The sequence below is a fragment of the Phacochoerus africanus genome, chromosome 9, assembly GCF_016906955.1.
Source record: "Phacochoerus africanus isolate WHEZ1 chromosome 9, ROS_Pafr_v1, whole genome shotgun sequence".
Lineage (NCBI taxonomy): Eukaryota > Metazoa > Chordata > Mammalia > Artiodactyla > Suidae > Phacochoerus > Phacochoerus africanus.
The window spans coordinates 84,246,262-84,318,350 of record NC_062552.1 but is presented as its reverse complement, the minus strand read 5'-3'; the positions used below and the strand labels follow the sequence as shown (position 1 = coordinate 84,318,350).

Below are 72,089 nucleotides of genomic sequence, written 5' to 3'. Positions count from 1 at the left end.
TAAGGATCCAGTGTTGCCATGAGCTGTGGTTTAGGTAAGAGATGTAACTCGGATCCTGCATTGCTGTGGCTGTGGCAATTCGATCCCTAGCCTGGGAACCTCCACATGCCGCGAGTGCAGCCCCAAACCGCTCCCCCCAAAAAAAGAATAAAGAAACAAAATCCCATTAAGAGAGGGATCAAAATTAGTGTAGTTTGCAAGGGATGAGGCCACAGAGTAAGGCTCTTTTTTTTTTTTTACCTTTTCAGAATTTTAAGCCTTTATATAATACAACAAAAAATTCTTCAAGCAGTTGTAAAGACGTATTTACTATTTCATTCAAAAGAAACTCCATGCCCAGAATAATAGTATCTTACAAAATTAGTCTTACAAAAACTTTTTAAAAATCATATTGAACTACAACGGATTCAGCCTTTGTGAAGAACGGCGTTTAGACCACAGATGGGATATTGAGAACTGTGCTAAATCACAGATGGTATATTTTTTCCTATATTTCACAAAAAAGGCAATTTCTACCACTTTTTTTTTTTTTGTTTACATTTTGCTCTTGGTAATCCTGTAGATTGAACAAAAAAAAAAAAGCTAAACTAAAAAGAAACATGGAAACATTTACTTTTAGTGCTGTTTATAATCTTACTCTTTAGTGGATGGAAACATCACTGAATATTCTGTGGTGTAATTTACTTTTTAAAAAAACTTGGAGTGTATTTCATTTTAGGTGAACAATTTGTTTTATGAGCAGTGTATGTTTATTCGGGGTTGTGCTTTTTTTTTTTATTGAGTGCAATAAAGACACTTCTTATCAATTGATTTGTTGTATCAGCAACGGGCTTCTTTCCAGACTGAAACGTGGCAGCTTTTCTGAGGACATTATCCAGCATATAATTTCACCACAGACATGAATCTGGGTTCATTAGGGCCCACTTACACTGCCTGTTATGACCTAATTTCTAGGATTTCTGCTCGATGGTGGCATTATCTTCCCCTGCACACAGTGTACCACGTGGTTGTCAAATGGGTTCTCTTTCTCTTTGATGGTCCATCACATCCACAACTTTGAATTGTGCCAACTTGTATACCAACTAATCAAATCAGAAGTTCAAAAGTTCACTTCCAATCCCATGTGACATGGAAACTTCAAATCCTACCATGGTTATACTTTTGATAAATAATATATGGCAATGCAGGGCAGAAACTTTAGGTATTAGGTTACCATTTTGGATCCCATTAAAAATGCTGTCAGGAGGTAACCCAAATGTGGATTAGTACATTTCGATATGTATATTATGCAAACCCCTCCCTTCCATGCAATCCTGGGTACAATGTATACTGTCCTTTTGGGCTCAACTGACTTAACCATGACTCCCAGACTATGGACCATGACTCCCAAACCATGACTCCTTGCAGGGCTTGATGCTAATGGTAGATGTGCTGTAACACATATTTGTACATTTCCAGCATGAGAAAATCACACCTTGAGAACAAAATCATGGCCAGTAAAGACATCACAAAAGGGCATATCCCAATGTCATCTGCACCTCAGGAATGTCATGCGTAAGGCAGCACAAAAGTAGTATACACCCACAGAATGGTGCCGTATGAGAACAGCTGTGCAAACGGGCCCAAGAATATAAAATCAGGAAGCTGTGTCTTTAGAAAAGTATTTCCTTTAAAGCCCGAATATCACATCTGGTTGCATCAAGTTGTCATTATGACATAGTATTTAAGATGATTTAATGGGTTATTGCAGAATAAGAATCTTGGAATTTATTTAACTACTGTGCATTAAGAGAATGTAGCTCTTTAAATGATGTTCTGACAAAGCAGATAAAAAGCTCTTCTTGATGTTGGATGACTTTATTATATACTTTTTTTTTTTACTGTAGTCAGTATAAATATAGTTTTCAAACATAAACGGAGTATAGAGAAAGACAAGAGTGAAAGCGGGGCTCTGGGATGGAAATATAAAGTGAGCAGTACACACCAAAATGTAGAAAGCTAGTCACTGTTGAAAATTTATGAGGTGTATTGACTATGAGTATGAATACGGGAATGTCACAGTAAAAAAATGGATGACTTACCTACTGTTCCTTGTTAGCAGATCCCCTAACTTGGCCTCTGATAGGCAACAGGTCAGACCCCCATTTGATGGCGGGTCATCCTTGCATTTGGAGAGGCTCTTGGCCCTGCTCCTGCCTCACATCCTCACATCCCTCCATCTCCCCTCACTACCGCGAACATCACACAACCCCTTCTCATTTTTCAGAAAACCGAGGTTCTATTTAGTTAGAACAAGTTCAGCTCACTGATCCAACAGCAAAAGCCAAATTCAACATCCAGATTTCCCAACCTATAACTCTGTCTTCAAACATCACATCCCTGCTGCCATTTATGGCAACTGTCCTTGTGGACATCAACATTCCATGTTGTTCCAATGTGCAAAATCATACGAAGGTCTTTCTCGGCAGAAAGACTTTTGTATACTCTTCTGTCCCCATGCGAATGTGTTTTGCCTTAATTAACATCCTTATAATGTGCTAAGGACTCTTACAAGGGGGTTAAATAAACAAACCACTATAGTGGACAGCAGATTGCAATGACTATTTAATAGTCTTAAACAAAATAGAAGTCTAGTCTGGAGCAGGTACAGAGGCCCTGCTCAGTAATGTCCTCAGAGACATAAACTCCTCCAGCTCACTGCTTTGTCATCCCTGCTCATGGCAGCTCCACATTCCAGGCAGCAGAATGCAGGAAGAGATCAAGAGAAAGAGGAACAAAAATCTGGCACCAAATACTTTCAAAGAATGGTTGCCAGAAACTGCCACACAGCACTGTAGCTTCTATCCCATTGACCCAAACTTATCATCCATAGCCACATCCAGCTGCAAAGAGCAGACCAGAACATTTCGTTTTTATTCTGAAGAACCACGTGCCTAGGCAAAATCCTGCCATTATGAAAGAAGACAATGGGACAGCATAGCTATTGTGGATGGTGAAATGTGTGTTGGCCTGCAGACTTTTAATCATTCACAAGATTCTTCCTTACTCAATGTTTCTGTCATTGGTTACAGATTCTAGCATTAACAAGGGTCCATAGGTTTTATCTTGAGGCAATTCTGACTAATAGTTTAACCTGAGTGATGACTGCTTGATTAATCATTAACCCTGATTAATGACTGCTTCAGAAAACATCCGAAACCAACCAAATGTGGCCTCAGTGACAAAGAGCTCTGTGATCCATTTGTGATGCCTGTAATGGGTACCCACAGGAAGACAGTGAGGGTGAAGGCACCTTGCCTTACGTTCCTGTTCTAACACTCTCATTGGCATTCACTTTCAAAGTAAGGTAATGACTCTAAAAGTGCAGCAGCTTGATAAGAAATAATGATAGTAACACTTGTACAGAACACTACGCAAAACAGTATTTGCCTACATGTACCATTTCCATCCTAACAGCTTTCCCGTGAGGCAAAAATTATTTTTATGATCCCTAATGTAGCAATGAAGAAGTTTTAAGAAGAACAACAGGCTTCCACTAAAATCACTAGTAATAAATGGCAGATCTGGAATTTGAACTTCATACTTTCAGCAGCAACAGATCTTTTTTTTTTTCACTCCCCTGCACACTAATACTATGCCAATAAAAAAAGATAAGATAATTTTTCTTGATAGGCTTTTCTTGGGTTTTTAAAATATCATGGTGCCATGTGCTAGTAAAACAAAACAAAACAGGAAGATGTGACTGGATGTTTTCTACTGATGATTCTTTCTTCAGTTTTCGAGTCTTTTCTGCTAACAAATTTCCCATGGTAACCAAGCCCAAATGAAATATTTACTCAGCAAATCTAAAAAAATCAAACTAAAAGTTGACTGAATGGAAGCCTATTAGGAACTAGGCTACTAGGCTACAGAAGTGAATAAAAAATTAGTTTCCAACTATCGTGAGTTTACAAACATGTGAACAAATAAACAAACTCTATTGTGCTCCTAGAGGTCAGTAAAAGAATTCATACTGGTCCAAAGGAGCAAGCAGCCAGCATCCCAGGTGTGAATGGATAGGGAGGGTATCAGCATGGCTTCACACAAGAAGAGATGGATGAGTCCCAAAGGATGAGTTGGTGATCACCAAACACACTCACTCTATAGCCAGCTGAGCAGAGGGGAGCTAATGTCAGGACCAAAGTCTGGAATAGCATGGCAGGTTCAGAAAAAAGCCAGGCAGATATGTGCACATCAGAAGCAAAAGAAGCAGGGTGTGTGCGTGATGGCATATGCAGAGTGAGTTGGCAGACAGCAAGGGAGGTGGACAAGAAGATCCTGAGAAGCATGCAGCACCTAGATGGGGCTGGGATTTATGGATTTTAGCCTGTAAGCACTGAGAGCCACTGGAAGGATTTACAGCAGGTGTGCAAAATAACCCCACTGGCCTCTGAGAAAGACCCATGTGGAAGTGGGGCTGGAGTTTCCACAGCCAGAGGCATTGTAACCAGGTAAGAAATGAGCTCAGTGGAGCCTAAACTGAATTCTCCCTCTAGGACCCACACTTTTTGAGGAATTTATAAACACCCTCAAATTACATGCCCAAAATGTGTGAATGAATGTGTCTCTGGGACAAGGCTCTGCACCTTTCCCCAGGTTCTCAAGGAAGCCCAAACCATTCTAAAGTTGAAACAACGACATTCTAAAGTTGAAACAACGACATTCTAAAGTTGAAAAAAACATCTGGCCCAAGCTCAATTCACAAAAGTGGTAATTTTAAAAGCTAGAGATAAGCATAAGAGTTGTATCGAAGTCGTACACGTGACAAAAAGGGATTTAAAATGCAATATTTGCCTTTAATTTTTAAAAAGCAAATGAGCGAAGGCCTTAGCAACAGGCCAACTATGTTTGGTTTATATTTCACACATTAAGTAGAGGAATTCATGTGTGTATAAGAGCCTTGCCAGAGATTTTACAAGATGGTCCAGACATCCTCAGTATCTCATCTTGCGTTTTCTTGAACTTACCAAGTGCTCTCTTACTTGATGGATCATGTACCCTATAGGTTCTTCTTTGAAAAATAAATTCTACCTGAATTCAAGTCTTTTAAAAGGCAGCCAAAGAAAACTCTTAATAGCTTTGGGGGGTGGAGGAGGGTGTTGAGAAGCCTCAAATCTTATACCTCTAACTACAGAAACTTAAGCATACAATGGAGTAGTTATCAGGTAACCACGTTCATATGGAACAAAAAATCTAGTTCGGTTGTTCTTAACCTTTATGGGGGTCACAGACTCATACACCCTATAACTTCTGAGAAGCTGCTAAACAAATTTAAAGAGCCCTCCTTCCTCAAAAAAGGATCCACACAGGTGTCATCTTATAAAATTGTGTGTAATACTTCAAGGGTTTCACAAAAGTCTAAGGACATCGACCAGACCCTGGATTCTACCCTAAGTGGCCCCGGTCTCAAAATTCTCCTTTCCTTCAACAGAAATGCTGTTATCATAGTTTTTCATCTGAATTAGCCCCATTAATGTTTACATTATCTGGTTTTCATTTATCCCATTCATTCCGAAATTAATGTCACCTTTCCTGAATGCCTGCAATCTCCATCATCTCTAAAATCACAAAGTCCAAAAGGGGACCGATTCCAATGTCCACTAAATTGAACTACTGCCCAAAAGGCATAAAAACTCACAGACATATTTATAAACCTAAAATAGAAAATGCTGTTCTATACTTAAGCAACATTAAAAATGCCTTTTCCTCTCAGGATTGCTATCTGTTCTTATAAACAGGTATTTTAATTCTGGTCTATGCATGGGTGTATATAACACACACACACACATACACACACACACACACTTTAACATTCTCTCTACTACAAAGCAAATTATATAAACTCTCCAAAAAAGTCCAAACCCAGCAATGGTCTTGATCTCTTAATGGATTAGGGAAAAGAATAATTTGAAGGGAAAAAATTACGGCAATTTCTATATTGCTGCTTTTCCCCCCCACATTGCAGTTATTGAAAACCTTTGATTAGACCTCTGAAAAAAGACCACACACTCAATAATTTGAAGCAAAAGGTTAATGGTGTTGTTACAACTATTATCCCTTTTAAAATCATTATCCTCTTGTTTTTTTATGGCTATATTACCTTCACCTTTCAATGAACCCACTTTACCAGCTGTTTCCCTCTGTCATAAAGTTTGCTGAACATCATCATAGGAATAGGATAAATGCCATGTTTTATCAATCAAGCCTAAGGGAATTTGAGGCTTCTTATAACCACAACTGTAAAGGGAGTTTATTGCAAGTTTCTGTTTTGATTTGTAAATTGTCCTTAAGTAAAATGCATACCTGATGCCAAGGTATAGAGTGTAAAAATACAAGACATTATACTATGAAAATCTGCATCATAAAGTTTGATAGGTTGACAAATGAGAAAGCTTAAGATGACTGAGGAACAATACAGGCTTGCTTCCTTGGTAAGCCAACATTCTCCCGCCGGCATCTCTGAACCTGCCTGTACGTGAGTTCCCTGATCCTTTATGCCACATCACCCTGGCATACAAAGGAGTATATGAAACATAGGACAGATGTTTTTATCTTACACATAGTTATACAGAAAGTCTAAATACAATTCCAAATTTTATATGATGAAATGTATTTAATCATGTGCAATAAAATCTTAAATTTACAATAAAATTCCCAAAATACCGTCACACACTAGGGACTAAAAACGTATTCCTAAATTATAAGACACTATGAAATATTTATACCTAAGCGACAGTAAATGTCAAAACTTGTAGGTTACAGCTAAATAAGTACTTTGAGGAAATTTTGATGCATTAATAAGCATTTTAAAAATTGAAAATAAGATATTCAACTAAAGCAGGCATAAAAAGGCCAAGAAAACAAATCCAAATAAAGTCGTGAAAAGGGAATAAGCATAAGATTAAAAATGCATATTTTAAATATACACATATATGTGTGTATATATAAATATATATATAGAGAGAGGAACAACAAAACCAAAAGTTAGTTCCTTGAGAAGATGAATACTATCTATAAATCTCTGGCAAGACAGATGAAGAAAAAAAAGAGATACCATGAATTAGCAAAATTAGTTATGGAAAGAGATATTACAGAGAACTTATACATAATTATAGATGTTATAAGTTAATACTATAAACATTTTTGTATCAATACATTTGAAAATGTAGATTAAATGTAAAGTTTTCTTAAAAATATTTTTTCTCTTTTCTATTTTTTTTTTTTTATGGCCACACGTGTAGCATATGGAAGTTCCCAGGCTAGGGGCTGAATCATAGCTGCAGTGGCCAACCTATGCCGCAGCCACAGAAATGCTAGATCTGAGCTGCACCTGTGACCTACACTGCAGCTAGCAGCGATGCTGGGTTCTTAAGTTAAGGCCAGGGATCAAATCCACATCCTCGTGGATATTATGTTGGCTTCTTAACCCATTGAGCCACAATGGGAACTCCTCTTAAAAACTATTTTAATCAAAATTGCTCAAAACCAAATAAATTTTGAATAAGCCAGCAAACATTAAATAATTACAATCAGCAGTCTGAAAACTATCTCTCCCCAACCAGTTTCATGGATAATTTTAAATCACAAAGCCCAAAAATATTTCTTTCCTTTTTTTACATACTTTTCAGAATAAATAAAAGAGGAATTTCTCTGGCTCATTTTTTTGTCTTTTTTATGGCTGTACCAATGGCATATGGCAGTTCCTAGGCTAGGGGTCTAATCATAGCTATAGCTGCCAGCCTTCGCCACAGCCACAGCAACATAAGATCCAAGCCATGTCTGTAACCTACACCACAGCTCACAGCAATGCCAGATCTTTAACCCACTGAGCAAGGCCAGGGATTGAACCTGTGACCTCAGGGATACTAGTTGGGTTCATTTCCACTGAGCCACAATGGGAACTCTTCCAACTCATTTTTTCACGTTGTTATAACCCAAGGCTGAGATCAGGGCAGTGCAAAAAGAAATAAAAGCCCAAACATGTATAAGCATAAATGTAAAAAAAAAAAGATCAAGTAAATTTAATAATGCATAAAAATAATACAACATGAATGAGTTATTACGGCAAAGATATTTCAAAACTATAAAATTAATACTGGGAGTTCCCGTTGTGGCTCAGTGGTTAACGAATCCGACTGGGAACCATGAGGTTTCAGGTTCAATCCCTGGCCTCTCTCAGCAGGTTAAGGATCCGGCATTGCCTTGAGCTGTGGTGTAGGTTGCAGACGCGGCTTGGATCCTGCGTTGCTGTGGCTCTGGCATAAGCCGGCGGCTACAGCTCCAATTAGACCCCTAGTCTGGGAACCTCCATATGCCGTGGGTGCAGTGCTAGAAAAGACAAATAAAAATTAAATTAAATTAACACTAAGAGTAAAGGACAAAATGATATAATTATCTTGACAGATGCAGAAAATTTTCAAATGCAAACATTTATTTAGTATAAAAGCTTTTGGTATGTTAGGAATAGAGAGGAACTTTCTTAACTCAAAGATGACATCATTCTTAACATCCAACATTGTAATGGATCCCAATAAATTCAGGAAAAAAGGCAAGAATTACCATTATAGTATTAAATAACACCATAGCATAGAAATGTGAACCCATTATGTATGATAAGAAAAAGAAGCAAGAGGGTTAAAGTATGGCCTTATGAACAAAAATGCCCTAAATTATTATCTGTATTATGCAGGATCTGTAAAATTAGTCCCATGAGCCAAATCAAGCCTATGGTGGTCTAAATCCAGCCACTTCTATTTCTTTATACATTTTCTATGGCTGCTTTTATCCTACGATAGTTGCCATAACCCTCAAAGACAGAAATATTTGCTACCTGGGCTTTTCCATAAAAAAAGTTTGCATACCCATGATCTACATTAAAAAACCAAATGGAATTTATAAACAAATCAGTAGAAGGACAAAAATAGTTTAATACAGTTTCTGGGCTCAAGAAATGTCAGAAAATCAATATCATCTTTATTTACTAGCATAATCTACTTGAAAGCCATATTATAAAAAGAACAACTATTCACAATAATAATAGGCAAACTACAAGGCATGCTACAACTTTACCAAAAAAAAAAAAATTTAAGGACACAAAATAAAAACTTAGTAAATGCTTACTTCTTTGTCAAACTCTCCAGTCACAATATATCCACTAACTGCCAAGTCTTAGATTCTCAAATCTGTATTGTCTACCTGCTTCATGTCTGTTTTGGTTATTTTTGGATTTCCCAACAGCACCTGGTATAGATAAACAATGGATAAGTTGGATGTGATTGCATTCAGTGTGCACAGTACAAATGAAAGATGAAAAGGGGAGCAAGAGAGAAAGGGAAGCCGATAACTATATTTTAATGTATTATGATAATCATAAAATATTTAAATCTATTGAATTTTTATAAAGTTCTAAACTCTGAAGTAAAATATAATATGCCTATATGTTTCACTACAACACTATGAGGAAGATATCACTATTACTTTCAATTTATCTATAAGGAAACTGAGCCTTGGAGAGATTGGTGGCTTTAACAAGTTAAATGGCTATGCATTCAGTAGGGATGGAAACTCAGGCAATCTAATTCAAGACTCTATTCTCTTCATCTTCACCCTGTGAAGTAGGTATTATTCCCTTCATTATAAGATACCGTATTATTATACTCATCATCATAATATGAGGAAATAGATGCTTTGAGCTATTAAATGACTTGACCAAATTCATCAGCCTAGAAAGTGGTGATACTGGGATTCAAATAATAATGTTGCTAAACTCCAAATTATTCCTACTGCACCAACGAAGGTCCAAAACTCAATTGACAACACTCGGGGATCAGGGATAAGAGTAAAAATCCTTAAACATTAATTATTCAGGAGACATTGTGATTTGGGGAAGATCAGACTTTCAGATATGTCAACAGACTATCAATTATTAATCAATTTATCAAAGTCAAGAATTTAAATATTTAAACATTTCTATAGCTGAAACATGGGAAACAAACAGCAAGTCATTAAAATTGTTTCTAACATTAAATCTCTGCCCTCCACTAATGAAGTATAGCTTCAATTAATCTGATTCTAATAATTTTCTATAGAAAAACAAGCTGGGAGTCTCTGGAGAGGACCACCTCAAGTTGTTGATTGGCAATCTGCAAAGCTGCTTCCTTCAACAGTTATATCTTCTTTTGGTATCCCTGCATTTCATTCCCAGGCAGAAATTTAATTCTTAGCAATAATAGTTCAAAATAATTTTGGGACTTTTAATTTCTTTAAAATTTAGGATATGCTTATCATAGATGTAAGAAAAGACAGAGAATCTTTGACAACACTAACACTCAAAGGTAACCATTTTTGACCATCAAGCACATTTTTAAAATTGAAACAATCCCTCACAATTGCCATAAAATTGCCTTAGTTAAGAGACTTGCTTGAACCTCAGCAAAGATAGGGGTGTGTTGTGAAAAAGCTAAGTTTGTGAAGTAAAATAGAGCTTCACCTCCAAACAAAGTGATTAGCAATCCAAACTACTGTATATAAAACTTGTGTTCCATGTCCAAGGAACCAGCCTGAATGGCTAGTCAATCTCTGAAGCTTCTGGATAGGGGATCAATGATGAGTAGATGGAACTTCCTGCTAAGCATGTCTCTGGATTACATGATCCCAAGCAGCAGCTAGAAGTACTGGGAGAGCTTTGAAGCCTCTAGAGAAATGCATCTATCAGAGGTCAGTCGTAGGTTTAGGGCCCATTCAAACAGGCTGAACTGCAAAGTCATCTACAGGCAAGGATGAACCATGCACAAACCTAGTTATTTGTATATTATCGCTGAGAGACAAGCAAGGAACCCAAACTTAATAGATCCATTCAAAATGTGAGGCAGGACAATAACTCTTGTCTGGCTCAGTTTCCTCATCTAGGCATCCTAGGTTCTCCAGACTCAGAAATTAGGCTGGACAGAGACTACAGGTTGAATATCCTCTGTATCCAGAGTTGAGTGATACTAAAGCAACTGGTAAAAATCCTGTTACCACATAATAAGTATTGGGGTTGGGTCAGTCTGTCTGTCTTTTCAAGTTCCCAGGGGCAGGTATTGATGCATCGGACAGACCTGCCATATTGGGTTAAGGCTGTCCCAGCTGGTAGGATTTCATTAAAACTGATCAAACAGCACCTTATTCAATACAAGAAACAGCACACTTTATTTGTCCTCCAACAAATCCCACTGAGTGATAAAAACAAAATAAAAATAATAATTATTTGATAGAAGCACTAAAAAGCCAAGAACTTTTCTTTTAGAAGATAAGAAACATTGGGAATTATTTACAGGACATAAAATAGCTGGGGCAGAGCTAAGGTTGAGATCAAACCGAGTCATAACCTAACCCAGGCCAGCAAGGTTGTGACTGAAGGGATGAATAATAATTTTTGCAATAAAGCCCCCCAAAACTTCAAGTACAGAATCAGTAGGTTCAGGGAACAGGAGTAAGTTGTGGGCTCTTTATGGGCTCCTGGCATGGATATTAAAGCCAAAAAGAGAAATGGGGCAATTCCCAGGCAACTTCAGGTCCCCCATAGCAGATGTGAGCCTCTACACCCTAACACATCGCCTCATCCCCTTAAAACTGCAGATAACATTTCCATGTAAAACTGAAGGAAGGAGGACCTACAGCTGCTCTATAGGAATTTCTTCATTGTTTTAGTATTTAAAATTTTATGATAAATTCAGCATATGTTAAGGTAAAGCTCTACATCAACTACTAATATTGACTATTCTAGACATTAACATCTAGATATGTATACAGACAACCACGAATCATCAGGAATTTAAATAAAAATAATGACATGAAGGTGAAGAGTTACTCTGTAAAAGCAAAACAGTTTCCCAAGAAAACAGTGTTACCATAGGGAAGAAAAGAAAATGTTGTCACAAACCTGAATATTACTTGTGATATTGAAAGCAATGTTGTATCCATATAATAAGAGCAGGCTGGTGAAGAGATACAATTAGAAAGTTTCAAAAAAATCTTATACAAATAAAAATATGAGTAGCATAATATAAAACACAGTTAGAGACAAATAAAATGTACATACACGCAATAGCCAAAGTAGTTAATTTAAAAGCCCAATTTGAGAATGTAAAGTAAAAGACAAGTGATAGAAATAAATTATATGAGAAAAACATGAGTTCTCATAACTAAAGTGTCAGCTAAACACTAAAAAGTAATACTAAAGTAGTCACAAATTCCCAAATATATCCTGCTGTTGTTTCTGAATTCAGAGGTTTGGAGTCATAAAAAAATACTATTAAGAACTTCTAGAATGAGAAAACAATTTTATTAAAAAAGGAAGAAGAAATAAATGTTTACTGAACAAAATGCTAAGAAATAAAACACAATGAAGAAATTTCTATGTTTTTCTGAAGAAAATACTGTGATCCTTAAATCCTTTAACAACCCAGTTTAATCATTTGCACATGAAGAAAAGCTAAACATTTCTAAGACAAAAAAATATACTAACAAATTTTTTTTCTGAAAATGAAAATTATTCAATTATATATCCAAGCTAAATAAAAAAATTATACACATACACACACATTGAAAAAAGAGAAAAATCTTGGATCTAAAATGCACTGGAGAAAAGAACAACCACTAAACCCTAGAGTTACATCAAATCAAGGATGACAAGGTACTTCTAAAATTTAATGCAACTGTCAGAATAGATACTTTAAAAAACAAGAGGCATAATTAAAATTTTAAATCATTTAAAAAATCTAGAGCCAAAATAGTGTTTATTTAATCACGAATATTATAAATATTATCAAATCCTGAGTCTTGGGTAGCAGGAAGACAAATAGAAATTGGTTTTATTTGCTTCAGAGATTCTATAGTCTCTGAAGTCTATTTTTATACCACGTCAGTACATCTATATACTGATGTGATATAAAAATATAAACTCAAAAATGCTTACCAAAAACTAGAACAAGGAAATTTCTGGGGTGCTGATTACACAGTGTGCCCACTTTTTGAAGATCCATTATGCCATACACTTTTGATTTGAGCAATAGATAACACTCTAATTAAAATCTCTTTCAAAAAATTGATCTTAAACTCTAGGAACTTATTGATTATAGAAGGTAACAGGTTAATACACAAAAGTCAATTGCTTCCCTGTATTCCAGCAATCAACAAGTGGAATTTGAAATTAAAATATAACAGCATTTTATTAGTACCCTAAAAGTGAAATACTTAGGTATAAATCTGACATGTGTATATATTTATATATATGCAGTGTAGGTTGCAGGTGCAGCTGGGATCTGGCATTGCTGTGGCTCTGGCAAAGGCTGGCAGCAACAGCTCTGATTAGGCCCCTAGACTGGGAACCTCCATACACCATGGGTGCAGCCCTAAAAAGACAAAAGACAGAAGAAAAAAAAAAAAACATATAGCCCACCAAAGTTAAATCAAGAAGAAAAAAACAATGATCACTAGAAATGAAACAGAATGTGCAATAAAATAACTCCCTGCAAACAAAAGTCCAGGACAAGATGGCTTCATAAGAAAATTCGTCCAAATAAACAAAGAAGAAATTATACTGATACTTCTCAAATTCTTCCAAAATATTGTAGAAGAGCAAACACTCCCAAAGACATTATATGAAGACACCATCACCCTAATACCAAACTAGAGAGATACCACCAAAAAATAAAATTACAGGTCATTATCTTTGATGAATATAGATGCAAAAATTCTCAACAAAATATTAGCAAAATCCAAGAACACATAAAAAGACCATACACCATGCCCAAATGGGATTAATCCCAATTTCATGAGGATGGTTCAACTTACACAAATCAATCAATATAATATATACTACATTAACAAAAGAAAAGTCAAAAATCACATGATCATCTCAATAGATGCAGAAAAAGCATTTGACAAAATTCAACATCCATTCATAATAAAATAAAAAACTCTTACTAAAGTGGATACAGAGGGAATATATCTCAACATAATAAAACCATCTATGAGAAACCTAGAGCTAATATAATATTTGATGGTGAAAAGCTGAAAGAATTCCTTTAAAAGATAATGATGTCCACTCTCACCACTTCTATTCAACATAGTATTGGAAGGCCTAGCCACAAAAATCTGACAAGAAAATATAATGAAAAGTATCCAAATTGGAAGAGAAGTGGTAAAATTGTCCCTATATTCAGATAGCAGAAGACATATGCTATATACCGAAAACCTCTAAGGACTCCACAAAAAAACTACTAGATCTGATAAATACAGCAAATTAGCAGGATAAAAAGATAACATTCAGAAATTGGTTGCATTTTTTTACACTAACAATGAAATATAAGAAAAGGAACATTAAAAACATAACTTTTAAAATTCTACCCCCCCAAAAAAAAATAAAATACCTAGGAGTAAACCTAACAATGGGAGTTCCCGTCGTGGCTCAGTGGTTAACGAATCTGACTAGGAACAATGAGGTTGCAGGTTCGATCCCTGCCCTTGCTCAGTGGGTTAGCGATCTGGCGTTGCCATGAGCTGTGGTGTAGGTCGCAGACGCGGCTCGGATCCCGCGTTGCTGTGGCTCTGGCTAGGCTGGCAGCTACAGCTCCGATTCAACCCCTAGCCTGTGAACCTCCATATGCGGTGGGAGCGGCCCAAGAAATGGCAAAAAGACAAAAAAAAAAAACCTAACAATGGAGGTGAAAGACTTATATGCTGAGAACAATAAAAGTATAAAACACTGATAAAGGAAATTACAGAGGATGCAAAGAAGAAAGATGTCCCACACTCTTAGGCTAGAATTAATATTGTTAAAATATTAATACTACCCAAATCAATCTACAGATTTAACATGATCAGTATCAAATTATCCATGACATTTTTTCACAGAACTAGAACAAATAATCCCAGAATTGTCAAAGCAATCCTCAGGAAAAAAAGCAGGAGGTATAGTCTCCCAGACTTCAGACAATACTGCAAAGCTACAGTAATCAAAATGCCATTGTATTGGTACAAAAAGCAATTTGGATTCCAATGAGCTTAAAGAAGGTATGTGTCTATTGCATACTTTAGTCCAGTTATTTAAGTTTGTTTTAATCAAAACTGTTCATCTTCTAATGGTGGAAAGGAAAGTTCTTATTCGTTCATCTTTTATTCCTTCAACAAATATTTGATATATTTATTAATGTATTGGTGACACATCCATAGATAATAGATATATAATAGATAGCTGATAGGTAGATAGGTAAACAGATGGAAAGAAAATACAAAAATCCCTGTCTTTGAGAAAGTTAAATTATGTTTTAGGGGAGTTCCCATCGTGGCTTGGTGGAAATGAATCTGACTAGTATCCATGAGGACGCAGGTTCAATCCCTGGCCTCACTCAATGGGTTAAACATCTGGCATTGCCATGAGCTGTGGTGTAGGTTGCAGATGCAGTTCAGATCTGGCACTGCTGTGGCTGTGGTGGAGGCCAGCGGCTATAGCTTGGATTCGACCCCTAGCCTGGGAACCCCCATATACTGCAGATGTGGCCCTAAAAAGACAAAAAAAAAAAAAGTTTTAGAGATGCATAGTTAAATATATAGCATGTGCGACAGAGGACAAATTAAGACAGATAAGGGTATATGAACTATTAAGAATGGATTAATTATTTTAGATGGGATGACAAGGGAAGATCTTTCTGACAAGTCGAGTGGATATCTGAATAAAATGAGGTGGTATCCTTAAGGATACCCCAGGTAAGAGAATATTCCAGGGAAAGGCAACAACACCTACAAAGGCCCTGGGTGTTAGCTTGCCTCACGTGAAAGAATAAGTTCCTCTCAATTCAAAACCATAACTTCTTGGACTCAAAAATGATACTATTTTCTCTCAAGATGTTAGCTTTGGGAGAATGTTACATGTAAAATACACGCTGAGCACATGCTCAAGCATTCACTCCAAATTTGCTTAATTTTATATGTTATTATTATATGAATACACTTTTTGGCATTTGGTCAGAAGTTATATTTTAGTTATGATATAATGTAAATTATATTATATCTAATATACATAGAAGTTATATTTTTTCCTTTTTAATGTAATGTTACTGTTAAAAACAAAATTAATAATTAAAACAAAGTTTGGATTATAATTGCATTTTAATATTACTATTAGGAATTTAATTTTAAACCAATAAAAATTATCACTTTCATTTTCAGAAGACATGTTAATTATTTCGAACAGAGATTTTAAAATAAGTTCATTGTATTTACACTTTCTGCCAATGTAAGGATAATATTTTCAATTAAATATTTTAATTGGTTGCTCATAAATTATCTTTTCAAAAGGCATAATTATTTTCAAGAACTTGAGACCTTCAAATAACCATCTTAAAATTTAATTAGTTTGTAATGCATTTGAATAAGTGATAGTTTTAAGGACAGCCCCTTTAGGAGACTGATTAAGTTAAATAATAAAATTCTATTACCTGTGTAGTTAGTAGAAATGCAACAATTATTTCATTTATTTTTATTATTATGAAATATTTCATATATCCTAAAAATAAATCATATAAAGGTATAAGGCATAAAAATAATTATGAAATACTCATAAACCTTCCACAAAGGATAGAGTATCAGCAGTACTTTTGAAGCCCCTCATAGGTTTTACCCTCTCTCCACTCTATACCAGCTCTGCTCGCTCCCTTTCATTGCCTTTTAGGGGTAACTAGTCTTCTAAAATTTATATGCATCGCTTTCTTGTTTACTGTCATAATGTGTGAATTCCTCTATAATATATTATTTATGCTTTATATGACTTTGAGCTTCATATAAATGGTAATGACTTTATGGTTTTACTGCAACTTGCCTTTTTCATTTAACACCATCATAAGACTTATCCATATTGAGATATGTAGAGCAGTGCTTAACTCATTTTTCTTGCTACACAGCATTCTAATGTATAAATATACCACAGTCTATTCATCTTCCTATCAATATATTTTTCTTGTTAAAACTTTACCATTACAAGTATTGCTGCAGTGAACACTCTTGAACACATCTCAGTGCATTGGGTACGTCTCTAGGAATGGGTTGTAGATTATACGCATCTTCATTTTTTAAAATGACAAACAATTTTATGAAATCCTTGCATGACTTTACATTCTCACTAGCAAGGTGTACAATTATTGTTGCTTGATGTTTTTTAAAACATTTCTGTCAGAATTTCTGACTTTGCCCTTAATTGTGCTGATAAGGTTTCTCTCTCACTGATCTTAGAAATCTTTTCTATACATATTTTTGATACTGACATTTTGAGAGTTATATACTTTGAAATTAGCTTCTACTCTATTTAAAACATAATGAATAAACTTTTAAAATTTTTAGTGTATTTTAATTTCTCTATTTAACTCTCTTATTTTCTTAGTTTCATTTAAGAAATCCTTTCTGACACAGATTAAGTCTGTGTGTGCGGGGATGTATGTATGATTTTTAAATTTTTCTGGTCTGAGGATCCACGTTATTCTACCTTCATAAAATTGTTTCCTAGTGTTTTATACCTTCTATTTTAATAAATTGTATATTATTGTAATTTATTAACTACTTGAAGTTTTGATAGAACTCATCATGGAATTTTTAAATTATTGATATGATTTTTATTAGTTATAAGACTGTTTATGTATTTTATTACTTTTGAACATGGTCACTTACCAATTTGTTATTGCTATAACTCTGATATAACTTTGAAGCCAAAACTAGACATAGATTGAATACCCATGTGCTCACATGTGAATACACACATATGCTATCAGCCACTCCCACTTACAAACATAGATTTTAAAATCGTAAGTTATTGGCAAATAAAACAATGATTTTTTAAAAAAATAATTTGGCCAATGATGGTTTAGTCAGGAATGAAACTTTGATTCAACATTAGGAAATATGTTTAATGAAATTATTGATAATGTCAGCAAGAAAAAAATCACGTGGTCATCTAAATAGACTCTTAAAGCATTTAAGAAAAGATGTAACACTTGCATTTTTACAAAAATAAAAATACCTGGTGCTAAACATGGTATAGGGAAAAAACCTTGTTTATGAATAGACGATAAATTTTTTAAACCTATAGCAAATACCGTAATTATGAAAACTTAAAAGCATTCTCATTAAAGTTTTAGAAAGGACTATCTTCCTTTACCTCTATTATTCACTACTGAACTAACTGTATTACCCACTAAAAGAAGATTTAAAAAAACCAAAGTACTAAATTTGGAATGGAAAAGATAAAATAATCTCTTCTCATACTGATACGATTCTCTCAGAAAAATCTAAGAATATCAGTCAGTAAATTTTCAACACTCCTAAGAGTCATATAAGGTATTAGGTTAAAAGGACAACAAACACAATTCAATAGTTTTGAGGAGTTTTCAAGACAGTGGACATTAGGCCATGAAGATCAGTGGTCCCTAAGAGATGGAAAATTCATAATGGAAGCCCTGTGATTTTCACAGCTTACTGCCTGAAGTGTTTCTAAGTCAAAGAACAAGACAAGGCACCCATGAGAAAACAGACAAACTTCCTAATTGAAAGAGACACAGTCACACAGTCTGGGGGAACCAAGGTGGCTAGAGTCTATGTAATAGAGTGACAGAGTGAAAAGAGCGGGACAGAGAAAACTGTGGGCTTGCAGAGGCTCTCCCTTAAGGATTCAGCTGAGTACTAACCATTGCAGGTGTGTGAAGCAACTACTTAAGGCTGAGGGAAGAATTACTGGGAAGTACTAGAGGTACCAGGGCTCTGGATTCACACAAGACTGGACATAGTGCTTATCCTGAGTGGTCACACTGGAAAAGCTGATGTTTCCCAAGGCATTGGATAGAACACAAAGAGAACTTTGTAATTGGGAATTATTAGCCATAGACATACCATTGCTCCAGTCCCCCTGAACTAACCCTAAAACTGTGAGATGTGAAACAAGTTATTTTCAATTAACTTTATCCCAGAAGAGAGCTCAAGAAGATCTATAGTAATACAAAAATATCCAACATCCAAAATAAATAAAATTCACAATGTCTGGCATCTAATTGAAATTACCATGCATGCAAAGAAGCAGAAAAATACTTTCATAATACAAACATGGAGGTTACAATTAGCAGATAAAAACATGAAAATGTTCATTATACCTGTATTCCATATGTTCAAAAAGTTACACAGGGACAAAAGATTTAAAGAAGACCTGAATAGAAGATCAAGAGATAAAAAATTACAAGGTGTGAGCTAAAAAAAATACACTAGATAGGATTAAAGGCAGGTTAGACCTTGCAGGATAAAAGATTAGTGAATTTAAAGATATAACAAGAGAAAGTAAAATGAAACATAGAAAGAAAGACTCAAAATGAACAGAGTTTCCGGGAGATAGGCAACAACTTCAATCAGCCAAATACACATGAAGTCATAGTCCTTGAGGGACAAGGGGATATGCAGGAAAAAAATGGAAAGATTAATGTTTGAAAAATTTCCAAATTTGATGTATACTCTAAATTCACTGATTTAAGAACTCAATAAAGCTCACATCATAATCGATTCTTCAAAAACAGCAATAAAGAGAACACGAAGCAAGAAAAAAGGTAGCAGAGCAACATGTTTAAAGTAGTAAAAGGAAAAGCTGCCAACCTAGAGTTCCATATCCTGGGAAAAGGCTTTTGAAAGCTGAAGATGAAATAGAAACTTTTTCGGGCTTACAAAAGTTAAAAAAATTTATTACCAGGGATCCTCACTCTAAAATTTGCCAAAGGAAGTTCTTTCAAAGCAAGGGGAAAATGAGACCAGATGGCAATACAGATCTACACAAAGGAATGAAGAGCACTGCAGACTATGACTACATGAGTAAGTGATTACCGTTGTTAAAAGATAACTGATTACTTAAAGCAAAACTGATAACAACATAGTATAGCATTTACTGTACGTATATAATATAAAGTGTATCACAATAATAGCACGAAGGCTGCAGGGAGAGAAATGGAAGCATATTAGTGTATGTTTCCTTAACTACAATTGAATTGGTATACTAGCATTTTAAAGTAAAATGTGGTGAGGAAAGCTGTAGTCTATAAAACCATTAAGCCAGAAAAGGGGATTAAAATGAAATAATGCTGGATTACATTGTATTTGCCCTTAACTCTTTATTTTCTGCTTTAATTTTATTGTGACGTTAAGGGGAGATGTATCAATCTAAATTTTTAACATAAACCTCAAGTAATTATGAGTGCAAAAATTTATAGGAAACTTATAGATAAGTAATAACCATGAAAACATCAGACCAAGGTGAAAAATTAAAATCTTGGAGACATTGAAGAGACATTAAAATATTTGATTTAAAGATGGAAAACACTATCTAAATATATAACTGATTTCCTTGCATACATGCGAAAATTTAATTTCTATTCAGTAAGTGTGTTGAAATTCCTCTGACGTATTCAAAAGCATTGTTATATAATCACTTCGTTGTCCGTGCACTGTCCTTTTGAGTTAAATCACAACTGCCAGAATTTCCTAAGTGCCAAGCACAGCAATTGTATTCTACTTTTAATAACTGTGGCCTAAAAGGAAGTACATAAGCAATACTATTGTTGACAGATAATGTAAATTCTCTTGAAGCTCATCACAAAACTGCTATTTTCTGATTTAAAAATCTCTACTTGGAGTGACTGTAGAGAGAAGCTTAAAAATTCTTTTTGGTCAGTGTAAAAATATTTTATTTTTAATTCACATGTGTACATACGTTGTATGTAATGAAACAATAGAGATAAAACATAAAAAAGATAACCAGTAAAATCTGAATTGTGAACAATGTAGATTTAATGGGGAAAATGAACATTATGATCTATATTAATAAGCTACTTTAAATTATGCTAAAATTATCAACAGCTTCCTTAAATAGCATACAGCCAACAAGAAAATATGACAGAAAAAGCGAAATGCTATTCACTATGGCAAAAAATAATAATACCCAAGAATCAATAAGACAAAAGTATGGAAGACATACCTGAAATCAACAATAACGCAGTAATGATGGACACCAAAGAAGACATGAACTAATGGGAGACACACTGTGCTCAGGATGCAAAGACTTGACATTTTAAAGATATCAATTTCCCACTAATCAAGGGCACTGCAAGCCCCAACTAAATTCTCAACAGGATGTTTTGAAATTAGTAGGCTTTTTTAGAGCAGTTTTAGTCAACAGAAAAATTGAGCAGAAAGTAGAGAGTTCCCACATAGTTCCTCTCCCCCTGCCCTCAGAATCCCCTACTATTACCAGCTTGCATTAGTATCAACTGATGAACCAATGTGGATGAATTATTACTAACTAAAATCCATAGTTGACACTAAGGTTCACTCTTTATATATACAGAGCTTTTCTCTGTGTGTGTGAGAATGCATAATATCATAATGCTTAATGTCCACCATTACAGAATCATATACAATAGTTTCACTGCCCTGAAAATCCCCTGTACCCAAGAGGAAATTTTTTTTTTTTTTTGTCTTTTGTCTGTTGTTGTTGTTGCTATTTCTTGGGCCGCTCCCGCGGCATATGGAGATTCCCAGGCTAGGGGTTGAATCGGAGCTGTAGCCACCGGCCTACGCCAGAGCCACAGCAATGCGGGATCTGAGCCGCGTCTGCAACCTACACCACAGCTCACAGCAACGCCGGATCATTAACACACTGAGCAAGGGCAGGGACCGAACCCGCAACCTCATGGTTCCTAGTCGGATTCGTTAACCACTGCGCCACGACGGAACTCCCCAAGAGGAAATTTAAAAACTAAAACTTAATGATATAATTCTAAAATCATCTGAAAGGAAAAAAATGTTCATGAAAACAAATAAGGACACTTTGAGAAATAAAAACAAGACGATGTTTCCTATCGACTATTAAAAACTAATAAAAAGCCACAGGAATTTAAACAGTGGTGAATAATATTAAGATATGTACTTAGACTAATGGGTCACAACAGAAGTCCCCAAATTAAGCATCTATTTATGAGAATAAAGGTAAGTATTTAAATTAGTGACTAATGAAAAAGTTGTAAAATTAGCTTCCTACCTCATATCACATCCAAAGGTTTACCTGTACTCAAATACATAAATGAAATGAAAGTATAAAAAAGACTAAAATATTTCAGCCACCTGACAATATCTTGATAACCTTGTAGGTAAGAAAGACCATTACCTAACTTGGCAGAGTGGACTGACAATCAGGAGGGGATTGCAAACTTGTAAACTTTTATTGCAAACCTCTCTGTGTCATTTGAGCCATTATTAGGAGCATACTTTTGTAACTAAACATTTAATTGTTGTTGTTTTGCTTTGCCTTTTCTTTTTGGGGCCACATCTGCAGCATATGGAAGTTCCTGGACTAGGAGTTGAATTGCAGCTGCAGCCTCCAGCCTACACCACAGCCACAGCAATGCCAGATCTGAGCTGTATCTATGACCTATGCCACAGCATGCAGCAACACCAGATCCTTAATCCACTGAGCTAAGCCAGGGATCAAACCCACACATACTCATGGACACTATGTTGGTTCTTAATCTGCTGAGCCACAATGGGAACTCCAGGAGTAACTAAATATTAATTTGAAAAATAAAAATAATGAGGTTTCTTTCATGATCATTTTCTGCTATCAAAGAAAAAAAAATGTGGTTATTTCATGCAACTTTTAAAGATAATGGTGGCATCACAATAGGTGCTCATTTGTGTGTGTAGTGAAAGAAAATATTTGACATTAAAAATGAAGTTTGCATTTCTAACAGGGGAAAAAATACAATCTTGTGAAAAACAGGGTTAAGAAGGCTTTTTAGAAAGTCTTGCCTTGCCAATCTCACCAATTTTTTTTCCATGATTCTTAGTTTTCTCTCCAATTTACTCTCAACTCAAAAAATTTACATTTTTTTTTTCATTGTTTCACTATAGAGTAAAAACATAGCCATTATTTAAACTGTGGACACTAGTTCTCCTCATCATGGGGTAGGATTGTACTGACTGTATAATTTACCATGCAAATCAGGATTTATCTGATATCAAAAGGGAGCCCTATTAATAACATCACTAGGACTCTATGCTTCAACTAGGACTGTCCTGGGAACACTATGATGGATGATCACCTACATGTAAAGTTTTTGATAGTCTGCCCCTTTCTACCTACTTACACTGCTTTTCCAACAGTGTTTCCTGGGACCTCAGGTTCCAGGAATTCTGTACTACCTCTAGTTTCTAAACTATGCTATCCTGCTTCACACCATTAAGGCTTTGCTTATTTAAACCCTCTGGAAAATTCAGTAATACTGAGTAATTCAGAAATTCCTATGGAGTTTTTAAACACCACTCAGATGGCCCCTCTCCCGAAAGGCCAAGGTTAATATCTCTCCAGAGCTGATGAGTCTCTTCTTTGAATCAAGAGTCTGTCACTTGGCATCTGCACTGCATGGCTACTGCAGGTAACCATGACCTTTGCTCTCTGAGAGCTTATTGTCTAACAAAACTCCGATCTTGCAATCTTCTACTACTATGATTATTTCAGTGCATGACCTCTCCATGGGCCTCTCCTCCACAGAACTTCTCACTCCTTGAAGACATGTACATTAGCAGACCTCTGTTTGTGTCTGACAGCATCCCAACTCTTTCCCTTGGAGAACTAGCCCTCCCTCACTGCACACAGGTTGAGTGTATTAAAGAACTATTGCTGTTTAATAAGCTGAGCTGAAAAGCTTGTGTCTTAAAACACATTTTTTAAAGTGTACATATCTGTAGGTTGGCTGGGAACTTCTGCTGATGTGGGCTGGTCTGGCTGATCCCAGGGGCTTGCCTATACCTTTGGAGGTAGCTAAAGGGGTGACTGGAGGCTGGCTCTTTGTGGTGGTTTCAAAATATATGTAGAAATTCTTTCACATTCTTCCTTTCAAAAGGTGAGGTGTGATTCGCTCCCCTTGAGTATTGGCCAAAAGCAGTGACTCATTTCTAATAGAATGTAGCAGACTAAAGCTGTGAAATTTCTGAGACGAGCTCACAGAAGGCATTGCCACTTCCAACTTGCTCTCCTGGATTTCTTGCTCTGGGGGGTGGGAGTGGCAGGGGGCAGGCTTCTTCTTCTTAGGACACTTCAGTAGCTTGTGGAGAAAGGCCCCCATGAAGGGCAACTGAGGCCTCCAGTCAACAAGCAATGCCAACTTGCCAGTCATGGGATAAAGTCACCTTGGAAGTGAGATGCCCAGCCAGCATCTTGTCCAAAATATCATGAGATACCCCAAGCCAGAACCTCCCATCTAAGCTGAAACTGGATTCCAGACCTTCAGAAACTGTATAAGGTAGTAAACTTGATTGTCATTGTTGTTGTTTTCGGTTTCATTTTTTTTGGGGGGGTTGTCTTTTTAGGGCCACTCCTGCAGCATACGGAAGTTCCCAGGCTAGGGGTCAAATGGGAGCTGCAGTTGCCACCCTATGCCACAGCCACAGGAATGCCATATCTGAGCCACATCTGTGACCTACACCACAGCTCATGGTAATGCCAGATCCTTAACCCACTGAGAGAGGCCAGAGATGGAACCAGCATTCTCATGGATACCAGTCAGGTTTGTTACCTCTGAGCCACAACAGGAATTCCTGATTGTTGTTTTAAGTTTGGGAAGTAATCAGAGGCACAGTGGTAAATAATGGATACCTAGCTAAGATGACTTCAGCTGGAACCACTCATCCCATACCACACAGCCTCTCATCCTCCATCATGTTAGTCCAGGCTTGTTCTCACTTGCTTGACAAGTTCCCAAGAAAGAGAGAAGAAGCTTACGAGCCCCCTGAGGCCCAGCCTCAGGAATGGCATGCCACCTACCATTGGCTAAAGCAAGTCACCAGGCCAGCCCAGGTTCAAGACTGGAGAAATAAACACTTCCCCTTGATGGAAAAAGCTGCAGTGTCACATTCCAAGAGGCATGGATAAAAGGAAGTAGATAACTGAGGCCATTTGGGCAATCCAGCTACCATAACAGAATTGTCAGTCAAGGTGTTTCTGCTTCTTTGTCCCAAGAGTGGGCCCTTGACTAAGGCAAGGACAGTTTATCAAATGCTCTCCAGCCGAGAAATCTTGACTGACTGACTCAAGAGGAAAAATGAATGATTTCATCCCGACAATGAGCAGTTTGAAAAGGCAGAGCACTAGTTCTTGACACCTAGATTTCTGCAAATATCCTACTTCCTGTCCTGAATGGCTTTTCAGCTATTCCTTTTGTAAACTAGCATACTCTTTCCTATAAATGCCCATTCTTTCCTGCTCAAGGTAGCCAGAGTCAGCTGTTATTGCTCACCACCAAAGAACCCAGCCAAAGAACCCAGTGACCTTGGTAGCACTCAGCTCATGACCACACGAGCTCTGGTATTCCCATCAAGGCTAGGGACCAGAAGATGCTATAAGCAAAGCACTGAGAGACCCATAAGATGATTACTGGTATTTAAAAAAATACCTTGGGTGTTCCTTCTGTGGCACCGTGGGTTAAGGATCTGGCATTGCTGCCGCTGTGGCATAGGTTGAAGCTGAGGCTCAGATTCAATCCTGGCCCAGGAAATTCCATATGCCATGGAGGAGGGGGGGATGACTTTGAAAATTCTTTAAACATCTTAAAGACAAATGGAATAAAACACAAAGCAGTATCAGTTAATGCTATAGAAACTACTCTAAAATGGTACTTTCTGCAAAGGCTGAATTGTCTAGCAGCTTTTCCATGTGGCAGTGTGCTGAATGCCAGGGATATCATAAGCCAGGAGAGGCCAAAGTTTCTGGCACTTGGACCAAACAGTCATAACCAGTCTATGAAGGCAATGGCATCAAGCCTCCTGCTTCCTGTTGACATATGGCAGCTTCAGGCCGTTCTATTTGCTTATCTATTGCAGCATAGTTTTACAGTCACTCCAGGCATGAAATGCTTAATGATTTCCATTTCTGCTGGTCATGTTTCCTTACTAATTCACTACACCAATCGGGGATGACAGAAGGTATCAACTCCCTTTTTGGATATTTAAACTGTGAGCAGTCATCTGTATGCAAAAAGTATGCCCATGAACTTTTTAGAACTTTCCTTATGCAGAGCCCAAAGCACAAATGTTGCAAAATCAGACGCCTCCCCAAAATATTTCCCCCATTGATGTTCGGCAGCTTTTAAAAGAAACTTATTAGTGATTTTTCAGGTTCGAGCTCCACTAGCTATCAGTCAGGGACAGGCTTGGGCACTTGGCCATGGAGACAGTGTGTCCCGGTAGTTAAGAGCACAGGCTCTAAACCTGAAAACTGTGAGTTCCAGTATCAGCTTCACCTCTTACTACCTGAATGATCTTGAGCAAGTCCTTTAACCCTCTCAGCCCTAGTTTCCCCATTAGGAAAATTGTGCCAAAAATAGAACTATCTTATAGGGTTCTTCTGAGAATTAAATGAAATGATATACACTTAATTCATAGCTTGCAACATAGGAAACAATCAATAAATGCTAATTGTTACTGTTTCTATCATTACTACTACTACTACTATTACTACTACTACTACTATAGCTAATAATAATAATAATAATAATAATAGTTTAACGCACCAGCAGTTTCCAGGGCTGGAATAGCAAGGCCCAGAAACATGTGACTTACCAAGTCGCCGCAGCAGAGCTAATGCTGGTCCAGGCAGGATTGGCATTGGCCCCTTAGGGCAGCATCTGGGGAGGTGGAGCAAGATGCTGTGGCTCAGAATCTAAGTGCCTTTACTAGATGCTCACAGCATCTCATCTTCACACTCCATCTGGGTGGACCAGCAGTAACAGAAGCAGAGCCAGACCTCAGAAGAAGGGAGGCAAGAACACACCTAAGTATCAGGGCTGGACTCCAGACCTAGGGGAGAGCAGGAGTGGATGCCTGGACCTGAACAGTCAGAAGGGCCCAAGTGATGCTCTGAAACACTCAGGGCTCTGTCACACTGCACAGGCTGGGGCAGCAGAAACTCTGCAGACCCATCCAATCAGCAGGAGGGAGCAAGCTTGCTGCCAAGACTGGCTTTCCGACAGATCAACAGCAACGCTGTAATGTGAGCTGCTCCTTGATTATAGGGACAATACCATTTCCCTCTCTGAGCTAAAGGAAGGAATAAAATCCACAAGGAAAAAGAAAGCACTGAGTGCACAGCAATGGCAGTCTGCAGCAGCCATAGAGAGCAGGGCTGCTAACCTGAAATAGGATGAGTTGTATGGCAAATTCAGGGCAGCTCAGGGCTCTGCCACCCGGTCCCAGACCCTCTGGCAGCTGTGCCCAAGGATCCCAATGACTCAGCTGCTGAGTCATTCTCAACAGAGCATTTCAGGACCTTGATCCTTGCTGTGTTTCTCAAGGGTGTCAGAATCTGCATTTTAGCAAGGTGCCCACAGGATTCACAGGTGCATTGCAGTTTCAGAAGTTCTGTTAGGATGCCTTTATCAGTTTGATGTAGCATGTGAGTTCAAACCTATTTGCCATCCTTTGCTTTGAAAGCAGACTGAAATTGAAGGGTCCTGAAGCATGAAGAGGACCCTCATTTCTGAAATAATACCAGAGTCTCCTAGTGGTCTGCTAGAGACTTTGGCCCATAAGCATGTTCCCATGTAGTCCAAACTAAGACGGTCTCAGTCAAGTGGAAATGGCAGGTTAGGAGGAAGCCAGTTAAGATAGCTGGAAAACAAGAGTTCTCATGGCTTAGCAAGTTAAGCACCCAGTGCTGTCTCTGTGAGGATGTGGGTTTGATCCCTGGACACACTCAGTGGGTTAAGGGTCCCATGTTGGCATGGCTGTGGCATAGGCCAGCAGCTGCAAGTCCCATTTGACCCCTAGTGCAGGAAATTTCATACACCACAGGTTCGGCCTGTAAAAAGAGAAAAAAAAAGATATCTGGGAATTGTAGCAGGAATTTGGAGCAAGAATGTCGTAGGAATTCAAAGGCACTCTGTGTGACCCTTGAGTCTCAGCATGTACCTTGTTTTTATTTCTTTCACTGCTGACTCATCTTTTTTTATTCTTCTTTTAATTAGACGTTGATTTACAATATTCTATCAATTTCTGCTGCACAACAGAGTGATTCAGTCATACATATGTATACATTCTTTTTCTCATTTTATCCTCCATCATGACTCATCTTGTCTGTTCTGCTTTGTCATTTGTAGTTTTGAAAAGATAGAACCTACTCAGCTGTGCTAAGGTGTCAGAAAGAAAGATGACACTGCATATGGAAGCCACTGAAGCCTCCTGGGAACCAGGAAATGGTGACCGGAGCAGTCAGAGAACATGAGAGCAACAGAAGAAGAGTGCAAATTTCAAGAAGCACTCAGGACCCTTCCGCCTGTAGGTTTTCTTAAAAACTGAGCATCTTTGTGTATGAAAGATGAACTTCATGGGGGTGGTTTTTCCCTCTGTGGCTTCTTTTGAGAATCCTCTGAAAGAGATAAACCTTTACCCATCTCTCCCCATTCTCCAAATGTAGAGACCCACAGATGCTCAAAACTTGGCACACAATTAAAACTCATGGGGTTTATGGAACCTGTATGACCTCAGGGATCTCAGGTTAAAAACTCACACTTGGCACTTCCCATACTTTTTTATTTCTCTTTTGAATCCATAACTTTAACCTTGACACGACCATGGTTCCTAAAAAAATAAGCATTACCAGGTTATTTTCCACCAGTGGAGATCAATGAAAACTAACTCACCTTTCAGACAATGAATGCTGGGATCCATGGTCCTCACTCCAGATGTCTATTTAAGCTTTAATTCCCCGGAGACTCACAATCAACATCAGTTTGATTATTTTTTATTCCAGACCAGAGGCTATGAATCAGTTTGTTTGGGTAGAACCCAAGCATCTGTATTTTTAAAGCTCCCAGGCAATGGTAAATTGCATCCCAACTTCAGAACCACTGCTCTAGGGTGATTCTGCCTAACTGGGTCTGAGATAAAAAATAATCACTTCTCTGTTTTCCCCTCCCCCTCTCAGCAACCCCTCTGTAACAGCAGCAGGTGTGCACAACCCTGGGTAAAATGTGATGTAGAAGACCTATTTGTATCATTTTCCTTCAGGTGAGATCCTATTTAAATATTAACCTGAAAAAATACAAATAAAATAATAAAAATAAGATTTTTTTTTATTGAAACACAGTTGCTTTAGTGTTTAACTGACTTTGTGTTAGTTTCAGGTATCCAGTATAATGATTCTGTATTTTTTCATATATACTCCATTACAGGTTACTACAAGATAATGGGTATAACCACCTGTGCTATAAAGTACATCTTTATTGGTTATTCATTTTGTACATACTAGTTTGTCCCTGTTAATCCCATACCCCTAATTTGTCCCCCCACTTCTTTCTTTCCCCTTTGGTAACTATATGCTGGTTTTCTATGTCTCTGGGTCTGTTTTGTATATAAATTCAGTGGAAAAAAATAGGAGTTTAATAACACTGGTCAGTAATTTGGGACTCTTTGCCTCCAGCCCCTCTACAACAAGCACAAAGGCCTTTCACAAGTAAGGGTGGCTATGTACCTCTGCCATGTATATATATATATATACAGCCTTTCCACATGCATTTGAAGAGGTCAGAGATTTTTCCAGTCAATACTTAAAGTACATCACTTCCCTGAAACTCACTGAACAATAAATTTAAATCTCCTGAATACTGGAAACGAATGTGATGAATTAATTGGCAGTCTTTAAGCTCAACTTTGAAAAGTTCATTACTTGTAATGGCTTCTTTACAAATGCTCTCTTCACTTGTTTTGAGGCTAGAATATGTGGTTGCCACATTGTAGTGGTTGGTTAGCATTTGGCTTCTCCTCTTGAATGTTCACATCAGCCATTGCCTGATTGCAGAGTCTATCTTTCATATCATTCTTATGATACTTTGAAAAAAATATATCGGTGATAAGATTTCATCCAATCAAATGTTGGTTCTTATAGCACTACCCACTGTGTCCAATTTTAAAGACTTTCTGACTCAGAATCAACATTTCTAATCAGTTAATTTAGCAATAAAAATTGAAATGCTTCCTATGGCAGCCTGCATGCAATGAAAAAAAGAAAAGGATTATTTCTACACTGATGGTAGGAGTGGAAGAATAAGGAACCAGTGCAGCTGAGATGTCTTCATTGCTCCCCCGCTTCCCCAATAATTAACCCATGATGGTATAGCTTGGTCATGAAACCAAGGCTGTAAGTCAGTGTCACTATGTCTTTGAAAAGTAGTGTCCTGTGAGGCTCAGCTACAAGAGAGAAGTTAGACATGAAGTTTTGAACAAATGGCTTGGATGATTACCTGGGATCTTTATTATACATCTTTCTGGAAAATTGCCTAGCTGGGAGCATCTTTAAAACACACACAGTTGCAGTCATCCACAATCCTAAAATTCTTTATTGGTTACAAACAATATTTGAAGGCTCCTTTAAATATACTAATTAAAAATGTGGTTTTAATGTGAATTGATAAAATGTATTTCTTCTCTATATTTAAACTTAAATTAAAAATAGAGTCCCATGGTGGCTTGGTGTTGTCACTGCAGTGGCCTGGCTTGCTGCTGTGGCACAGGTTCAATCCCTGGCCTGGGCATTTCCACATGCCACAGACATGGCAAAAATAAATAAATAAATAACCAACCAACAAGGACCTACTGTATAGAACAGGGAACTACATTCAGTATCTTGTAATAATCTAGTAGAAAATAATCTGAAAACAGAATATGTATGTATTGTATATATGCATGTGTGTGTGTATAACTGAATCACTGTGCTGTACACTTGAACCTAACACAACATTGTAAATCAACTACTTTAATAAAATAAGTAAATAAATAAAAATTTAAATAAAAGAATTTGTAATATAAAAAACTGAAAGTGCACAAAATGAGAGAAAATATTTGAAATATATAACACCAAGTTTCAATACTCAATGTACATAAAAAATAACAACTCGAGAAAAAGAATATCTTCCTTTTATAGAACAGCATGCTAGATGAACATATGCTCAATTTCAGTCATATTCACTCATATTTATATTCATAGAAAGGTAAATTTAACCCCCAATTAAATACAATTTTTGTCCAGCTTATTGGTAAAAATTTCAAACTATTTATGTCCAATGTTGGCAAGATAAAAAATGATCCCATGCACTGTTAATGTGGATATAGGTTTTTTTGGAGACATTTGGCAGTATCTATTTTGATTAAAAATGACATTTCCAAGTTCCCATTGTGGCTTAGTGATAACAAGCACAACTAGTAACCATGAGGATTTGGATTCAATTCCTAGCCTCGCTCAGTGGATTAAGTATCTGGTGTTGCTGTGAGTTGTGGTGTAGGTTGCAGACCAGGCTCGGATCCTTCATCATTGTGGCTGTGGCATAGGCTTGCAGTTGCAGCTCTGATTCAACTTCTAGACTAAGAAATTCCATATGCCACATGTGTGGCCCTAAAAGGCAAAAAACAAAACAAAATAAAACAAGAAAAGGCATTTCCTTTGACCCGGAATTACACCGTAAGGATTCTATACTAGGTGAAATAATTACCCATGTATACAAAGAAATTTCCGTAAGTTTAGCACTATTATTATTAACAGACCCAAATCTAAAGGTACATAAATGCCTAACAGTCAGGCTATGATTGTACAAACAATGGTGCCCTCATGGGATCAAATCCTGTTATTCAAGAAAACTATAAGGCAGATGTTTATGTACTGATAAAAAGAGTGCCAGTATACTTTGAAGTAAGGAAAACAAGGTGCAGTACGCATAACTAGAAGATGCTTTTATACATGTGTGTGTAAGACAGGCATTACCACCATATAATGCACGTATGCTTGCAAATGTCTATACTAAATGGGGAACAGTGACTATGGCTTCCGACCAGGTGGAAGGATCTGAATGGGATCAAAATAGGGGCCTGGAATTACCCCCCTTCCCACGCTCTTAGCATGAGTCCTTTGGAAACCAGCCTTGATTCTCTAGACTCAGTTCATAAAGTGATTTTTTTTAAAGCTCTTGTAATTTACATTGTGTTCATTGTAATTTTATTATTGAACTTCATTAGAATTTTTCCTAAGCCATTAAATATTTGCAAGGAGGTATTGAGATGTTTTGTGAAGTTAGTAATAGAGTCAGTAGTTATCAGGTTGGCATCTCCATCAGGGCAGACCCTTGTCGAGGAATGGGAGAGTAGTGGGAAATCATGTAGAACGAAAGATGGCTGGTCACAGATGAGCTTTTTCCATCAAGTCCTCACTCAATACAGATCTAATTATATTTATCCAAGACCCTTAATTGTTACTTGTTCCACATGTCTTGGTTTCACATCTGCCTGTTCAGTTTTAGTAATGGAATTATAATCTGCTATTAGTTCATCATCAGGAAACACTTTGCTTGCTCAGCCCATTCTGTTGCCACTTCCACACAATTACATTACCTATTGTAAACCACGCAAGAAGGCAGCATCTTGCTGTGTTCACAATACCTTTAGCAAAAAGGTCCTTGTACCTTTATGTTGAATCCAGTCTCTGTCAAAATGGAGAATCAAATAAAACTTGTCTTCAGTATTTCTTTTTTTGGTTGTGTCTTGTTTTCTTTGTTTCCCTGTCCTTAGTTGCCTTTCTCCCTTCCAGCTTTCTTTCAAGTAAAAAACAAACAAACAAAAAAAAAAGCTCACTTTAGTAATTTCCTCTGCAGCTGCCACAAATCATTTCTGGAAGAAGATGGAGGGTCACTTTAGGCCTATGGCTACAGAAGGTGCTTCACACTGCTCACCACTTCAAAAAGAGCATCACTAACTTAGAGAAGAGCAGAGCATATCAACATCACAAATACAATGATGATAGGGAATCCATACTAGAAGTGGTCGACATCTGATCTTATTACTCATTAAAATAAGTTCATCTTCTTTTTTTTCTTTCCCTTTTATCCTTCTTCCCTTCCTTCCTTCCTCTAATCTCCTTAACCTTGATACTGAAGACAGTGTAATGAATACAGAAGCCCTTGGGTCTGACCTTGGCCCTGCCACTTACTGACTATGGAATGAAGCAACTTTCTGAACCTCGGGCTCCCAATCTGTAAACTTGGACCTTATCTCAAAATGCACCTTCCTAAGGTTATCGCAAGGTCGGATGGGATTGCAAACATTGAGAACCCAGACTGGCATTCAGTGTGTGTGTGCAATAAAGGTTAGGGCCTACTTCTTCCTAGAGATCTTTGCTTTGTAAATTTTATTTCCAATTGTTAAACAGAGATTCAGACAGCAAGCACGTTTCAAATGTCAGCACGGTGCAACCCCCAAATTAAGATCTAGGCATAAATGAGCACAACTTGAATTTACAAGATAAAAATGTCTAGCGAAAAATAAGATGAATATGTGCACTATACAATAAAGAATGAGAATTGGTACTTATACAGTGATTTAACTGCCCTTATAAAACCTGAAGGATCAAGACAGATAAGTTCTGGTGCTGGGCAATATGGAATCAGCATTCTATAACCATTCTCCCAGTGATTACAGATAAAACCTTGATGATGATGATGATGATGCAAACAATAATAACAATGGCAATGATCTGAGCATCAGTAATAGCAAGTGGCTTGGGGAGAGAAGCCAAATCTTGAAAAGCAAGCCATATCAACAGTGAGTTTTATGAATGGTTTCCTTTCTTTTGCCTCCTGGCTTGGAACCAAGGGTGGCCCCAGTATGGAACTACAAAGCAAACACAGGCAGCAAAAAAAAATCCCTTATCTTTCAGTCAGAGAACCAAGAAAAGGTATTTTTGCAAGCAGGAAACTATGGGGGAAAATCTCTGTTGTTGTTGTTGTTGTTGTTGTTGTTGTTTCAAGTACACTTTTACTTTGGAATAAATTTAGGTTTATAGAAAACATGCAAAGATAGTGTAGAGTTCCCAAGCCCCATTCACCAGTTTCCCCCATTGTTAATGGCTCATATCACTGTGCTGCACTTTTAAAAACTAAGAAACCTATAGTGGTACATTACTATTGCTAATCTTTAGACTTTATTTGGATTCACTAGACTTTCCACAGATGCTTTTTTACTGTCCCAGGATCCAATCAAGGACACCTTATCGCATTTAGTCAACATGTCTCTGTGGTCTCCACCTGTGAGTTTCTCCATCGTTGCTTGTTTTCATGGCCTGGAGAGTTTTGAGGTACACTCATCAGGTGCTTTGTAGAATGTCCTTCAAATTGGGTATGCCTGAGGTTCTCCTCATGCTTAGACTGGAGTTGTGGGTTTTAGGGACAAATATCAAAGAGGTGAAGGACCCTTTTCACTGTATCCTATCAAGGGTAGCTGCTATCAACCTAACTAATCACTAGTGATGTTAATCTGGCTGAAATATGTTTGCTGGGTTGGAAACAAGTCACTAAGTCTAGTGCACACTCAAGGGGAGAAAGAAGAGACTCTACATCAGTAATTGGGAATTCTTTTGCAAGAAAGATTTGTCTCTTCTCCATTTATTTATGTAATCATTTACTACGTATAAGTATGGATTCATACAGATTTGGGTTTTTTTTCCTCTTTTTTTTCTCCTGGCCCTACCCTAAGAGTGGCTCTGGTCCTGGCGCTGCATAAGGAGGTCATGGTGGCACAGGAACCTAAAACCAAGGAGAAAACTTGTTTTTCAGGCTTGGAAAAATGGGCAAAGAGGATCCTGTGGTTGGGATCATGAAGATCCTCATTTTCTTCTCTCCTTTCCCTCCCTTGAGAGTAATCCCAATCACAGCAGCACACATGGCTAAAATCCCCAGAATACCGAATTTCTACCCCACAAGTTGGAGGAAGGGATCCCTGGGAGCCACAGGGAATGGTGGAAATAAAGAAGGAAAGGTACCCTCTAATTCTGTGTATGAACAGATATAGGCTTATTCTGAACAGGGAGTAAAGACTCATAGCAGGAGAGCAAAGGCTTCAAGGTCTGAACATTGGAGCCTCTGCCCACAGAAAGAGAGTTCAGAACAATCTGAATATTCCTAGGGTCACTGCCTATTATAATAAAATTGCTGGCACTCTCCAGAGGATTTTAACAAGACCCAGAGTCTTATAATATTCAAAAGTCTATGCCATAATCTAAAATGACTCATCAGGAGTTCCCGTTGAGGCACAGTGGAAACAAATCCGACTAGTATCCATAAGGATGTGAGTTCAATCCCTGGCATTGCTCAATGGGTCAGGGATCCAGCATTGCCATGAGCTGTGGTGTAGGTCACAGACGTGGCTCGGATTCAGAGTTGCTGTGTCTGTGGCTGTGGCTGGCAGCTGTAGCTCCAATTCAACCCCTAGCCTGGGAACCTCCATATGCCATGGGTATGGCCCTAAGAAGTAAAAAAAAAAAAAAATACCCAGGGAAGACACAGATTGCCATGGTCAACATCATCCACTCAGGAAAGTAGTTACTTTCATGGCACCCATAGAACTTACAAATTATTATTATTATTATTTTGTCTTTTGAGGGCCACATGCATGGCATATGAGGGTTCCCAGGCTAGCGCTGTGCCATGACGGGAGCTCACTTGATAGTATCTTTTTTTTTGCAGTACAATGATAGAGAGAGATAAAAATAAAGATGAAACGAAACAGCAACACATCAGACTTATACAAATAAAAAGGAAAATGTGACCAATTCTCAAGGAAGAAGACAACAGTTGTCAAGCTCAAGATTATCCAGTTATAAATTTCTCTAAAGATCTTTAAACAAGTATTATAGTCATGTTCAATGAGACAAAGGAAACCACTTTTGAAATAAAAACACAGACGTTCTTAGCAGGGAAATAAAAAACCTATTTTTTTAAAATGCGTATATTGCAACTAAAAAATATATCTTATATTAAAAAGTCACTGTATGATCTCAATAACACGATGAAGGTGGTAGAAGAGCCAGTGAACTTGCAAACAGATCATTAGAATTTATCCCATTTCTATGACAGAAAGAAAAAAAAAATGATCGAAAAAAATATCAGGAGTTCCCATCATGGCACAGTGGAAACGAATCCCAACTAGGAACCATGAGGTTGCAAGTTCGATCCCTGACCTCATTCAATGGGTTAAGCATCCAGCATTGCCATGAGCTGTGGTGTAGGTCACAGACTCCGCTTGGATCTGGCATTGCTGTGGCTCTGGCATAGGCCAGTGGCTGTAGCTCCAATTAGATCCCTAGCCTGGGAACCTCCATATGCTGCTGGTGTGGCCCTAAAAGGACAAAAGACAAAAAAAGAAAAAGAAAAAAGAAAAAAAAGAGAAAAAAGAAAAAAAAATCAGAGTTTCAAGGTTCTATGAGACAATATCAGAAAGTTCTATTATTCATGATATTTCAGTCCCCAATGGAGGGGGGAAGAATTGGTGCAGGAAAAAAAAAAAAAAAAAAGGAAGACATTATGGCATAAAATATAAATTTGGTGAAAGACATAAATATACAGCCATAAGAACCCCAAACAAAATAAACTCAGAGGTAACCAAACCCATTCACATTATAATCAAACTGCTGAAAACAAAAGATTAAAAAACAAACTTTAGAACTGACATAAAAAGAAAAACCTTTTGTATGTATATAGAATGACAATTTTAAAGACTCTTTGGTTTCTCATTAGGAACCAAGGTTTTCAGAAGATAATGAAATAACATCTGTAAAGTTCTAAAACAAAAGAACTGCAGCCCAGAATTCCATATTCAGCAAACATATCCTTCAATAAAGATGTCAAAATAAAACATTATGAAAGGAAGAAAAATTAAGAGAATTCATTGTTAGCAGACCTTTTTCAAAATAAACAATAACAGAAACCCTTTAACTTGAATTGTTCCCTGAGGAAACTATGAGCTTCAGAATAAAGAGCAAGAGATGATAAATTTCTAGGTAAATGTAATAGTCTATTTTTCCTCTCAAATTCTTTAATATACACGTTAACTGAAGTAAAAATATAAAGACTGTCTGGTGGGGTTGTCAATATATGAGATGCATATACATGCCAACATAAAGAGAGCTATTGATCTCTAGGTCAACTGCTGCTTTAAAAACAAAAATAAAAACAAAACAGAAAAACTATAAAGAGATATAAAGCTAAAAATCAATGGATACATTTAAATAGATTTCTAACAGATATTCGAATAATTGAAAAAAAAGTAGGGAAGGGGCAATAGAGAAACACACACCACATCCACAGGCACAAACAAGCAAATAAAATGATACACCTAAAACCAACCATATCAATGATTATATTGTATGTAAATGCTCTAAACACACCAATTAAAAGACAGGGACTGTCAGATTGGATTTTTTTAAACTTCTCTATGCTGCTATATTAATGTTAGCTGAACTTAAATAGTCATAATAATATATGTACAATAAAAATGGAATTTTATCTGTGGGCAAGGTTGGTCATTCTATAAACTACCTTCTGCCTAGTTGTACAATAGTTTCTGTTAAATATCTTCCTTTTTTAAGGTTTGGCTGAGGGGTTCTGCTCTATAGCAAATGAGGCCAGACCCACACAAGCCAGTCAAATTGCTCCAGGTTGACTACTCAACAGTCATTTGCCTTCTTCCTTGTTAACAGAACTCTGACTTTATTCAGCCTTTCAGAGGAAAGAAATCACTGGTCTGAGTGAACTGTGAAAATCTCACTTCTTTTTGCCAGTTAATGACCTACTGGTGCATGAGTGACTCACTTTTGGCCAAAGACATGTAAGAAGTCTGCGGGCATCTAGGAAATATATTTTCCCTCTGAGAGGACAAAGGAGAAGAAAAAAAAAAAATCCCCCTCCCTTTTTTTGATGGATATAGACTCCCTTGCTTTAATTTTTGAATTTTGTTTATGAAGATGGCATACTTAGAACCGTGGTAACTGAAGCCACCAGGGAGGAAGGGCAGTGGTGCAGACGAAAAAGATAAAAGGAGTCTGATGCACCATCCCTGGGAGTGTTTACTACTGAACAACTTATTAAGTAAATAAATATTCTTACCATTTAAGCCACGTTGGCCAAGCTTTCTGCTACCCTGGTCAGAATAGCATTAACTGACAAACCAGCACGGAGTCTCGTGTCCTCAGCACAGAATTCTATCTGGGCAATTCTGCCTTCTGGGCACTATTAGGGCCATTGTCCTCCCCCCTTTCCTAGCCAGTTCCTTGAATGGAGAACATGTGCCTCTAGAGGGACCAATAATACTGCATGGATTGACATTCATGCATTCAGTCAGCCAACAAACACCTAATCCAGTGCTTATTGTGTGCTGAACTTTGCTGAACTCTGAGTTAGGAACTAGAGGTACAACAATAAGGAGAAAAGTTCTGTGCTAAAAGTAAAGAGTGATTGACCTTATGCAAATAAATATATAAGGTCAGGTTGTATTTTATAGAAAGCGGCAGAGTAAGAGCATGTTGGGGGCTAGTCTAGATAAAGTGAAAAAGAGCATAACAGCCATTTCGGAAATTTATACGGAGCTCGATTTGTGACCTTTCCCAATTTTTTTAGGAGGTGATAAGAAAATGTTGGACTTGTGAAGCTTTATTAAATTTCCCCATTAACACTCTAAAGACAGAACAGTAAAGCAATCTTTAGGGTTATTTAATAAATAAATAAATAAATAAATGAAACAGCTACATCAGGAAAGATTTTTAAATTCCAATGTGAGATTGATCAATTCGTTAGCGCTCACAAACTTGGTATTTTTATAAGGGAAGAATTTATAAGGATGAGAATATGAAGGCCAGATGGTGCATTGATGCTAGATGATAAAAAGAAAAAGGCACAGAATAGAGAAGGAATGAAGAAAGAAAATGAAACCGAAGCGAAAGGAGGCATGAGCGTGGAGAACACGTCATCAAGGCAACTGGAAATTTTCGTGGACTATGATACTGAGGTCAGGAAATCCTTTTGGGTGGGGCAGAAACTCGGGTGGCAGATGTTGTTTAGAAAAACCTGATTGATGACCTTATTTAAAGCAGGAAGAATGACTATTCCAGCCATTCCCGGCTTGGCTTAGAGAGGCTGCGAGCCGAGGTTGGCAGCACAACTACTTAGGGTTGTTCCAGGTTGAGAACCACTGCCTTCATTCTTCAGGTCTGTGGGAAGTCTGAAACCCGGGAGAGGCGGTGCTCAGGAAGCTGGAGGTTAAGAGATGCCAAGTTGTTTACTAAGTTCCCAGGTGGCTGGCCCCAAATTTCAAAAGGCAGTAAATGCTGAGTTCCTATTTCCAGGGCATCTACTTCCTCTCAAGTATTGCAGATGTAATCTTAAACAGAAGCCACTTGCAGCCACAACTTCGCGTTCTAGTGCGAACCTCAGAGACGCCTGCAAACAGGCCAGGAGATGCTAGAAACCCCGCCCCCGTTTGTAACCATAGGAACGACTGACAAACCCCGAGCCGGAGATTCCCGGTTCCGCCCCCTCCCAAACTAATATTGTTTCCCACTACCTGTCCACATGGGCGCACCGCCTCACTATTGGTCACTGTCCCAGGACTGTGCCTTGCTTCAGCCAATAAACGGACTGTGCACGTGCACACTTGCGTAGCCTGATTGGTCACCACTCCTTGATCACGCTCTGCCCTCCTGCGCCAGGTCCTGCGCGGGGGCGCCAATGAAATGACTCAGAAGCCATTTACAACCAATCCACACGCCGCGGGGCTCACAGCCGGCCTATGGGCGCGGGCAGGAGGTGGGCTGTCCCTGCCCCTTTCCATTCCCAGCTGGGTTTGTTAAAGCTACAGGCCCTACGGCGCGCCGAGGCTCCACGGGGCACAGCACAGCGGCCACGGGGGCCTTCGGCGTGCGGCTGGCGCCCGTGACATCGGCGCCACTCTGCTCCCGGCCCCAGCTCCCGGCCGCTGCCGACCTCTTTGGCGCGGCCACGTCGCCCGGCAGGATGGGAGGCGAGGCGGGGTCCGCGGCGGCGGTGGTAGGCTCCGAGGGCCGCGTGAAGAGCCTGGGTCTGGTGTTCGAGGACGAGCGCAAGGGTTGCTATTCCAGCGGCGAGAGGGTGGCGGGGCATGTACTGCTGGAGGCAGCCGAGCCAGTGACCCTGCGCGCGCTGCGCTTGGAGGCCCACGGCCGTGCCACCGCCGCCTGGGGCCCGAGCGCCGGCGCAGCGGCCCCGGCAGCAGCCTCCGAGGTTGAGTACTTGAACGTGCGCCTGAGCCTCCGCGAGCCTCCGGCTGGTGAGCATGGCCCGCGGCCCCAAAGAAGGGCTGGCGGGACTGGGCGGGGGCGAGCTGGTGGATGCCCACCAGCTAGGTGGGCGGAGAGGGAGAGCTTCCGGAGATGGGGTCCGCCCACAGGGTTGCCAGAGCTTCATTTTGGTCGCCTTGACCGGCGGGCAACAATGCCTGCGTCCCACACTTCATAGCACCAGGGAGGTTATGCCCACCTCTACCTGGCAACCCGCCCCTGGCTCGCTGGGGTCTGACCGGCACCTGGTCCCTAGTCAGGGACCGTCTTGGACTGCTCTTAGAGTGAGCCGTTGCCATGGGAACCTATGATGAGCAGTTTGAAATGAAGGATCTGGGAATCTAAGTCGTGTCCCTCTGGCCTAAAGAATGGAGGGGAGACCAGAGTCAACGGGTTTCATTCTGGGGTGCCCAGTGTTTTTATGGGGCTTCCCTTCTCCCCATCCTGGACCTAGAGGCTTGTTCTTGGTTCATGATGAGTTAGCAAAACCTCAGTCTTGGAAGGAGGGAAGTAGTTCCTGAGCAGTAGGAATTCAAGGGAAGTGACTTGACCATCATACTTGGTTTCCCTCTTTGGAGTTCTGCCTCTATCTTACATTCTTTAAATTTATTCTTCGTTTCTTTTTGTTTACTTTGCATCATCTTCCTTCCTCCAGTACTGTCACCCTCATAGACCTTTAGTGACCATAGGATCTGGGCACTGTAAGAGTTTCTGGAGGAATGATGACCCTTTTTTTTTTTTTATACTCTTGTGAAGCCCGGTTAATAATACAGGTTTTTCTGTAAGTATCCATGTGGAAACTCACCACATGGGTATTCCATCAATATTAGATGCAAAAATCAATTCCGTTAATCATGAATTACTAGTAACAATAAGTATTAGTCTTCTTTAGGGTGGTAGAAGCTACTTTAAACTATTTTACCTTTCTATCTTACCAGCTTCAGCAGTTATCTGTAAAATTAAATATAATAGTATAGACTCTCTGCCTGCAAAGAGTAAAATGCAGTGTATCAGTGTTTAACCTTTGCTCTGACTTACATAAAATCAGTAGTATATACAGTTTTGCCATGTCCTGCTGTAAAGGAGTGGACCTTTAAATCTTCAAGGTATGTGGGAATCAAGTGATCCCAAAATTTTTAATGAGGAAAATGTATATGAACCAAAGGCCTCTTTTGGATAAACAAGTGCAGTGTTAGGTGAGAGCTCTTACTTGCCTTATGCCCTTTGATCAATGTGGTTTCCAGAATCAAGGCTCCCCCCCCCCAAGATGTAACAGACCTCATGGATTTTCAAGATGGCTGACTGGAGTCAAGGGCAATGAAGAGGAAAGTAAATTGGTTTTTGTCCAGGACTTTGGACTTTCTGTATCTCTGTGCCCATAACTACTGAGTAAATAGACGTAAGTTAATAGTAGTTGGACCTGGGGTTAGCAATAATTTTTTTTTTTTTTGCTAAAATATGGGCTATCAAATAGTGTTTTGAATTGCAAGTAAGATTATGTTTTGTCATTCTGATGGAAAAATCAATTCCGTTAATCATGAATTACTAGTAACAATAAGTATTAGTCTTCTTTAGGGTGGTAGAAGCTAAAATAGAATGGTGAACGCTAGACAACCTGAAAATCTTGTTTTAGAACGTATTGTAACAGTTGACAAAAAAGTAAAATTATGGTCTGTTTTAATTGATTTCACTGAGAAAGAAATAATCACTCCTGACATGTTACTTGGAAGAGGTTAGCAACGTTACATGGTTGTAGATTCTTAGGTTCATTTAATTCTAAAAACTAGTTGAGTTTCAGTCACCTCCAGAGATTTTTAGAAATCTAGATTTTTGAGAAGTATGGAACCTATTTTCAAAAAAAAAAAAGCAAAACTACCAAATAATGTTTTGGTGTTGTTAATCTGATTAAATTCTTGCTATTATCATGATTGATTTTCTTTTTTTGTAATTGAATAATTGTGGTCAAAAGACAAGACACATTAGAGAGCTGGTTTCACTTCATTTGCACACTGGCAGTAGTAGTAGAGTTCCTATTCCTTTTTGAGTCCCAGTCTCTGCCTCTGTGATGGTCATGGCTCCAGCATTTCTTGAGTGCCCTAAATTACAAATCTGGGCTGAAGGACCATTAGCAAATGAAGCATCTTATGACATTGTAGTTCTCATTGCACAGGACAAAAGTAATAAACCATGAGAGCAGAAGCAGAAATTGGGACATGTTTCAGCTTGTGGACATTTTAAATTAAAAAATGAATAAACAAGAGAATAAAAGATGGCAGAGATTTAATTCCAAATACTGTAACCCATATTTATCAACTTTCTCAAAAATATTCTCCTGTTTATGTTTGGAGGTGGTTGAAAATCTCATTTTAAATGTTCCATTTCCTGTGTTGATTTGTATTTTTCTCTGAAGAGGGAATTTCATCTCTCTCATCCTTTTCCAGTGTCCTGTGCAACTCTCTCTTCTCCAGGCTTGCCTGCCATTGCCCTGCCTCATGTTGTTGCCTTCACCTAAACCCCTTCTCACCCGTCTCTTTGCCAACCTTTATAACAACTACAGAGGTGGTCCTGAAGATGCCACCCGCTGTCCCACTATGGACTCTAGCATGCTGTTGTCATTATTTCTGTACAAGTGTATTCAGCTTCCTTTCCTCCCAAGGTCTCTTTGGAGACTGAAGTTATTTAGCTTTCAAACCAACTTGCTTTGTGCCTGACATTTAAGCATTGTAAATTTTTGACATGAATGAAATCCACATTTTTAAACATTATAAGCACTTTAATTTTCATATTCAGTAGTCTACGATTGCAAATTAGAACTTTAGCCTAGCTCTCTGAGAAGTGTTGGGACTCTCTGAGCCTATTACTTGATAGCTGTAAAGGAAAGAAGCTTCCCTGCCTTCTGTTCTGTGGCATATAGGGCAGCTCTGGACACACCTGTGCCCTGGGACTCACTCTGTCACTGACATGTAACGTGTTCTCACGTCCCTGTGACTTAGTCCCTTTGCCTCCAAGTCATCCATCTGTGCAATATTTCTGTTCGAATGAACTTAAGTGGCAAATACTTCTAAGGTTTTGTTTTTTGTTTTTTCCCCCTAATATATTACACACTGAAAATTGGAGCTAGATTCAGGCAACTTAATGGGCCAGTAATGCACTCCTGTTTTCTAAACATACAAGGTCGAAATGTTAACTGAATTGGTGAAGTTCTTAGAACTCCAGTATTTAAGTGAGCAATTACCCCATTTCACTAGTGATTTCTGGCCTTTAAACAATTTTTTTTAATGAATGGTTGCAGTAGAAATCTCCTCTTTTAGTATCAACTGATGAGGCAGAGCTCAGAGAACTTCTCAGTATGCTGCACTTTCATCTTAATCATTCCACTCTTGATGAAGTAATTTAATTCTGTATTTGAGTCTATACACGTAAAATGAAGAGGATTACCTTAAGTATCTCTGGAGAGCCACCCAACCAACACTGACAACCTTGGAGTTGTATGAGCCTCTGCACTCATCAGCCCCCCAGCAGTGCTACTGGCTTTGCATGCATGGTCCAACCACACCCTGCCTCCTGACTTCTTGCAGTCAGAGATAAGCCTCTGCATGAAAAAAAAAAAAAAAATGGGGCTGGCTGACCCCAGAGCAGGAGGAAGGGATTGTGTCCCTGCTTGGCAAAGCCCACTCAATACCCCAAGTTAATGTTCCCAAATAATCAGTAGAGCCTGAGTATAAATACATGACTCCTGCTTAATAAATGTCCTTGTTGGTTTGGCTATTTAGTATCATACTCAATATTTATAATATTCCAAGTAAATGTTTTGCTTCCTTTTCAATCTCTGCCACAAAGATACAAAGACTGATTTTTGTGGTAGACACAGAATTAATCTATTTTTTTCTAAATTAGTTTTAGGTCCCATTTAATTTTGGTACCTCATGTTAGTATAAGAGTACACTAACATTAGTATACTTATGCTAGTGTACAAATGGGGCGAACAGGTGTTTACGTACATACAGGTACATGTGTGTATATGGCTATGTACACATATATTTATGGGAGCTCTGATACTCTATGGTAATTGTGTATAATTGGGCTATTTGAAGATAAAAACTATATATATGGTTTGAAATTGATTAAACTTAGTAAAAGTTGATTCAAAATTTAATTCTCTAAATCTCAGTTTAATGTACTTTTTGAAGTATACTCAGTGTTTTAGCTAGGAAAATCTTTAAAAAAAACTTTCACTTAGATTGTGAAAATCCCCCTTGATCTAATACGAACCTAAGTTAAATGTATTCTTTTTTAGGTGAAGGCATCCTCTTACTGCAGCCTGGAAAACATGAATTTCCATTTAGCTTTCAGCTTCCATCTGAGTAAGTGAAACTATATACCTTTGGGGATTTCCTTTCCCTTCTACCCAACTTACGGGCACTGGGTACCTTCTGACACTCCCTCCAGTGTGCATGTTGAGTCTGAATAGCCCTTGAGTAGAAGTAACACCGCTTCCCCCTTTTTTTTTTTTTTAAACAAAATCAGCACTTTTTAAGGGCTTTTCTCAGCTTTGTTAAATTGAAAAATAAGCTTAAAGAGTAACCTCTTTTGTTTATTTCAGACCTTTGGTAACCTCATTCACCGGGAAATATGGAAGTATTCAGTACTGTGTGCGAGCGATTTTGGAACGACCCAGGGTACCTGATCAGAGTGTTAAGCGGGAACTCCAGGTCATAAGTCACATCGATGTCAACACACCAGCGTTGTTAGTAAGTTCTTCTTTCCTCTCTTCCTCCTTCCCTCCTGTCCTCCTTCCTTTTAGCTGTGGTCCCTTCATTTAGCAAGTCTGGTGGTAGCCTATCCTGTCACTTTCTGATGTAATCCTGTAACCCATAGGCATTTACTATAAATATGTGATTCTAAGTTGGGCAAATTACAAATTGTGTGTGTTAATAGTATTGATTGTGTCCCTGTTGTTCAGGGCTTCTTTTGCCAAGAAGTTACATGGGCTTGAAATGCATTAATAAGGCTTAATAATAATAATGCACACACACAGAGTAGTCTCTTTGACCAGAGCAGCCACATTCGCAGGGCTGTGGTATTCTAAACTCTTCCCTAATAGCAGGTTGAGGAACAGTAATTACAGAAGAGTATTAATCACACTCAGCCTGTTATTGAGGCTCAGGCCATTATGCTGTGTCTCCTTGCATTTTGCATGTCATTTTCTAACATTAAGTAAGTGCATGCAGCTGCTCTGGAGATCCTTTCACTTATCATTTCCTTATGACAGATTTGGCCACATTAAAGCATTGAACTTCTAATAATCACCAGAAATACTGTAGGCTGATAAGAAAGATTAGGCTATAAGTAACAACAGAATAGGCAAGATGGGAGCTAATGAGCTAGATTCTTTTATCTAAACCCATATTATCAAAATAATATAAAATTATACCTTGTACTTTCATGATAGCTACTAGGACCTAATGGTTCTTCATTTAAATATCAATGAATGATTTTTTTTTTTACTTCATAATTTAAACTTTCCATTATGATACTGATGTTACAGAGATGTATTTTTAGTATTGGGGGTTTCTCTTTCTAGCTAGTGTTTTTAAAGATTAAAAAAAAAAACAGGAGTTAAAAGTTGTTTAGCTCTATCTTCACACAAAAATGAAATAGAATTTACTCTAATGTTCACCTTTATGTTACGAAAATATAACACATACGCCCTGGCCGCACAATGTCTTATGGCCGGAATCATACAATAGCTAGCATCCATCTGACTCAGCTTGTAGCTATGACTTACCACCTGCTCAATACCTATTTTGAAAATAGATGATGCTAATACCTGTCTTCTGTTTTTAAAACCTACTTAGAATTAGTGGTTAACTAATTCTAAATCCTTTATGGGGCCATTTTGGCAAATAATTTATTTTATTTCTTGGCAAAAAGAGGTACTATTTATCCTTGACTATTCTTTTATGATTGAAAAAATAGATTGCATCTTTGGGTTTTACAGTGAGTTTTTGGCTTGTTCACCTTGTAAATAACGTTTTAAACCTTGTCGTGTTACTCTCAATACTGTAGAATAGAAAGTGGGGTGGTGAGTTCAGTAACCTTTTAGATCCATTGCCCTGGGTGTGTTATTGCACTACCATTGCACAAAACCCCCAAATCATTTTAAGTTAAGGACACTTGAAATTTCTACCTAATAGTGCATTTTGAAGTAAGTACAAAAGAGTCTTTGCTTATTCTACATTTTAAATGCCAGGACAAATAGAATAATCTGATTATGGATTTTTATACCATTTTTCCTTTTTCTGATCTTCACATAAAGTCTTTAAAAAAAGTAGTTCTGTCATATTTCTAGGTACTAACATAGTTTTTTATTGTTTTTTTGGAAGGATGGTATATCATTTCCTGGAAATACAATGAAAATATAGGATAAAATAGGATGATATCACCCTAATTTGAATCTGAAAATTCACCTTAGTTTTTGTGAAAAGGGAATGATTTTTTAATGCTTTGTCTTTCAATAAATATTTTGCCTAATATGTTATGGGAGGATAAGAAAGTTTGATCTGTTTTTTGGAAGACACTTCTTTACAACTATTTAACGAAGAATGATATAATTTTAAGTTCTGTGATTGTTATAGACTGGTTTAATTAAAGTAATTTATTTATTTGAACTTTTCAAGACCCCTGTATTGAAAACTCAAGAGAAAATGGTTGGCTGTTGGTTTTTCACTTCTGGTCCAGTCTCGTTGAGTGCCAAAATCGAAAGAAAGGGCTACTGTAATGGTAAGCAAACAGTTTAAAAGTCCAGATGCAAGATTCATTCTTTTTTATTAGCTGATTGTAAGTGATTTTTAATTGTGTGTTTTGTAATTTATAAAGTACATACTGCTTTAAAACATGAGTAATAAAATTTTCTGGTTCTACTATAAATAAGAGATATTTAAATATTTGTAACTGGATGAATAGATCCCAAATAATCCTGGTATTTCCGACTTCAGTCCTGTTACCTTTGCAACAAAGACTAAAACCGGAAGAGTGGGAGAATGCCGGCATTTTATTCTAATGTCGCAAAAGAATGTCCTGAACAGTGTTGCTCAGAAGAGAGCTATTGTAGTACGAAAATAGTGTTAGGCATTCTGAGTCCAGGCTGGGAATACAGATATATGGGCAGGGCTAGAATGTAGACCATTAACACGCTTACAGTCAGATTGATAGTAGAACACCCATCTGTGAAGGGCCTAATTCATGCAGTGGATATGGCCCCTGTTTCGGGGTTCTGGCTTGTTGACAATGACGATGGGATGGGACGGATGATGGTGGATGTAAAATGTTGCTACTCCATCCGTTGCTTTATTTGTGCCTTGGCGTTGATTTCTGAAATGTGAAGCTTTGTTCTCCTTGTTGCACAGATTGTAATTTGTTGGGTAGGAATGTGTTGTCCTTAACATACTACTGAATCATTTGTTTGTATGTGTTCTTGTAATTCTTATAGATTCTGGCCATTTATAGAGCTCTAGAATTAGTAGCCTAATATTGCTACATGAGAACAGTGAACAATGCAATCCTTAGAAAACATCTTCCACAACTGCAGAAAGTTTCGTTTCTCTGACTCAGATTTGCAATGTACATTTTCCATGAGGGTTATGAGTTTGTTAAACTGATGTTGCCACATTTCAGCATTGGTGATGGCTCTGTTCCACTGTGGTGAGAACTTTCCAAAGAGTCTCTGAAGGTGTTTCTGTTTTGTATTTTTTAGGAGAAGCTATTCCAATCTATGCAGAAATAGAGAATTGTTCCTCCCGTCTGATTGTTCCCAAAGCTGCCATTTTCCAGACCCAGACTTACTTGGCCAGTGGGAAAACAAAGACCGTGCGGCACATGGTGGCCAATGTGCGCGGGAACCACATCGCATCCGGGAGCACTGACACCTGGAACGGGAAGACCCTCAAGATCCCACCTGTGACACCGTCCATCCTGGACTGCTGCATCATCCGTGTGGACTACTCCTTAGCTGTGAGCACACACTTTGTTAAACTAAAGAGAGTGGTGCTACATTACTGTGAACACACACCTCTAGTACCCGGGAAAATGTCAGTTTTTGTCAGCATTACAACCCCTTATGGAATATATAAAGATTCACCTTCATTTTATAATCAAAAACTGTCCTCCTGAGGGTTTTAATGAAATAACATGGAACAGTGAAGGTGCAGTAAGGGATGCTTGTTATTTTGAAGGCATGCAGTTAATATTCTTTGCTTTTGTGTAAGCCATGCTTGCTTACAGTGAAGTGTGTTAAGGCCACAGTCCCCCACCACAGAGCGCTCATTGATTTTGTGGGCCCCTCATTTGGTTTGTTCTTCATTTTACTCAGTCAGGACAGTTTACAATTGCTGGGTGTGGTAGCAGACAACAAAAGCATTTGTTTCTAATGAAAAAATAATCAGGCTATTTACTATGAGATTTAACTTATATTTCTTCCTTTCTCTCTTTTTCTTTCTCCTTTTTTTTTTGTTGTTTTTCGGGATATTAGGTGTATATTCACATTCCTGGTGCTAAAAAATTGATGCTTGAACTGCCCTTAGTGATTGGCACGGTTCCATATAATGGTTTTGGCAGCAGAAACTCCAGCATTGCCAGCCAGTTCATTATGGATATGAGCTGGTTGACACTGACTCTGCCAGAACAGCCTGAAGGTAAAATGTTTTGAGGTTCTTTGAGAATGAAGTTTTACACATAGAGTGCCTAAGAACATGATGCATAAGCTAGTAGTGCTTGAGTGGTAATTACTCCCGACACTACAGCTATCCTCACTCTTCTTGTTATTACTACGAGTCCTAAAACATTATTCCTGGAAGGGACTTTGAGAGTTTAGCTCATCCAGGACACAAAGCTGCCCATGGCAGATCCAGAAATACAGCCTACATCTTCTGATTCTGATTTATAATAGTAAAATAATGAAAAATAATCAGAATAAGAGTTTGGCTTATTATGCATGTATTTTCTGAAGCCACATTTCAATGGCTTTTCTATCTAATATAACATACATCTTAAAAAGAGTAGAATATAATGTGTCAGTAGTACTTCAGTAAAAGCAGAATCATTGAATGTTTTTTTGTTGTAATAGGCACAAAAACTCCCTAACTTGAGGGAAAAATACCAGTGTTTTATCTTCAAATGAAGTTAAATTTCTTGTTTTTATAAGAGTTCAGAAAAGACTAATGGAATGCGTTTTTGTCTAGATTTCTTATACCCAACTCTGTTTTTGTTTCAGCTCCACCAAATTATGCAGACGTGGTGTCAGAGGAAGAATTCTCTAGACATGTTCCTCCTTACCCTCAACCCCCTAACTGCGAGGGGGACTCATGCTGCCCTATGTTTGCCTGCATTCAGGAATTCCGGTTTCAGCCTCCACCTCTTTATTCAGAGGTAAACTTAGCAAAAGAAAGTTAGACTTGGGCTGTTTGTAAATAATCCTCTGTGTCTGTTGTTGATTCCCAATTAGTAGAGGATACATGAAAACATTTTATTCTGTAGTGATGATACCGTATCACTGATCCATCTACTGCATTTTGCAGTATTTTCTTTGTAATCTATAGCATGCATGTAGAGTGTCATGGATTGCCTTTAAGGCCATGGAATACAGAAAACCTAAGTGGTCTACTGAGACTTCCTAAGAATAGGCTCTAGGCAGTTTGGCTTATGACCATCATATATTTAGAAATATGTATATGATGTTAATGAATGCTGCAATAGTAATCTTGGTCTGCCCGTTCCTACAGGTTGATCCACATCCTAGTGACATAGAAGAAACCCCGCCTGTTTCCTTCATCCTCTGAACATAGTTCAGAAATCACTGTGTTCCTCATCAAATCAGAACATTGGTTCTTTCCCCCTCCCTGCCTTTTTGGGGAAGAAGGAAGATTAGCTTCAGAACATAAATGAACATCAAAACTGAAGGTGATGGAAATTAGAGAATGCGTGAACTTTCCAGTGGGCCAACAGGATTGTTGCACAAGTTTGTGGTGTGGTCTTGTTTTTCCCTTTGAACAAAGGGATGAAGATCTAGAAAGTCACAGAATGTAATGGTGGAAGTCCTGGTGGGATAGAGTAAGTGGAGGGGTGCCTGTGCTGACCCGAGAAGGGTGGCTACGAATAGTGGTGACACTGTGCGAGCATATCTTCATAAAAGTTTCTCGAAGTGGAATGGAAGTATCCTAAGCTTTAAGGCAGTATGAACTTGTGGGGAGGAGACTTGATGTTGGAGAATGTAGCAGCACAAGGGTGTATGTGAATCGGACAGTGGCCCACTCTCCATATGAAGTGAGACCTCTGGCATCAGGGTCTTTATGATTTCTTATCTTATTCTGTAGGACTGAAGTCCTTAAAAGAGTCCTTTACTAATAAGATCATGGTCTTATCAGGTCCTATTGAAGTGATACAGTTTTCACTCTTTTAATGGTAGTTTAAAATATTGTTTATAAATTGGCTATACAGTATTATGAAGCCAAGAAAGAGTTTCCTTGAAAGACTTGTCAGTTGAAAGGGAAAGATGAATTTCGGTATGAAAGCATACTTTGTTGAAGGTTGCACTTTTTACTCCCTTTAAGTACTTTACCAGGGTACATGTTTGATTTTCCTTATGTCTTATTTACCTAGGAGAATATTAGAAAAGAAGGATTTTAGAAAAAATAGCTTACATCCTTAGGATGACTTGATAACTGCACAGGGGAAGGAAAAAAAAAAAATAAAGAGGCCTTTTCTTACCTACCTCTAGTGGGGTTATCAGATCAGATACGTTTTAAAACCCCAGGCCTGAGAAGTTCTCTTTGGAGCTCCTGCTAATTTGCAGCAGCAGTCTCATCTTTCCTCTCCCTGGACCCAAAACTGGACCAAGGGCGAAATGTACAAGGTTGGCATTCAGTGAAAGTTAGTATAGTATACCAAAGTGTCTTTCAAAATAAATCCAAAATCAAGAAGGTAGAAATTCCGTTTTTTTTTTTAAGTCATAAACTTAATTTCTGTTAAGACACATGAGTCCATTGATGAGCAGTCAATGTGTTGTACATTGTTATTCCAGTTCTTTAGTAATTCTGTTTAAACTGTGATTTTCTTTATTGTTTTGGTGCAATATTTTATTATCATTTAACCTCAGGATATTCAGACCAACAAGATTGTGTTGCTGCTAAAAGTCTGAGCAGTGTTTTTACCATCCCTCTCTCCCCTAGTCAAGGCCACATGTTCACTTGTTTTTCCTTAAATTTGTTGGTTTTGTGAGCTGAGCGCATTTCTAGACACTAAGTGGAAGGGAGGTAGAGAATCCCGCAAGAGTGATTTGGGCCCGATTTTGGACCAGCCCAGTGTTTTGATTTTTTCCATGTCCTAAGGGTTTGATCTAGAAACCCTGGTGCTTCCCATGCGGAATACTGTGCTTCATTCGACCAGTTAGCTTTTCTTTGGGTCAGTATATTCAGTTAGAAATAGAAAAGTTCTAAGGTTAAATTTATATTTAAAAATTAGTTGGCCATTCAATCAGGGATTTTTATACAAACGTTAGATAAATGTATGCTTTTCACCCTTCTGGACATACCTCCCTCCCCTGTTATCATGTAAGGATCATAAGCAGTTCTTTTCACGGTAACCACTGTTGAAAATCACAGTGCAAACCGTTTTACCAATAATTGTGGTACTGAAATTGTCACAAAACTTTATTCCCTGCTTTGGTTTTTAGTGATATTTTTATTTTGTTTAGTTTTTAGCTGTGTGTATTTAAGTGCTGTTAAAATACTTTTTTGGCTTTTTTTTAAAAAACTTTAAAAAATCATCATCAGCTATTTCTCGACTAATAGGTTGTAGTTTACATGTTTTGTCAAGACATTGTTCCGTTCCATAATACCAAAACAAGGTGAAAGAAGCAAAACAAAACAGTGTGGAGGAAGAGAAAGTTTAATTATCTGGCTCCGTGGAGAAAAGCAACTGCCTAATGGAATCCTTCACTAGGATTGTTTTGTCCCTTTTATTAAAGGAATCATTAAGTGTGCCCACCAAATTGAAGCTGATTTTGTAGCACTTAAGAGATAGCTAAAAGGTATGATTTGCCTTATTGAATTGATATTGGTATATCTGACCTTAAGCAGTAGGTTGATGAAACTGCCTACCTTTTTATAATCAAGAAATTTAGTGAATGTAGAGGATGTGACAGTGGAACAGAGAATAATTGGGAATGAGGGTAAAAATTTAGCTGCTGTTATTTGCTTGTTTATTCTCCTCTTGTTTAGTTCACAAAGAAACCGTGGCCTTAGAATTTTCTTTTTGATGCAAAAATTTTGAAATTGAGAATGTGCATCTTTTGGCACACAAAATCCTTCCATGGGCAGAACTTTCATGTTTTTGTTTTGCACAATAAGAAACTCAATAGGCAGGGGTTATGTTTTTGATAAGTTAACTATGAAAGCTTTTTATTTTTATTATAAAATGTAACAATTTAACCCACAGGAAAAAAAAATAAAGATTGTATTTTGTACTCTTGTCTGAACCCCATGGGTTCTTTTTGTTAATAAAATGATTACACTGATGCTTTGAGTTGCTAGTTTTGCTTTTGTTTTGTTTTTGTAAGACTACTAGGACAAAATTGTTACAGACTTAAGAGAGATCATTACTACAAGACTAAAATGTTATTGCTGCTAAAATCCTTTTATAATTGTGTGCTATCCTCAGGCTAGGCATAGCCCTGGGGGATTCTGTTTTTATGGTGGCCTCAGTTTCCCCAAGATAATTAGTTTTTCACACTCCATGAAAAAGTGTGATGCATGATCCTTCATGGATGATGAATGATTAAACCTAAGCTATATTAGTCATTGAGAGAGCATTGTCCTCATTTATTCTGAAATAATGACCACTTCTTTAAAGCTTTCTGAGTTTTCATACACTGCCAGAATCTTTCCAGGATTGATTTAGTAGGTCTGATAGTCAGTCAGTGGATGCACATGGAGAGACACCTCTAAGTAAGCCTCTTCTTTCCACATACATACTCAAATGGACCAAAACCATATGTTGTGGACAGGAAATATTAAGGACATGCCATCTCTGTCCTCTGTGGAAAATTATAAATCTTAGCTAAGTGGTAAAAAGTTAGCCCAGGTAATTTACTCTCCAAGTCTTTATAACATGTGAAATCATGTTAAATCATAAATAAGTTTTCTGCATCCACATTTTCAGTCAATGTAAATTGAGATAATTTGTCTCACACAGGAAATATCAAGGCAAAATTTATAAGATCATCATTAAAGTTTCTGTAACTTATATTGTGGGTTGTAAAATTTAGAACTAGGCAGGACATTGCAATCTAGGACAAAGCCCTCATATTGCAAATGAGGATACCAAAACCCAGAGGTGTAACTTGAAAATCTGGCCTACATTGCCTGTAAGATTATGGCTCATTCTAAAATTTTCTGATTCTGCCACTTTAAGTAGAAGTTATGGAAACAGTAATTGCTTTAAATTACATAGCTTAAGACTAGCAGACCTGGATGCTACTAAACATATGCTAGATCAAGAGTCTTAATTCATATCTAAAAGCCCTGGCTCATGAAAGGATACCAATCTGACTAAATTGTTTCATAAGTATATTTGATTGGTAGCTGGAATCCTTTCTTCAGCAGAAGCATTTGTTTCTAACTTTAAAATTTGAAATAATTATAGACTCACAACAAGTAACAGAGAGACCCCATGTACCCCTCGCCCAGGCTCCTCCAACGGTAACATCTTAAGTAACTATATCACATGATCAATATCAGGAAATGGATCAACTAGAGTTTAGACCCTCCTTGGATTTCACAAGTTTTTGAATGCATTCACTGTTCTTACGCATGTTTTTGTATATAACTCCATGACATGTTATCACATGTCTAGACTCACAGTGCCACCACAATCAAGATACAGAACTTCTCCATCACCACAAAAAACCCCTGGGGTGCCCTTGGACAGTCACACTCTCCTCTTCCCTAACTCTTAACTGAACTGTTCTCCATTCCTGTAATCTTGTCATTGTAGAAATGCTTAGATAAATAGGATCATTAGGTAATGTACCTTTTGCAATTGCTTTTTTTTTGTCTTTTGCCTTTTTAGGGCCATACCCTAGGTATATGGAGGTTCCTGGGCTAGGGGTTGAATCAGCTATAGCTGCCGGCTACAGCCACAGCAAGGTGGGATCGAGCACATACTGTCTAGGGGAAGACTTTTTATTTAAAACAAAAGTTACTTCAGGGGTACTACAGCCATTTTCTGCACTTGGACTCCAGCCTCATATCTATTTAGTGACTAAAGGGCATAAAGAGTTCCAAAAAAAAAAAAAACAAAACACTAACAGTACTCATAGTGTTTACAGTGTTCCTTATATATAGCAATTCCTTTGCCATAACATAAAGATGCCCATGCTTTTTGATTTTGTCTTTTCATCTTAGATGCCAAAATCCATCTGAGTCCATGTGATAAGCATTCAGTATATGATATCTTATTTGCGTTTGTTGTCACTGCAAATATTCAGTCTTGCCTGGACTGGTTTCCTGATTCAAGTAAAGGATATGGTCTATAGTTAATTAGCTTACTTCAAAATATGGCACGTGTGCGCGCGCGCGCGCGCGCGCACACACACACACACACACACACACACACACACACGCTGTTTCTTGCTTGGAAACTTCGCCCTACAGGCAAGATAGCCATCAAAAAATGTGTTGTTTATGTATGTATCCAGGGACCCAAGAGGGCACATTGCCATCACCAATTCATCCCACTACTGAAGACAAAAGGTGAGCCTTATTTTCAGTAGCTGATAGACTGGTGGGCAGTAAATAGATATGGCTTAAGGAAGCTTTCAACTAAACTATATTTCATACACATCCTGAATCACTGAAGTTCAGGAAGTTGAAAACAAAACCCTAATGTTGAACTGTAATGGTCCCTGGCATAACTGAGAAAAACCCAAGACCCAAGTGAGAGTATGCAAAGAGCTACACAGAATATTCGCTGAGAGCTTCACTGCAGATTAGTTTTAATAGTTTAAAGAGAGCTGAGGTTAGGGAAAAACAGCACTTTTATAATTTTCTCTCTTGCCTAAATTAAAACAGCAGTACATGAGAGTATATATGTAGAAGGAGTATAATAGCAAACACAAGTCTCTAGTTTCTTCTGTCTTCTTTAGGAGGATGAACACAAAGATTCCATGTAGATCTCTTAGGAGAACTTACTCCTACAGACGTGCATTTAAAAAAAAATTGCGGTGTTGGTCGTTCCGCCCAGTATTCAATATCTAGCCCTTTTAGATAAAAGCAGAATTCTAGGTACTCAGGAAAACTGTAGCAACAAACAACTACTGTTATTTTATCTGACGTTAAGAAAAAAAAATAACAAGCACGAAAAACACCCTTGGTTAATGATGTCAAAAAGTAACTTAACCAAACATATAGGGCTGCAAACACCAACAGCTACTCCTCTAAATAGCAGGACCACGTCTAAGAAATGTGATGTTTTTAAGAAAATTAATTGCATTGTACTTGAAGTCATTTTAAAACAACCAGCTCCAGAACAATCCCCCTTGAAATAAAACAAGAATAATCTCTGCTGCCCATGGGAAGATGTTTTAAACGGTATCTGCAATGAACAGAGGGATTTCTGATGGTCTCAGATTTGCTTCTGATCATAATACAGGAGTCTCACGAGAATTGACTTCGTGGTAGGCAGGCAACCTGCTGTTAGCCTTCTTTCTCCAGCCTCACCCAGCCATGGATACTGAGTCTTTGAGCCTTTGGCATTAGCCTGGTTGGTTCCAAGATAAACTGTCTCTTAGCAGGCTCCAAAGCAGATGCTGGGAGATTGAATGTGTCCCTTTGCCCCCATCTGGTCTATGTGACTCACATCCAGGACTGGGCACATACTGTGAGGGATCCCTTCCCCAAGCAGCAGCTTGCGGAGCCAAGATCCAGAACCTCAATTCCAACATCAGGAGCCCCCCCAGCAGAGGAAGATACAAGCAATAAATCAGCGTAAATCAGAAGTGGCTGCCATTAGCAAAAATGAGGGTTTTCTATGTCAGGTAAGTTCACTGAGAGGAAATCGTCTTTGCTGGTGGTTGGTTTTGGTTTTGGTTTGGGGTTTTGATTTGCACCTGATTTTTACAAAGGAAGTACACCTTGGAGCCTCTCTCCAGACCTAACCAGAACCTCAGTGCCCTGCCCAGTGACTGCTTGCTCTTGCCCAGGAGTACCAACTTGTCTTGTTTTCCTGGGGCTTTGCCCACATCCCAGGATTCCTGCAGTCACAAACTGACACAGTTGGTCACCCTAGCCTTTCCCCTGCTCCAGCCCCGACACCCTAACACACCACTGGAGGCTATCACTAGGTCACCATCACCTGTCTTTGTGCCTCTAGCACCAAAAAAGTCCTGCTGTCATCCAACAGCCCCCATGCAAAGTGTCTCCCACAAACAAGTAAGGCCAAAGGGCTCAGGACCCTCTGCATTGGAATTTGGACTGGAAACCCCCTTAGTGGCCAACCCTATAGCTGGTTCAGTCTCTACCCACCCATCTCTCTCTCCTTTCAGCTACAGAGCCCCAGTCAACCCAGGGCCAGCCCACGCAGCTCCCAGTGATCTGGGCCTGGCTCTGGACAAGAGGTCACACCTCCACAAGCCATTTTCTCCCTGGCTTTGAGCTCACTGTGCAATTACTGGGCTGAGAAGTTACTGGGTTCAGATGGGAAACTCCTGCATAAGAGGAAAAACCACAAAGTGCCCTGCCACAACTATGCTCACATCTCTCTGGAACTTGCCTTCAGAACCTGCCACACAATATTCTTAATTTCTTCTCTGGTGAAAAGGCTTCAACTTTGGAAATTGGAATTGACCCCATGAGACTGCCCAAAGGCCATCCAGAAAGCAGCCTGAATTGGTGTGAATCTTTGTGCTGGGTGGGGGCTGGGGCATTGATGACACTGGCCCAAGCAGAGGTAAGGGACAGCAGTGGGCACGGTGTCCTTTTGTGGTTTGACCAGCAGGCTCTGAGGAAAATTTCCAATATAATACTTATTCATGCTTCAGCTTACCTTGGTGTTCTCAGGTCCCTACTGCCTGTGGAGGATCTCATTAAAAATAATCTCCCTATGTCACTGACTCTTAACCTTCATGCTCTTAAAAATCCCTAGCTTTAGACCAAGTCCTTCTCCAGCTCCCAGGAATTTCCCAAGAGCCCCACTTGTAAGCCCATCCCCACACTCTGGTGTCACCTGCAATGCTCTGATGGCTTCACAGACCCAGACTGAGGTCAATTTTTACCGAGTGGAAAAGAACCATCCTTGCCACTTTGTATTTTATTTTGTGAGAAGCCATCCCCAAAACAGCTTCTTTGGCCCCAACCTGTGGCAATTTTCCATCAGAGCTATGGTTTTCATTTTGTATTGGCATATTTCCCTCTCTGTGACACTCAGATGTGCAATCTTGGGTTGCGCTGCTGGCTCAGTCGAGAGACTGTGCGCCTGTACAAATTCCCCTGAAGACTAAAGCTCTGATATTGGGCCAGATCTCTTCTCCATGGTGCCCTTTTACCCTGGGATGGGTCTTTCTCTGCCACTAGAAGTTCCTCAACCATCTCCCAGTCATCTTCCTCCATCAGTGAGCTCTAGCTCACAGTCGTGCCAGAGTCCCTCTATGCCACGATGGGCAGAGGGTCACAGGAAAGCAAGGTATGCCCCAGCATGGCTGCAGGAAGGACCTGCACCCAGCCCCCAGAGATGCCACCTATCCCAGAGCCCTAGACAACCAATGAATGGCCCCTTTGAATGAGAGACAAGGCGATCCATAGGTTCCTGTGAATACATCTATCCAAGACACCCAGAGCCCACACGTAAGCAGGGAACCTCTTGATACCTCTATTGGAGGAGGAAGGGCATTTGTACACGTGAGTGATTGCTCAGTGAGGGCAGGTTCCCCAGGCCACATAGGGAAAGCACAGGGTCGTTTTCGGGGGGTATAAACGGGAAGAAATTAGGCACTGATGTGCCTACGGGCTTGCTTTATACTTCATCTCGGTTCTCACCACCCTCCACAGTTGTCTGGGTTCCTGGGAAGGCCTCCAATCCCCAGCTTGAACAGAACCATATTAGAAATGTGGCACTTGTATTAAATCTGGCTGGTGAAACTTTTTCCCTGTCTCCTTTTCCCCTCTTTAGTTTGGGTAGTGGGGCTCAATCTCTCCAAGGAACATCTCCTTTAAAAGGCCTCCATTTGTGCTCAGCACAGAAGCAGAAGCCCAGGGAGTTTTTATATTTATTACAGAGAGAGGCAAGCATCCGCTCTGTCTGTTTCCATTAACACACTGGCAATTAATGTGTTTGGTTCAAAAGCCTTCAAACATTTGTACACCCATTTGCACGTTAAAATGGCTCTGTATAACAGTCAGGCAGGTGGTTAACTATATGTATATTAAATTCATAGAGAAACTGGTAATTTTCAATTATAATTGTCAGTTCACAGTTTACACGATAAGAATTTTTTGAATAGACCCATTAGCTGATTTAGTTAGCAAGGGTTTTTATAAATCATGGTTTATTTGCTTATTCTACTTATAAAGCAGGAATTTTCAGTGTTCTCCCATGAATCAATAAATATTTACTTTGGTCTTTATTCTGCCCAAATGCCAAGTTTGACAATGGATGAGATATCGTTGGGTTTTCTTAAACAGCTGTTTGAATGCGGCTGTTTTATTAGTTGTTTTGTTTAGTATTATTGCCCGGAAAATGGCTTAAAAGTTTTATTCATTTGCTATTAATCTGTTTTTTATAAATAAAGTTAAAGTAGAGCTGCATTGCAGTTCCTTGTAATTTTACAGCATATTATACTTCCCCAGTAATATGTTTTGACAATAGAAACTTCCAAGCCAATGAAAAGCTGTCCCATTTTTCTAAATGATATCCTTTAAAGCAAAACCCTGAAATATATAGCACTGGCTTGCACATAATAAAATTTGATGATTTTTGTCACCAGGGATAATATTTCTCTTTTCTAGGCAACAGAAATAATTTAAAAGCCTCTCATTTGGGTTTTACAGCGCAAAAGGCAATGTGAGACACCAGATCTGGGGGGGGCGGGGTGGTTAGGGTAGGTGGATACAGAAGGGGAGTTGAGATGCAGAAGGCCATGCTGAGAAATGCCTTCAACACCCACACCCCTTGTGATTTCCTCAATTCTTCCCTTGACCTCTCCTTGAAAAGCCTGATTGGGCAGGAACTTCTTATCTCCAAAAACATGTAGAGAGTGCTAGCGGAGGATGTTCAGGTAGTTTCCAAAGACTTGTAACCCCTCAGTTGCAGGAACTCCGATCAAACCCCGTGAGATCTTACACAATGTGAGAAACAGGAAACCCTCCTATAGTTCCTGTGGTCCCACCCCACATGAAACTGAAGGACTCTGTGACTGCGCACAGCCTGTCTCAACTCAGATGACTGATGCCTTCAGAACTCTCTGAGTTACCCAGCTAAGGATGAACAGATAATGAACGAAAACATTAAAAAGAAGTATTTTATCTCAGACCCTTGGGAAAGACTACGAACCATTTTTCACCCCCTAATAAGCAGCCACATATTTAAGAAAAAACATAACCTTGTTATTCTTCTTTAAAAATTATTCTAATGGCTTCTCTAAATAAACTCTTGAATTTACTGAGGGTGACATAAACATTCACTGAGGGTGACATAAATCTCAACTCTGACTTAGGGTAGGTTATAAAGGTTTGTGAAGGGCCCAAAAGGGATTCTCTTTATTTCTGAGTCCAGTGAGGTTATCATAGGAAAAGTGTGCTGTTGAAACATATGATTACATATGATTACAGGTAACTGAAGAGCCCTTCCTGGAAAAAGAGATAAGGGATTACTCTTCAACAGAGAAGAACAGATCAAATCAGAGAATTATCTAAGAAAAAGGCAATTCCTAACTGAACTGGAGACTAGGCTTTAACTTGTGGCTCCGCAAGTATACAAACTTAGGCAAGTCACTCAACTTCTGAGCCTCAGTGTCCTCATCTGAAGAATGGGAATAATATATAACTTCAGTGGTTGACTAAATAACAGGGTAACATCTGTAAAGCATAGATCAAGTAAAACATGAAGCCGTAATGGGTATTCATAAATGTTAAATGGAGTTCCCTTCATGGCTCAGCGGTTAATGAACCTGACTAGGATCCATAAGGATCCTGGTTCGATCCCTGGCCCCACTCAGTGGATTAAGGATCCAGCGTTGCTGTGAGCTATGGTGTAGGTAGCAGACCCAGCTTGGATCCTGTGTTGCCGTGGCTGTGGCCAGCAGCTGTAGCTCTGATTTGACCCCTAACCTGGGAACTTCCATATGACCTGAGAGTGGCCCTAAAAAATAATAAATAAATAAATAAATAAATGTTAGATGGATCCAGAAAAGTTATGTTATTCACTCAATTCAGTGATGACATAATTTAACATCTAGATTTAACATCTAGACCCCTCCTCTGCCCCTGTCTGGACTGTACCCCCTACCCAGAATTCCAAACTAACCCTCTTTTCTTCTCCCACAGCAATTCTGGAGAGTCCAGCATAGCCACCACAAAGGACCCTGGTAGCCAACTTCTATCAAGCACCCTTAGCAGTACAGCTCAGAGAGGGAGGGTGTTGCTGGACCTTGGGGAAAGTTATTTGTTCAGAAATCAGCATTGAAGGTAAACACACTAACAGGTGATATGCTGACAGTGCTGGGAAGAAAAGAATGAAGAAATAACATGATGGTCACCTCACGGAAGAAAATATTTTTGCAGCAAAAATTGAAGCTTTTTAAATTATATTTTTAATAATGTGTCCAGACTTTTCAGAATCACTTTAGGTATGATTCTAAGACTCTGCCCACTCCTTTAGAGCTTATTGCTGGGAGATTCTGGAGATAAACATCTGGGAGTCAGCTAATCCTTGGGCAGGTTGATGTTTGACAAACCTGAACTTCCTATTGAGTAACCCATGCATGCCCCAGTCATGGAAGTTTTACATTATATTTAACTTTTAAAACTATATAGTCTTTCTAGTTGAGAAAATAAGAATAAAATTAAAACACTGATGTTCTCATTGTGACTCAGCAGTAAGAAGCCCGACTAGTATTCATGAGGATTTGGGTTCGATCCCTGGCCTTGCTTAAGGATCTGGCATTGCCCTGAGCTGTGGTGTAGGTTGCAGATGCAGCTCTGATCCCATGTTACTGTGGCTGGGGCGTTGGCCTGCAGCTGTAGCTCCTATTTGAACCCCTAGCCTGGGAACTTTCATATGCTACAGGGAGTGGCCCTTAAAAAAAAAAAAAGCAAAATAATGAATGAATGAATGAAAACACCACCAGTTTTTCACCACCCATATTTTGCTGTAAAATTAAAGATCCTGGTGTCCTGGTGTAGGTCTCCTGATGCCTTCCTTCTCCCATACATCCTAGAGGAGACCAGGTCACCAGTGTGTTCACGCTTTCATAATCTTACTATGTCTCCCCCTCCAAAAACAACACAGGGAATCCCTGAGTGGATGTGGATGTTATACATAAATGTGGTCATTTGATTCCAGACCTCTGTAAGCAGTCTTTGCCATTCTTTATCATTCTCTGTTCTGTTTTCAGAATCTACCCATTTTGTTGACATCCATGGATCAGGCTCATTGTTTTCATGCACATTTGTATTTCATTATAGGGACATGCCATGATCAAACTGAAAAATGCATTTGAAAAATTTTATTCAAATATAGTTGATTTACAGTGTTGTGATAGTCTCGGGTGTACAGTAAAGTGATTCAACACACACACATATATATAACATATATATAATTCAGTGTATATATGTTATTTATTAGGTTTTTTTAGGTTTTTTCAAGATACTAAGTAGAGTTCCCTATGTTACATGGAGGGATCTTGTTGGTAATCTATTTTACATATGGTAGTGTGCATCTGTAAATCCAAAACCCCCAATTTATCCCTTTCCCACTTTCCCCTTTGGTGACCATAAGTTTGTTTTCTATGTCTATGAGTCTATTTCTGTTTTGTAAATAAGTTCATTCATATCATATAGTTTATATTCCACATATAAGCAATACCTTATGATATTTGTCTTCCTATGACTTACTTCACTTAGTATAATAATCTCTAGGTCCATCCATGTTGCTGTAAATGGCATTATTGCATTCTTTTCTATGACTGAGTAATATTCCACTGTATACATACACCACACCTTCTTTACCCATTCATCTATCAATAGACACTTAGTCTTCCATATCCTGGCTATTGTAAATACTGCTGCAATAAAATTTGGGGTGAAACATTCAGTTTTTGAGACTCCTTGTTTCCTATATCCTCACCAATACTTAGCACTTCTAAAATTTCCACTTTGTGGAGTGGTCCCTCATTACTTTAATATTTATTTCCATCATTACCCATGAGGTCCAACATCATTTCATATATTTATTACCCATTTGGGTTTTTATCTTCTCTGAAATATCTTGTTCCTACTCTTTGCCCATTTTTTATAATTAGTGTTTCTTTCTTACTGAATCATATAATTCTTTCTATATTTTAGATACTAGTCTTCTTATCAGTCTTATGTGCTCTATCTTACCAGAAGATCATTTTCAAAACTTTTATTTCAGACAGATACTTCAGTTAAAATACCCCTTTTAACTCCTTACTCATAGAAATTTCTCTTACTACCATTTACACAATAATTCACTGTATGTTCACTCATTAATTCATTTTACAGGTGTGTTTTGACTATTGTATCACATGGGCAATCAACTCTGCCAGGTTTGGGGCAAAATAAGGATAAATAATATGTTTACTTCCTAGTTGGCGATGTAACCACAATACAAATATCTAAACTATATGGTAAAATATAATTTGAGCCATAAGAGCACCCAGCTGGGAGAAAAAGCACTTCTGGACACTTCATGGTAAAAGCAGTATGAAAGGAGATTCTGCTATGGCACAGTGGGTTAAGAATCCTATTGCAGCAGCTTGGGTTGCTGTGGAAGCACGTAGATGGCAGCTATGACTTGGAATCAGTCCGCTGGCCTGGGAACTTTCATATGTTGTGGGTGTGGCCACAAAAAAAAATTGGTGTGAGAATCCAGCTTTGAAAGTTGGGTAGAAATTGGACACATAAGGATTGGGTTCAGAACATGTAGCTGGGGGAGATTCTTGAGCAAATATCAATCCATGTTTTGAACAAACAATTTTTATATTTTATCTCATTTTAGCTTTAAGATAATTCTGCAAAGTAGCTATGCTCACTGTCTTTCATGCATGAGGAACCCACGGTTCAGATAATTTAGGAAGGAAATTAGGCAAAGTTCTCAAAAGTAGTTAATATTGGAATTTTGTGCAAAACCCAGGTCTCCTTGATTTCAAAGCCTTTGCTTTTGCCACCTGACTATGTCCCTGGCTAGAGGGACAACAAGCCAATTGGTAGAGTCCATATACCACTTGCTGCCTGGGCACAGGGAGAGTTACAACTGTAAGGGGTCGAGAGGAGGTGGGGCAAAGGGCAAAGGGATCAGGCCGCCCTGAAGAGTGTGGACTGGTTGCATCCAGGGAGCAAGGCTGGTCAGAGCAGGCTGGTTATAGCAGTCATGCCCGAGAGTGTTTTAACAGTCTGTCCTAGTGACGCCAAACAGAAAAACAAGAACAACCGCTCTTTTGCTTGAGAAAATGAATGTTTAGCAACATGAAAAGACAAAGCCTGGGTCCACAATTGCGCAGATAAAAGAGCCAATGAATGAGTATATAAATGAAGAAGGAAAAAGAATAAAAATATGTGCACAACACGGGGAAGCAGCCCAGGGAAGGACACTTGAGCAGAGAGGAGAAACAGATCAGGCCACTACTATTTTCTTTCACAACACCTTTCTTTCTCAGGACTTTCCATATTTGCACTGTGGAAAGAGGTAAAAGAGCCATAACCTTCATTTTTGTTCTATTATTACATAATTGGACCTGTTCCTACATATCTTCATTGCATATCTCATGTATCCCATCATCTCCTGGCGGGAGGGCTTCCAAACTGGCCCAGAAGAGATGGACAGATGATGGAAACAGGTTACCCATGCTATAGGGGAGGGTACCAAGACCCAGAGATGATCAGAAATTTACCCAAGGTCACAAAGCACAGCCTCCACTCTGGCCATCCTCTACTGCTGATATTACCCTTAATCTATAGTTTTCCAGACTTGAGATGTTCTTAATGTACATATATATATATATTAATGGACATTCAGAACATCTCTCTATATATATATATTTTCTTTTTAGGATCACACCTGTGGCATGTGGAAGTTCCCAGGCTAGGGGTTGAATTGGAGCTGCAGATGCTTGCCTATACCACAGCCACAGCAACTCGAGATCTGAGCCATGTCTGTGATCTACGCCACAGTTCACAACCAACCACAGCTCAAGGCATCATTAACCCACTGTGTGAGGCCTGGGATCAAACCTGCATCCTCATGGATACTAGTCAGATTCATTACTGCTGAACTACAATGGGAACTCCCTGAATGTCTATGTATTGAGAAAAAGAAGCAAGTATGCACCAGTGTCTCACAGATCTTGGGCACTGACTCTTTCTAAAAGATTCTCCCTCTGGAAGATGAAACTGAGGAGTAGTGGTGGTAGTGTCGCATGCAGCAGAGAACTGGACTGATTTGAACACAGGAAACATATAATAAATCTTTCACATGGGTTCAGGTGTTGGGCAGTAACAAAGCCCTTTGAGTCCATTGTCTCAACTGGCCCCCACCCAGTGTCTTGAAGAAAGCCACGGCCTTTATTTCTAAAGCTCAGGAAGTCCACGGATAGTGAATGTCTGTCCCAAAGATAGTGGGATTGGAGTCAAAATTTACTCTCAACTCTTCTGTTTCCAGCTAAGTTCCTCCTAACATCACACAGAGGGGAAGACAGAGATATATACAGATGGGACCAAGATGCACTGCCATGGTTATATTCACGGAATGAATGCAATGTCTCTTTGTTCATTCATTCAACCATTCCATTGTTTTATTGAGAGCCTAGAGTGTGCCAGACACCATAAGAAGCATGTGGTGGTTGTACTCTCATGAAGCTTAAATATTTTGATATGTTCCAGGCAGTCTTTTCATATAAACAAGGGATAAAACCCTTGAACATAAATTTATCCCTTTCTATCTTTCAAGATGACTAAATTCCACTAATGAAAATTCATACTCATAGCTCCAAGAGCACTTTATAGGACCTGCTTAAAGTCTGGGATGTGTCAGCATCCAGGCCTCTTTCTCAACTTTTTTTTTTTGTATGTGTGTTTTTAGGGCCACACCCATGGCAGCGGATGTCAAATCAGAGCTGTAGCCACTGGCCTATACCACAGCCACAGCAACTTAGGATCTGAGCTGAAACTGTGACCTACACCAGAGCTCAATGCAATGCCGGATCCTTAACACACTGAGCAAGGCCAGAGATTGAACCTGCATCCTCATGGATGCTAGTCAGATTCACTTCCACTGAGCCACGATGGGAACACCCTTTTCTGAATTTTCTATGTACAGTACTCCATTAGGTCCAACCTATGCTGGGCAGATTATCCATATGGCCAATCATTCGGAATGGAAGCTTTTAGGATAAAACAAATGTACTTAAGAAAATGATGTAACTATTATCATCTCATCACTCTAACAAAAATTTTAGCTGTTTCTGAAACGTGTTCAATCATAAGAATACCCTAAAATACATGTTTAAATACATATTTCTGGACACTTATGAGCCATCTGATTTAGACCTGCCAAGGGGAAGAGGGGGTTTCTTCCAGAAGTCCAGAAATTCTGCTTTCCACTACTTCTGCCATTATAGAAAGCAGAAAGAAGAAATCTAGAGTAGCACTAAATGCTTTTCATGCAAGAGCTGTAACATGAATTCCCAACCCTGAGAAATTAATAAAAATGGAATTTGTATCACTTTAAGAACAGAAGCTAGAGATAATTTCAATTACTCAACTTCTAAAAAAATGAACTTGTTAATGAGAACCTACTGTATAGCATAGGAAAATGTACTCAAAAGTTTATAATAACCTATCTTGGAAAAAGAATGGATATATTTATATGTATGACTGATTCACTTTGCTAAACACCACAAACTAATACAACATTATAATTCAACTATACTTTAATAAAATTAAATTTTAAATAAATAAACAAATAAATAAATGGATAAAATGTACCTGTTGCCTGTAAGGCTGCTAAGTAAGATCTTGGAACTTAGAATGCTGAGGAGAATCTCTTAATTGAGCTCAGAAATACACTCAATTTTTTTCCCATCCTTTACATTCAATCTCCTGCAAATTACTTTCACACAATCTCACTGAATCCTCTGGATGATACAGTGAGGTAGAAATGATCATTCCCAATTCACAGAAGAGAAAACTGAGGTTCAGAGTGGTAACATGACTAGAGTGGGAGATGAGGTTGTGACTTGAACTCAGGTTTAATATTCTGATCCAAAAGAGAGAAACACACCATGAAACACACCGTGCAACACAACTTGGACTTCCCAGGAAAACTGAGGAGAGTGGTGCAATAAGTGATATCTCCTAACTAGATCATCAAAATAGGCAACTTCTGGCATTCCTGTTTGCCTCCCTAGAGCCCAGCATGAAGCTCAGAAATGTCTGATGAATGAATGATTTAGCTCAAGTTCAAATTTTTAATTGTTGAAGCCCTTGCTGATCTCTAAAAGCCACTCTTTTGTTTTAAAGCCATTCCTTTATTTAGAGGCTTTTGATTTTTCCTAGAGAGTGTCTTCTTGTTTTATTTATTTTTTTTACCCACCTAATCATTAGCTATCAAGGCTGGGATCCAGTGAACACCTTCCCAAATGCAATCCAGTTCAGCTTTATCTAATCTCTCAAAACATCTTACATTGTAGCTCAGAGACACCACTTAAAACATGAACAGACAACTAAGGCAGGCCACCAGAATGTCCAAAGACTGTGTCATTGACAGGCAATTAGATGAGTCACTGAGCTATGGGGTGATGTCTGAGTACTTTGTTTGATCACCAAATCCTGGGTGAGTGGTGGTAATGTATAACTGAGAGTCAGCTGCAAGGCTATGCCTCAGCTCGCCTGCAAGAAATCCCTTTCTGTTGGATGGGTCCAACAAGCTTCTTCACATAAAATCTGGATAGAGAGAGACACGGCCTCAGTTCCCCTCTCAGGGGCTCACAGAGACCATTTGTGGAGGCAGACAAGCTGCTCCTATAAGAATTTCCCTCCTTAGGACTCAACAGCTGCAGCCCAGCATCTGAGTTTGAGTCTTAGTTATGCCAGTTTCCAGCTTTATCACTTTTGGCCTGTGGGATCACTTTTCTGAGCTTCAGTGTCCATGGGTGTGAAAAAATAGATCACGTTGCTACTTTTGCCCTGGAGTCATCATGAAATCTAAAGAAAGACTCAATATGGAAAATCTTAAAACCCAATACTTGGCACATGATAAACTGTTGACAAATATCAATTATTTTCACTGTGATTTTTTTTTCACTTTTTCAACCATTTTTTTAAAAAAAATAAAAAATCTGCTGCTTATCACTTACACAATACCAAATAGGGTATGTGAGACATTTTTGTCCTTCCTGGTTCATAGAATCTCATGATCTCAGAGGAGACCCAGATAACACCTTGCACTTTAGATAAGGCAGGGGCAGGGAAAGAGGGACTGACCAAGCTCACAACTGAGTTCAGGTTTCATCTATGCTGGCTCTGCTGCACCATTTTCTCCTCTCATGGGTCACACTGTTTCTTCAGTATCCAAATAAATATCTCTCTGGAGCCTAAAAACATTGTTGCTAGCAATGAGAACAGCCAAATAATCATTTATATTGCTCCTCAGTCTTCGCATTTAAAAAAATTTCTAAAATGTAAAATCTTATGATCATTATATAACTACAGTTGTGATAAATTCATTTGAGTAATAAAAAGAGTAAAAAAATTCATGAAAATAAAGTGCTGCCTACATAAAATAAAATAAAATAAAATAAAAATAAATGTAAAATCTTTTCGAATTCAGCATAAATTTCCAGTAGACAAAGCATAAAAAAATCATAAAAGAGAGCCAGTTTCAAGACAATCTGCAGCTAGAAAATCCTCGGGTGTTAACAGTTCATTGAGGGATCTTGTTTCTTGAGATTCTAATCCAATATTTCAGACCAAAGAGTTTCATGACTTGATGACTTGGTGGCAGTAGGGGGATGAAGGGAGGTTGAATATAAGCATTAGAACTTTTAGATGCTAGATTACTTTTTCTCATATTGAAGTGTGGTCAGAAACACAACTTTCCTCAATTTACAGACCTCAGGATTGGAGGTCCTTCATCCTTATACAGAGATGGTGTCTCCATGAACCACCATGGACCACCACGGACCACCACAACTAGGTCGGGCTTTCACTGCTGCATTTCCATAGTCTAGGGCAGCATGTATCAGATGATGGCTGGACAAAAGTACTCAGTGCTTTGCTGTTGCTTAGAGGCACGTTTTAGAATAGAAGATATTTATGAAATTTTGATCTCTCCATGTGGTTTAACAGGCCAACAAGAACAAGAAGAACAGCAACAGAACAAACAGAAAAAACTTTGTCTACCAAGACTCGACTCTGCCCTCTCCTTGCCAAGCTGCAGAGTTTGTTTTCCTTTTGCCTTTGCAGATCTCTGGACTGTTATTGTTTGGGTGTACCACCTCTGCCCAGTTCTGGGAACCACACTATCTTCTAGGAATTCACACAATCAACAGGATTTGGAGGAACTCCAGCTTGTACTCAGATTTCCTTTTCAGAATTCAGGTCAGTTTCTATCTCCAGATCTCTCTATCACCAGTTACTGGATTTCAGCTTTGGTTTTCTCCCTGGGACACAGCACAAACATTGTAATTAGGTCATCCTCTGACTTAAATCACTTCTTGTTTCATTATCAAAGGTGATCAGCTTGATGTTCATAGAAGAAGAAATTAGTATCCTTGGGAAACCTGAGCAAATTTTCCAAGGTTTGATCTTTGGGAAAGGGTTAAGTCATCGATAAGGAAAACAAAGAAACAAAACTCAATGGCAGGAACAGAACAGTGTTTACATGAGAAATGGATTCCCATATAGAAAAAAAAAAATCTGTTAATGCCACCATGGTTATCAAAAAAAATGATTCTATGATCAAGGTGGCCAAGAGAAGACCTTTAGATTAGTATCTCAGATGGGATGGAAGAAAAGCAGTGGAAGGAATGAATGGAGGTTTCTAGATATTTAAAAAGTGACCTAGTTTCCCAGGTTCTGATATGGTGTTTTGATTTCCTCATCTCTCATCTTGCTGCCCCACCCCACCGTCTCTGTCTGGAGGTGGCATGGGTTGGCATAGAGTTATTCCCTTTGGCCTCCAGAGTGGAGTCCAATTACTCATTCAAAGATACTGATTGAGTGCCTTGCACATGCCAGGTACTGCTCTAGCTGCTGAAGAGACTAAAACAACCAAGGAACTTATGACCTCTTCAAGGAAAGACAGACAATAAACAAATGAATAAATGAGGTAATACAAGCAGTGGTTGATGATTTGAAGAAAATAGCTAGGAGAGAGAGAGTGGCTACTTTAGGGTGGTTTCCTTTAGATGAAGACCAGGGAATGCCTTTGGGAAGGAATGGCATGAGAGGCAAAATAGGAATAATGATAAGTCAGACACTGAGGTACCACCAGAAGAGTGTTCCTGGCAGGAAGAACAGAGCTCCAATCTGGGAAACAGCTTGGAAGAGTGCAGTGGGCAAAAGGAAATGAGGAAAGGAGCCTGGAGAGAAGCAGGAAGGCTGTCAATGAACCAGCTGTGCCTCTGGGCATAAGTAGGGCCCCATGTTCCTATAAATAAGATCTGCTTATAGAATTTCTGCCTAGGCAAATAATCCCTGACATCTTACAATGTGACTGGCTGGTATAGTCTTAATTAAATATAAATAGAAAGACAATAAAGTATATGTTTTTCTTAGTTATATTTTGTTGTCCATGGAAATTAAAAATTGTTTGAACCAAGAATGGCAGCAAAACCACATTTCCCTCTGTGGCTTAGTGGGATAAGAACCTGACCAGTATCCATGAGGATGTGATCCCTGGGCTTGCTCAGTGGCTTAAAGTATCTAGCATTGCAGCGAGCTTTCGTGTAGATAGCATGAGTGGTTCAGATCCCCATGTTCTTGCTGTGGCTGTGGCCAGCAGCTACAGCTCCAATTAGACCCCTAGCCTGGGAAATGCCATATGCAGATGAGACCCCCTACCCCCCCCCAAAAAAGGAACACAACTCAGGCCTTTGCGGAGGTGCAGGTTTGATCCTTGGCCCAGCACAGTGGGTTAAGGATCCAGCTGCTGAAGCTGCAGCATAGGTCATGGCTGCAGCTTGGACTCATTCCCTGGCCCAGGAACTTCTATATGCTGTCAGTGTGCCCATTAAAAAAAAAAAATGTCAGTGTTGCCGTCACGGCTCAGCAGTTAACAAAGCCGATGAGCATCCATGAAGACCTGGGTTCAATCCCTGACCTCGCTTAGTGGGTTAAGGATCCGGCATTGCCATGAGCTGTGGTGTAGGTGGCAGACACAGCTCAGATCTGGCATTGCTGTGACTGGTGTAGGCCAGTGGCTACAGTTCCGATTTGACCCCCTAGCCTGGGAACCTCCGAGTATGGCCCTAAAAAGGAAAAAAAAAAAAAAAAAGCAACAGTCCTCCTTAAATATGATGAATCTTAAAATTCTAGAGAGTTCCTATTCCTGGATGTATTACTAAAATTGATGGAAGATAAAGCTGGGTCTAGAATAAAAGAACTTGACTTTTTTAATGCTCCTCTGAAGTGGCAGGATTATGTTATAGGAAAGGCAGGAGCTTGGCTATGCTGGCCTCCTTAACTGCTGTGTGACCTTGTACAACTTACTTAACCTCTCTGAGTTTGTTTCTCCTTCTGTAAAATCCTCATATGGTTATTGCGAAGTTTATAAGAGATAATAGTGGAGGCTCGGCTGATAATTTTAGCTCCTCCTCATTCCTTCTGGATCATTTAGACTATGGGAGAGTATATTTCAAAGAGAAGGTTGATGCTGTTGGTAAAAAGATGAAAAGGTGAAAATGAGGTCAAGGATATTGTCCATACCCAGAACTGTGTCAGGAGTATAGCATTTGCTCAACAAATATTTGGGGAATAGGTGAGTTCTTAAAGGGCCTGAGCCCTCTAGCTAAGGGACAGGGGAAGAGGCATATGAAAGGCCCCAGGTGGTTTTGGTGTGGGTTCATTTCCAGTTGGTTTAGTTTGTAGCTTGTGAATCTTTCTCTGCTTAATAGTCCAGTCAGAGAGTGATGGGAGGGCAGTGGGGAAAAGGAAGAAAGACACCAATCTTTGGGAAATCTAATCCCCTGTGGTCACCCACAAGACCAGAACATCCTTTGAAGGACCTGCTAATTTTCAAAAAGATAAATAACTCCCATTGTTTGTATAAATTCAGAAGGTACAGAGAAAAAAAATCAACAATCCCACATTCATATAAATTAGTACCTTTGTACTTTGTTCATGTAAACTATGGGTTTAGATGTGATTAAGATCCTCTTGGGAACTCAATTGTAAAAACTGCCTTTTCAGTCACTACACCAAAAGCTAGAAGGTTCTTAATCAACATAATTTTTATGGCAGCATAACATCCAGTGTAAGAATGTGCAATAATTAATTTAACCAGCACCCTACTGCTGGGCATTCAAACTGTT

General features: G+C 38.7%; 1 protein-coding gene across 2 annotated transcripts; it reads left to right on the top strand.

Annotated features, from left to right (window-relative positions):
* Positions 1–39,807: 39,807 nt before the first annotated feature.
* Positions 39,808–52,845, top strand: ARRDC4 (arrestin domain containing 4). Of its 2 annotated transcripts, none has more exons than XM_047795812.1 (8): positions 39,808–40,263; positions 44,571–44,637; positions 44,877–45,024; positions 46,954–47,056; positions 48,030–48,286; positions 48,804–48,966; positions 49,545–49,699; positions 50,053–52,845. In XM_047795812.1, the coding sequence occupies exons 1-8, from the start codon at positions 39,972–39,974 to the stop codon at positions 50,107–50,109; spliced, it is 1,242 nt and encodes a 413-aa protein (XP_047651768.1). In that variant the 5' UTR covers positions 39,808–39,971; the 3' UTR covers positions 50,110–52,845. The 2 variants fall into 2 exon arrangements, with proteins under 2 accessions (XP_047651768.1, XP_047651769.1); XM_047795813.1 differs by lacking the exon at positions 39,808–40,263 and adding an exon at positions 41,605–41,672.
* Positions 52,846–72,089: the final 19,244 nt, after the last annotated feature.

Bases quoted from the DNA above. Each gene is read 5' to 3' on its own strand.
- ARRDC4 (XM_047795812.1), top strand. From the start codon at position 39,972: ATGGGAGGCGAGGCGGGGTCCGCGGCGGCGGTGGTAGGCTCCGAGGGC. The intron at 44,638-44,876 runs GTAAGTGAAACT...TGTTTATTTCAG, and splicing joins AGCTTTCAGCTTCCATCTGA to ACCTTTGGTAACCTCATTCA. The intron at 48,967-49,544 runs GTAAAATGTTTT...TTTTTGTTTCAG, and splicing joins TCTGCCAGAACAGCCTGAAG to CTCCACCAAATTATGCAGAC.